The sequence below is a fragment of the Phragmites australis genome, chromosome 7, assembly GCF_958298935.1.
Source record: "Phragmites australis chromosome 7, lpPhrAust1.1, whole genome shotgun sequence".
In the NCBI taxonomy this organism is placed as follows: domain Eukaryota; kingdom Viridiplantae; phylum Streptophyta; class Magnoliopsida; order Poales; family Poaceae; genus Phragmites; species Phragmites australis.
In genome coordinates, this window is record NC_084927.1 from 20,179,408 (window position 1) to 20,251,496 (window position 72,089).

Below are 72,089 nucleotides of genomic sequence, written 5' to 3' on the forward strand. Positions count from 1 at the left end.
GGAATAGGGATTAGTTTTGGAGAAACAAAAAGGCACTGCAGTAGGGGCTTGCATGTATTTGTTCTTGGCATGTGCCTTGGCCCTTTGGGATCTCGGCCTTATCTCCTTCAGAATTCCGAACAGCGGAGCAGCTTCATCCCGGTGACCTTTTGTTGCCCTCCCTGCAGACTGTGTAATGCATGTTACATGTCCTGATGGTCTGATACTTTCTTCTTAACCTATAAACAAATGTGCTTCGGCTTCGTACTTTTGGTTTGGTTGTCTAATTAGTGTTGTCGCTAAGTCTCTACTGTTGCTGTTCTTTTTTCATGTAAAAATACCGTATTCGTACCTGATCAGTATATGATCATTGTACTAGACTGCTTACCTTTTTTCTTAATATAAAGATACGTATCTTTTCTGCATATTTGAGAAAAATATATGGCTCGGCTTCTAAGTAATGACACTAGTGACTGACTAGCCAGTGGGTAGAAAGAAATCCATAAGCAATATAATCAGATTAGTTTAGAGCTGGTGAATGGACAATGAAAGTTGTGAATTCTTATCTTCTATGGATGGAAAATGTGGGTAGGAAGTAGCCATATTTGGTGCTTGGCTAGATGCAGGCAGCTTGGATAGGACTAATAATGCTGAATATGCATGCTTACTACAGAGATATTCTAAGTCGATGCAAAGTCTGATCAATATGGAAGGGTGATCACGGGGGTGTAGTAGTTTCTTTCTCTGGCTACATCCATTTACTAAGATTCTGTTCTATTTCAGCAAGCAAGCTCGAGTCCGTTTTGAAATGGCCTTCGACCCTGATGGTTCTCTAGTCTTGAAAGCAATGATGACGACGACGACGATGGACGTATATGTGCAGGCATAGCGCCAACACAATGTGCTGTTGCCTGTTGACCATTGCATCTGCATGGATACCAAGCGATCTGCTGCACTGCTGAACCATCGCCTTCTTCAAATAGTGCATGATTAGGACATGCCATGAATACAAATTTAGCCTGTTTTCTTCTGGTCGTCTGAAACCAGAATCTTCCGGACACGTTTAAATAAGCTTACTTCTTGCTTGCGCTTTGCTGAGTATGCAACATTAAGTTCGAACAAGCTGCGAAACATAATTCAAACATTTGGAAGTACATGTTAAACATATTTTTTTGGGTTACAAAGATAACACGTTGGCACACACCATAATCATACATATACAAATAAAATCATCGAAAATACTCGCATGTGTGTAAATTATGGGTAAGTAAAGTCGTACCCTAGCCTCCACCTGCCAACCAAGAGGTGGTTCTCCGTATGCACTCAACATTTTAAAGGCTTGATTTAGCAATTTAGGTAGTGTTTGGTTCGTGGGACGGGATAGGATAAGGCGGATTTATCCTGTTTTTGAGCTGTTTGGATGGAGAATAGTGAGATGTAATGGTTCGGAATCAAGAAATATTCTATAAAGATTCGGGATGAAGTCGTTCAAAAATAGTGGAATGTAACTATCCTACTTCGAACATGACACTAACAGTGGGCCTGAGGTACTAAAATGAACTCGTTATATCCCAACTACCAAACAAAAATCTATATATGAATGAAATCATCACATCTCAAATATATAAATGAAATCATTCCATCCCACCTCGCTCTTTAATCAAACACTACCTTAGAAATTTGAAAGAACATGCTCAGCATTTTATTTGTGATATGTTGAAACAATATATTTGATAGTAAAACAGTATATTTTCAAAAAATTGAATATTTAAGCACTATATGAAAATGTAAAATATATTCGGTATGCTTAGATTAATTGTGAAGAGTTTTTTTTAGTGGTTTCAAATTAGATAGATATAAGATTGCGCTTAAGTTCGAAACTCCACCCTAACCTGTGTGTTGCCTAGGGCTGAATGAAAAGCTTGAAGCTCGTGAGCTAACTCAGATTGTGTTTGGCTTGGCTTGGCTCGGCTTGTTCCAAAATCAAACGAGCTGAGTTAGAGTTTTAGCTCGTTTAGATAACGAGCTGGATCGAGCTAGCTCGTGAGCAACTCACAAGCCAAACAAGCTAGGAGGTGACCCATATAATATTGTGCAGCCCAGTAGCTCATTTACATAACCAAATATATACCCCCACTGCTAGAAATCATAACACAACATCTCATTTCTATTCTCCCGTAACCACCACAACCGGTGCTTGAGGAATGAGGGCTCGATCACTCTAGGCATGGGCACAAGGGCTACTGCCAACTGCCAGCAACTTGACGAGCAGTGAATCGGCAATGACATCCTTCGTCTAGAGTAGTCTTCAGTTCCCTGTCCATGACATGTGCCGTTGGCCACCCAGATCCCCACCCACCTTAGCTACTCGGCGTCATCACGATCCTCTGTTCATGGCTCCGACTATCCTCCAACGGCCAGGCCACGTCGTCCTCTAGTCTGAGTTACCCTTTAACCCTTTTTCATCTCTTCTCCCATGCTAGCCCTACTAGATCTAATATAACTATTGTACTGATTTGAGATGCACATGGCTATAGAAAAATATGACCCTGGCTACTAGTTCATTCCAAACCGTAGCAACACCAACATCTGATCAAGTTCAAGTTGAAGCTGCAGTTGCTAGTCGCCTTATTGTTATGTATCATACCTTGTAGTTAGATGTAATTAGTTATGTATGAATCAAATTCTAAACACTCATATATATATATATATATATATATATATATATATATATATATATATGTGTGTGTGAATATGAACATGTAATGTATGTCTGTGTACCAAAACAATTGACTTGCAGATTAGTAAATTTGTTATAGAGAAATGAGTATGAGTAAATTGTTATTAACTGGCTCGAGTTTTTAACAAACTGTGCCAAGTTGGTTGGTATTTTTGCTCAGTTTATGTTAACAAGTCAGCTCGTGATCCAGCCCTAGCGCTGCCACGTATCCGTTCGTTTTTGGTGGCCTGGAAACGGGCGGGCGCCCTATTGAAAAAGAAAAACCAGGCTAGAAATGCAACTGCGCAAATGCTCGTGATGTGGCCATTTTCAGGCCCAACTCAAGTGGCGTGCAGTTGGGTTGGACCGCTCGGCCTCTTCTGTTTCTCGGCCCAGTTTCTTCTTCTTATTCTTTTTCTTACGGATTTTTTAATATTTCTTAAATCGAAAAATTGTAAAAATGGATATTTGTTTTGAAAAATTCCACATCTAGACTCATGTCGCCCTTCCAACAGGTAACAAGTTTAAAAATAAAAAATGCTACGTTCTATTGCTCTTAAAATTTAAAACACTATTAAAATTGTCATGAAAAATTCTGATTTTTGTGTTGTGTATATGATACTACGATCTAGCTCTCAAAAAACTTTAAGAAAAAAATATGATATGTACAGTAAGGAAAAAAAGAGAAATTTCATTATTTAGAGTCTATCAGACTCTATACGATGAATTTTTTTTTCTCATTGCACAAATATTTGTTTGAGTTGAAAAGTTTTGGAGAGCAAGATTATAACATCCTTTACACCATACATTTTTCAGAATTTCTCAAAATTATTTCAATAATATTTTGAATTTTGAGAGCATTAGAATGCTATATTTTTTCATGTCACCTATTGAAAGGGAAACATATTTATTTTTTAAAATATGCCTCCCTTTTCATGGAGGAAAAGAGTTTAGATATGCCATTTTTCGGAACAGACACTTATTTTTGCAATTTATCGATCAAGAAATATAAAAATAAAAAGTTCTTCTTTCGCGTGGCCTGTTCTCTCTCTCTAAGAAAAAAAGAAAAAAAAGGCGTGCGTGTGTGTTGTCCATCTCAGCTCTCCACTGGCGTACGTGTTAGAATGATTACATGCAGACCAAGCTTCACTTAAGCAATGAGCGTGTTAGAATGACGGTATCCAACACATGCCATCACGATGATTGGTGGCCTTGCGATCTTCTGCTTCCACTCATATCACTCACTGCTCAGGTGATTCCAGTCTGGGCTACCAGTATCACCAGCCATGGTTTCCTTTTCTGAATAAACTAACACTAACAGAGACGTTCTGCTGCGAGATTAACAGAATCGATCGATCTGGAATGCTGATCATGGTGGAGAGTTTGAGTTGGTTGTTTACGATTCTCTTCTTCCTCTGCATATGTGTTTGCGAGATTCTGTTCTATTTGCCCAAGCAAGGTCAACTGGTCGAGTTCAGAATAGTGTGCCAGTTTCTTGAACCTGCAGTGCTTTTACATCAAGTATCACAAGCTATCCGGTCTTAAAGCGATGATGACAACAGCGACGACGACTACGACGACCATGTATATTATGCATGACGATAATAGCGACGACGACGACGACCATGTGTGTATTATGCACGCATGATTCTAACACAATCTACTGCTGCTGACCATGGCATGGATCCCAAGCAAGCTGGTGGACTGCTGGTCCATCACCTTCTCCAAATAGTGCGTGTGATTTGGACTTGCCATGGATGCAAATTTGGTCTGTGAAGTTTTCTTCTCATCATAGCTTCCGGACACGCTTAAATGGCTCTGATTCTTGGTTGAGATTTGCAGAATGTTGGATGCAGTAAGCACCAGCTTCCACTTGCACCTCTCTGGAAGGTGAGTTGGAACTTTTTAAGGAAAATTGAAGCTTTATTAGCTGTTATCGTTACATCAAGATAATATAATTATATACTCTTGGTCTTATTTTAAATGCACACAATAAAAAAAATATTTTCAAAGTAATTAGAGAAAAACCAAACAAGATACCAACAATACTTCTCATCTTATTTTATTACACCTATGTTTCAATTCTCAATCTACTGCGATCCAAACCGGATGAAAAACTCCCTGCCCATTCTCTCTAGACATTCACATATTATAGTAACTAGTCCACGATGATTCTGCCGATGTAGTGCCGACCACGAACGGAGCTAGAGTGTACATATAAAAATAACCTGAAGAGCAGAAAAAATTGTTCTTATTAGAGATGATATCATTCCTACATAGCCATATGGACCAATATAAAGTGGTCATCACCACCAGTATTATGAACCCTCAATTTTTTATTTAGACCATGTAGCCAATTTTCAAATATATTCAAAACACTCCGTGGTTGATAAAAATTTGTGACTCTCCCCTCAATTTTTTATTTAGACCATGTAGCCAATTTTCAAATATATTCAAAACACTCCGTGGTTGATAAAAATTTGTGACTCTCTGGACTATGAACCATGCATAATGAGTGAAACGACAATAAAAAAAAGTGCTTAATTTTCTCCGATTTATAACAAAAGCAACACTTCTAATTGTGTAACAATTATCTTTTACTTAGGTTATTCTTTATTAGTAGAATACCTTTGTGTAAATATCAAAAGAATATTTTATTTTTAGAGGTAATTTTAATTTCTATATTTTATTGTTTCTTATTTGATCAAAAAGAAAGGTGAGGTGGATGGAACGGTCTCGTAGTTACGCTTTCGTATTTTCCCCTTGTTACCTGATTCCATCATAATTTAAATCATATATTGCAAGTCCTATTGGTTGTAAGCAACATGGGAGCTGATCGATCGATGGTCCTTCTCTCCGACAATCTACCTCAACTAACACTGTGCCGAACACCTACCTTTCCAACTAAGTCCCATGCAAGGACCCTTTCATTGACGATCCGTCCTTGTGTTGTTGCCTAAGTTAGTGGACACATTATCACTTCTCTTTTTGATCAGGCAGGTGCTTTAATCAGTAGGCATGCATATTTATCATGTGTGCGATTTGCAGCGTGCAAGGAACATTCCATCATCAACTGCTGTACTCGATCGGTTTTCTTTTTCTGCAGCTTCATGGCCATTACCTGAACTTAAAGAACACCAGAAATGGACCGGCAAGCTGCCCCCTGCGGTTGCGTCAACGGAGGAAGCTTCAGAATTAAAATCCATGGTGCCCATCTTGCAATGAAGGAACCTACTATACTGATGTGGTGATGGCGTCAATCTTACCTGGCCTGATGCATAAGCAATCTCCATTTCAGTGTGCAGAAACGGTATTGAGAGCACCAAGGAAAGCCTGAATTTACGGGTACACTTCGTTTCCAGGGATTCTCTTTGCCCTCCCCATTGTCTCATCGTAGATACATCCTTCGACGCGCCGCCACGTTTCTTTACCCCCTTTCTGCAGTAGGTGCTATGATCTAATTAGCACCAGAGAAGAGAATCAGAATTCACAGTTCTTGAAGAAGAGAACACATCAACTACTGCAGCCTTATTATCAGTATTCAGTTGCCAGGTGCTGGATGGTTCAGAGTTCAGACACATTGGTTGTTAAGGTGCATGCTGCTGTCAAAGCTACGAGCGTGCATGCCAGTTAACATTAGTTAGGTTCATCCTTACCGCTGCTTCCTGGGAAGATCAGAGAAGGTTTAGTTCTGCTCAACCTGCACGGATCTGCATTGACTCTCTCTGTGGCAGTGCACGTTGGACTGTCTCTTATCTTGTGCATACTATTCTTTGGAGTTGTTTTTCTTCTTTTTACTAGTACAAAAAGGACACGGACCCACGTACGCGCACACATCACACCCCCACGCACCGACGTCTCTTGCGTGTAATATTCTTTGGAGTTCTTGACCTCACCTCAGCATCACACTTGTCTCAGCTCCTACTGGCGATGGCGACCTGCTACTGGGAGGTATTTGGTGACACATTGACGTCTGATGTGCTGATTTCCATCTGATTATGCTACCTTGTTGCTGTAATTCGCTGTTACTTGTTCTACCGCGCTGAACGTTCAAAGATGAAAAAGGTGTGTATTCTTCTTTGCCTATGCCTCGTTGAACGGATTGAAGGCTTGCGAATTTGATTGTGCAGACTTATTGTCCTTGTGTTTTTGGTTGTTTGTATCAGTATCCCAAAATTTCCCCGATTTAAACATGCAGTTCCATTCGGGATAAACCTCGCCGTCACCGGACCTAGCCTGAACCCTAACTTCACTCTCACGTGAGACGTGACCCTAGGCTATAAATAGACGCCCATCAGAACCCCAGAGTACACTGAAGCTCTTCCCGCCCTCCTTGCTCTCGATTGACCACCGGAGCGTCCCTCTCAACATCAACCGAAAATCGCTACCACTTCACACCATCACCACGCCACTACTTAGGTTCTCATTATCTGAAGTGTCGCCAAACTATATCGTCGAAGCCCGCTCATCATGTTATGCCACTCATCATCGATTTCTGTGCAGCGTAAAGCTAGAACCGAAGTCGGGGGGGGGGGGGGGGGGGGGCGGGGGGCACGTCACCGCTGGACCAAACCCGAACCCTAACTTCACCCTCACGTGAGACGTGGCCCTAGGCTATAAATAGACGCCCATCAGAACCCCAGAGCACACCGAAGCTCTTCCCGCCCTCCTTGCTCTCGATTGACCACTGGAGCGTCCCTCTCAACGTCAGCCAAAAGTTGCCACCACTTCACACCATCACCACGCCACTACTGAGGTTCTCATCATTTGAAGCATCGTCAAATGAGATTGCCGTCGCCCACTCATCATATTCTTCCACTTGCCGTCGATTTTTGTGCAACGTAAAGCTGGAACCGAAGCCGGGGGGGGGGGGGGCATGGCGCTGCACCCAAGCCACCGCGACCGTCCCAAGCACCGGAGCCAAACCAGGAGCGATATGCGCTGTCCAATTTTCCTTTTGTGGTTAAGATTAAAAGATATGGTACCCTTAAATCTCATAAATCCTAGATGTTGGATGCCAAGTACAAGGTTTAGATTACACATTAGGATACCCTTTCGATCTAAGTGGCCCCAGCAGTCAGATCTTCAATTAACGTGCAGGATTTAATGAAGCCTAGACCCGACCAATGCCACCTCACATGCCATACCAACTTCCACCTCAGCGCCACCTCATCTATTTTGCCTGTGTGGCAGCCTAGCCACCAGCCCAATCAACCATAATTGATTTCTTTAATTAATGTTCAGCTGACATCATTATGATGCCATGGTGACGTAGTAAACTAGATTTCTAGTAGAAAGATAGTTCTAGAAATTGATAAAGAATTCATTAATATCTTCTTTAATGTTTTTCTTAGTAGAATAATTTTAAATAATTCTAGTTTATTCCAGAAAAATCCCAGATCACTCGAAATTTTTTAGAAAATTTATATTTATCTAGAATCTCATGCCTCGTATCCTTTTGCCCTGTTTTAATCTTCCAAGGGCCCTATCTTATCCATCTTAACTCTGATTAGACCGGATCTTTTGCCAAAATTCACCAAATTTTGTAATATATCTAATAAAGATAATTTTGAGTGCTATTTGGTTCTTTTCTTGGCGTTTATTTGTCTTGTCTTGTTTTCGCGTTTAGTCATCAACGTCCTAGAGGAAGAGCTCAGAAGTTTTCATGTCCAAGAATTCGAAGACCTTGCAGAGCATCAGGAAGACAAGTTGTCCTTAACCATTTTGTGTAAGACACAAATTTTCTGGGATCTCATATGCCTCTTGTCTCAGTCCCTGAATTAAGTAGCTGATACACATAGTATAACAATTATGACATCACAGTCAAACCTCGTACATAAGATATTAAGGTTCAGAGTACAAAAGGTTACAAACCATATGGTATATTACAAACATGGCCTAACGGCAAATAAAAGCACAGCGAAAATAACTACCCAAGACACATGCAGATAGGGTGTGAACGTGACTTCTAACTCTACTCTTCATCTGTGCCTCCATCCTCGACGTAGTCGACAATGCCTTCCTAATATGAATGATAGCAAGAATGGGTACATAATGTACTCAACAAGCCCTATACTACTTCAAATGGTTAATATATGCATAAAAGGGTATTTCAAGGATAAGACTTTACGAAAAGCAGTTTTATGCAATCATTTAGTTATATTCTCTACTGATAGCTTTAAAACAGCTTGAAGTAGTTCAAAACCGGGTAACAAGTCATATCTGGGGGGTTTTCGGTCCTGGGAGGGGCTACACCTCTCTCCACAGTCTCTATCATCACATCTGGTGTACCTCTAGTAACACACAGATCCTAGCAGATTGAGTCAGCTACCTCATCACACGGACATCTAGTCTACACACTCACTCATCAAGACACACGCACCCAGAGTATAATCAAGACGGTTACTGCTTGTGCATGTCTATGACTGTGGACACAGCTATTTGAATAGTTTTACACTCTGTAGAGGTTGTACACTGTAGCTACGCGATATGCTCAGCCTCCAACCGTTACAAGAGAAGGAGCGAATAATATCGAGACACTTCAAACACTTTCCCTGCTAGACTTTTCTATATTATCCATCAAGTGCTTCAGGTCTCGTATAGAGGGTAGACCCCCAAGATCAACTGGGGCGGAAACTTCTTCGTGACAACCTGAAGAAGCTTGGCTCAACGTGGCCTCCCAAGCCTCCTAGTATGATGCTCAACTTGGTCAAGTGAAACAAAAGTCAAGTCCTACCCATATATGTACATATGGTTGCATGGGGATGGCTTAGAATGATGGCGCAATGACTCAGTGCATAAGCGAACAGGGCAAGAATCTTCAACATTAGCAATGAGTATCACCTCAAGACCCCAATGTCTGAGATAGCCTCCAACTTTCACTATCCCGCTCGCCCCCGGCAAAATAGTTTTCACCCAGTTTACACATATCCCGTCATTATCCCACACGGCATCAAGGATTTCACAACCATCAAGGATTCATGGCATATATAAGTTTAACATTGATAACAGTAAATCATTATCTCCGTAGAGATATATTTTAAAAAGCGACGTCTTCGAGGAGACATATTCAATTCTAAGCATGCTAGGTATCAAGACGTCATCCAACGTTAATATAGATAACGATAGGTAAACCCTAGAGTGATATACATTATGGATGAGACATTTAAGGCATGGCATGTGTTTTATAGGATTAACTATCTTACGTAGTTTGTAAAAGCGCAATACATAGCATATGCGATAATAAGTCAAGTTTTAGTTGATCGTGTAGATTATTTAAAAATATGGGTTCAATATGATCAAGGAATAAGACTTGCCTTCTATGAATTTTTCCTCTAAGCCTTGGTCGTAATTAGGATCCTCCTCGCTCCTTATGCTTCCCACACAACACTCACAAAGCTCAACAGGTTCTGTAAACGCGACTACGATCAATAACAAACTATACTAGAGAAGAATCAAATAACAACAAATAGAAAACTAATGAGCCCTAATGGATATCATATTGTGATATCTAGTAGATCTCGAATTTAGATGATTTTTGGTGAAAGAATCGCTTAAATCAGAGCCAGGATGGAGAAGTTATGACTCATGGAAGATTTAACCTAAAATTAAATCAGGAAAATACGAAATTTCACTATTCATAGGTGGGACCCACATGAAGAGTAATCTGGGCCCACATGAACAGTAGCTCGGATTGGGCCGAAATGAGCTTGGAACACACAATACTCAGCCCGCTCAGTTGGGCCAGCTGGTTTTAGTAGGCTGCTGAGCTGGGTCGGCCCACTAGGGCGCGACCTTTGGGTGGCTGAGCAGCCTGGGAGGCCGACCGGATACCAGGCCGAGCCACGACCCGACTTGGCCAGGCCGCCCAGACGCGGTGCATGAGCGGTGGCTCCCCCATGCGCGCATGAGCACATGGGCACATGGTAGAGCTAGGTGGCGAAGAGGGATCGGACCAGCGACGAGCGATTGCGGTGGAGCTATGCTGCAAGCTCGCCGACTCCGCGCTCCTGCTGGGGTTTCTCTAAGAGGATTGGTTACTGAACTTCTACACAACACGGAGGACTGGAGTGAGGACTCATCTGCGGCAGGTCGAGACCGAGGCAGCGCCAAATGGCGTCTGGAGTTGACGGCGACGACATAAGAAATTTAGGCAAAACCTCCCTTAATCTATGCACGATGTTCTTACAAGAAAAAGGAGCCTAGCGCTCCTCGGCTTCACAACATGATGGCCAGACCACACACAATGGGTATGCACACGCCGACGGTGAGAAATCGACGAAGCGGTGGAAGGCACACACGCCGCTGTACGTGAAGGGAAGCACGGGGGCAACAACATGCTAGCTGGGGGGGTTGCGTGAGGGGACGGGAAGCTCACCGAGCTTGGGACCGACGAGATGCTGGATAATGGGTGGTACTACATCGATGCTGCGGCAGTGGAGTAGCTTGGCTTTTCGGCGCGGGCGTGCTCCCGTCGGGCTCTTGGTGGATTGATGGCGGCATAGGGATGGCGATTACTTCCTAGTGCTCCTCGATAGCTCGTGGAGACAGAATGACAATGGAGCTATGACAGAGAGTAATGGCGTTGTTGCGGTGAAATGGGGAAAAGGAGAAAGAGAGAGAGAGACCGGTGGCTCTATTTATAGGGGGAGGGGGTGAATAGAGAGGCGGTGTGCGTGTCGTGCTGTCCACGATGAATAGGACAGCGGCACGGTGATATTTCCCCACGGCATGGCAGCACTGTGCCGGCCACATGCACGGGTTAGGTGAGAAGGTCGCGGGGTGTCAGGTGCTTGGGCTATGCGTGTGAGTGAGTGGAGGGAGGGAGCGAGAGCACAGAGGGACAAGCGAGGTGGCGAGCAAGTGGACAGGGCATTCAATGCGGGAAGACGACGACTATCGTGTTGGCGCGGGATAGCATGGCATGGCATCACGCTGGAGAAGGAATGCAATGGCGAGATACCACGAGATGGGCTACACGTGGATGGCCCAACTGCTGTGCGGCACAAGAGGAAAAAGGGAAGTGGCGGCCCGAGAGGGAAAAAGGAAAAAGAAAAGAAGAAAGAATTTTGGGATATATTCAAATGAGTTATTTGAATTTGGATTTGACTTCGGACTTGGTATAAATTCAAATGGGGTTATTTGAATTTATGAAATGGAAGTAAAGCTCTGAGATTTGGAAGGTGGTTCAATTAAAAAGATTTGAATTCAATTTGGATTTGAGCTGAATAGAATCTAAGAATAGAATAGAAATTGAGAGATATTCAGTTTCAAATCTCCACTTAAGGAATCATAAGAGCAATAAACCAAATGCATATGAATCAATTCAATGCACGGATCAATTTAGAAATAAATTTGGTGCACTTTGGAATAGTTAGCTATTGGTGCAAGAGTTCGTCTTGCCCCAACAAGTACGGTGAGAGTTTCTTCTTAGGAGGAAACTCAAGCTTGGAGACGAAGTTTGAGAGGAATGAATACCGTAAATGTATTGATAGTAGAAAAATAGATCTGTCTGGGGGGGGGAGTATCACAGCGTGGTTTAGCGCTTGGGCACATTTGTGTACTGTGTGTTGCCTTGAGCGTTCTCCTTGTGACCTCCCCTTCCCAGATGACCACTACCCCCTATTTATAGGGTGGTACATAGCTTAGTGTACAAGTTATCACGATGTAGAAATATCTAGGACCTAACCGAATTACTGGTCCTTATCTCGGATAACTACTTTTTATGTTGCATAAAGAATAAATATATACCATAGTAACTATCGTGGTGCCTGCACCTTGAGGCGTGAGTTGGTCGCTAATTGTAGCCCGACGCCGCGCTGTCAGGGGTATCAGGATAACCTCCATTGTACTGGGGTGTTAGGGTGGTGTCCACTAACCTAGGTATTTAATGTCGGTCACTTCCTTTTAGGCATAGGATGACCGGTGTTCCCCTTCTGGCGGATCTTTCTTGAGTCTTGATGACTCATCCTGTAGCCTTTGGGAAGCCTGCCCGAGCCCCGGAGATGGGGGCTCCGGGAGAGGCATGGCTCAGGGAGATGGAGACTTCGGGAGGTATGGCTTCGGGAGATGAAGGCTTCGGGAAGCATGGCTCCGGGAGATGGAGGCTTCAGAAGGCATGGCTCCAGGAGATGAGGGCTTCGGGAGGCATGGCTCCATGAGCATGGTCTAGCTGAGCTATGGGGCCGTCGAGGGCCCTTAACAACGACCCCAAACAGTAGCCCCTCACAAGGGCGGCCAGCAGAGCGGTCGAGCCTGTGATTCTGTCGGAGCAGGGCCTCCGGCGGTCCCTAGTTTTACTGTTGATGGCTCATGGTCCCTAGTATCGCTTGGCTTATCTTGGAGGATTCGATCCACTTGATCTGGACTGTCCATTTGATGATATTGGTGATAAGGGGCATTGAATGCACCGTGTGAAGAAAGAAATGATTACGTCCTGTCAGGCGGACATGGGACGTGTGGCGTCTTGTGGTTGGGGGGTAGCAGGGGGTGGTTCCGCTCCCCCATGATCGTGGCCTGGCAGGCAAACTGACAAGGCATGCGCCCACTTTTCTATGGGAGGTAATCTCTCCCTTACCTTTATAAGGAGAGGGATTACCCTGAGCGGCCTTTTCGCATGCGCCTCATTCTCATCTGCTCTTTGCCTCTAGTTGTTCTTGCTTTGCGCGTACGTCTATTGGTTGCTGTTCTTCTTTCTTTCTTGCCGTCTAGTGCCCTTTGCCATCCTCCTGCGATCCTTATGGCTAGCTTGAGTGTCCCGGGTAGAACTGGAACTCAGTTGGCGAGCGAAACTGCCGGTGCGGCTGTGGCGGGGGGCCCTCAGGTGGTGCCGGTTGCCGATGGGGCCGCTATAAGGGGTGGAGCTTTGCTGCGCTAGTAGAAGTCATCCCCAGTACACCATTGTGATGGGGATATTTGCCTTCGATGACGAGGAGCTTGACCGGATGGTTAAGGAAGGGAAGATTCCCTCTAGGGCTGTCGCTCAATCCTCGCTGGACGAGGAGGTCCTGGAGCCTTTGGCTCATGAGGTTGTGGTGTTCGAGGCTTTCTTCGAAGTAGTCCTAGGATTCCCATCGGTGCTGCTGCTCAAGGAGGTGCTCCGCCACTACTATGTGAAGCTTCCACAGCTCCATGCCAATGCCATCGCCCGCTTGGCCACCTTCGAGTGGGCCATGCAGGCGGAGGGGTGTGAAGGGAGGGCGGATTTCTTTAAGGTCCTCCACTTTGCCAGCTTTCAGCCGAAGATGATCAAGGGCGATGGAACAAAGAGGCCCCTCAGCTTTGGCAGTGTTTACTTCCGGTACGGCGCAGTACCGCGATGCCTTCTCGGTGAAGGCAATTAATGGTCGATGGTATACCGGCTGGTTATAGTGATGGTTTTACTACAACGTAGGCTTCGCATCCCCCCTTTGCTCCATAAACCGGGATATCGCTAGAGCCGGAGACGGGGATCACAAATGACCAGTTTGCTTCGCGACTGGCCCTTCTTCGGAAGGTGGCTAAGAAGATGAGCATGCGTGACCTCATGGAGGAGTTCACCATGTTGCACATTCGGCCCCTCAGATGGGTTGGGACTGCGCCTTCAAGCAAGGTGCGAAAGAGTGGCCGAAGGTGTACTTCACCCCCCCCCGCGTCATCTCTAGTGAGTCCTCTTTGTTTGTCTGGTTTTCAACCCACAAATGTGAGCCTCCTTTTTCTTTCTGAGAGCTGCCTTCCGCTAGAGAGTGTGGCTGAGATCGCAGAGGTGATCCTGGGCCCACCTACTAACGTGGAGCGGGAGTAGCGGGTGGCTCTGACACAGGGTTGGGAGCGGTACAACCACATCTATATTGGAGTGGAAGCTCCGGCATGGTGGGATCCACCGGAGCCAAAGGCTACTGAGAAACAAGCGCGCGCTGCTCCCGTGATCTGCGCGAGGACACTTCGGGCCCGACGGCCTTCTGTCTCCAAAGGTTCGCATACCGGCTTGATGGTTGAGTCGTCTGAGGTGCCGCTGGTTCGCAAGAAGCATCAGAGGCGGGTCGGGAGCGCAGACAATCCTTTCAGAGGTGAGGATCAGCTCGGTGGTGGTGACTGGGGGAAGGACCTGGCACTGTGCCCTCGGCCATGGCTCCCTTCGCGGCGGCTGAGGGTGGCCCTGTCCTCAAGGTTTTGACTTTGGATGACTTCACGCTGCGCCCGAAGGCGTCAAGGGCATTCGTTGCGGCCTCCTCCCTTCTCCAGAGTGGAGGGGTTGAGCGATCGTTGGCCCAGCGTCCTTTGGGAAGTGGAGATGCGTCTAGTAGCGGTGGCCCTGCAGGTCGGTAGTTTGAGTCATGATTTGCAGAGACCGGTGCCGGGTTATGAGTAGTTCATCCGGTCCTCTTTCTTCTTCTGTTGTGCCTCGTAGCAAGTAATTTTGACGAGGGCACTGGGAGATGGGGGTGACAGGCCTTGGATGCGGCTCGTGACAAGGTTGAAGGCCTTTGTCATGCCTTGGAGGAGGCCCAAAAGCAAGTGGAGTCTTCGGAGGGTCGCCTTCAGGGGCAGACGGCGCTCCGCGAGCGTGAGGAGGGTCTCCAGTGGGAGGAGGCTTTGAAGCGGGAGCGCGCGGAGGTTGTGGCGCGGAAGGCTGCTAAAGATCTCTGGGAGGTGAGGGAGTTCGCTGATGCAGCCAACACAGCCCGTGTGTCAGCCGAAGGTGATGTTGAGACCCTTTGAGTTGCGGTGGGTGTGGTGCGGTGAGAGCTGAAGGAGGCTCAGACATTGGAGGTGGCACTATGCTCGAAGTGCCAGCAGTTAGCTGCTCTTGCGTCAAATGTTGCTCGGATCACCTTCGATGCTATGAGAGGCCCTGGGGCCAAGTGTTCGCCACTACCCTCTGACTTGGAGGTGTCTGTTATACCGTTCTTCTGGCTTCGGTCCGCCGCAGAGACTTACTCGAGGTCCAGCGCACGCATGGCTGTGTCGCTCCAGTTGACCCTGCTACACCAAGCAGGGGTTGGTCCCTTTGAGGTACTAGAGCAGTAGGTACCGGACTCCGTGGTCGAGGGTTTTCGGCCATAGGCACCTTCGGCGGAGATTCGCGTGGATCTGAAGAACTTCCGCCATAACTTATGGGCGAGGCATGGCCAGAGCATGACGCTGCACTATATGGTGGGTCAGGTGACTCCAGCCGTCTCGGGGGGTCTTCGCCCGGGTTCTTTGTAGGGAGGTCCGGTCCTTCATCCGGAGCCTGCAGGCGCACCACGGCCCTCTGAAGGCCATTCGCTTCGCGTCGTTGCTGTGTGGGAGTGGTCTTCGCGATGCATCAGAGGTGTAGCTCTGTCGTAGGCTATCTGTTTCTTGCTTTTTTTTTCTTTTCGAAGAGGGTAAAAGTCTTAGTGTGTTGACTACCCCCTTCTGCTTCATGTACTCGGTCTTTTCCTTATATAATAGAACCATGTCTATCTTCTTGTGGTTCACCTGTGCTGTTGCGCAATGTTTGTTCCTTTGAGGTTAACTGGAGTCCGATTAGTGTATATAGGTGCGGCAGCCCGAAGCTGGAGGGGTCCTTGCTCATATTTGGGATGGTGCCTTCGGGGAGGGACTGAGTGCATCCGAAGTGTCTGGGGCTACTCCATCCATCCGACGGCGGAGTCGTTTTGTTATGCTTCACGATTTCGAGGGGTGTGTGGATCCGAAGGTGGCCACCAATGTCTTGGTCAAGATCGAGCCGGAGGGCTCCCTTGCGTCTGCTCCGGATGTCTATTTTGTTGCAAAGGATGACTGGTGTGTAGCCCGACGAGCCCGGGAGGTTGCTGGCTCATGCTTCTTTCGACGCCTTGTCCTCCCCGGGATTCTGATGGAAGGGTGCCTTCGGAAATCCTTGAGCCTATCCTGGCCGAGGTGAAGGTGGAGGAGGTACAGGCCGCGGAGTCCCCGCCAGAGGAGAAGGGGGAAGAGCTGGATTTCTCAGCCTTTGATTCGTATCTCTTCCCAGCGGATCCTTCGTCTTCCCGAGGCCGAGGGGGCTTTGTTTTAGGCAACAGCTCCCTCCATGGCGGGGATTCGTATCGACCCCCTGTGCACAATTTCCGGGGTCAATTCTCCAGGTCCCGTGGTATTTCTAGGAGGCATGGCGGTCAAGCGCCCTCGTCCTCCCGTAGTACTTTAGGGGGCGTAACAGGCTAGCAAGTTTGTAGGCATAGATTCGATGTACAACAGTTAGCTGAATGCAAAAACTCTTTGTATGTCATGTATGAATAAACTTGTGTTTGTGTTAGCTTTGTTTTTTGGCGTGTATAATTTATCGTATCAATGCTTCGTTATTGTATCAATGCTCCACCTGTGCCCTATATCCCAGCCTCTTCACACTCTGCGGCTGTTAGCGGCCGTGGGGTGCGAGATCCGAGGGGTATTGCGTTGCGTTGGGCGTGAGTAGGGAAGAACATATCATTTAATAACGTTTCGATGTGCAACACCTTGTAGTACGGAGGCTAGGCCTTCAAGATACCAGAGGGGTTAGATGATTTTGGCACAGAGACTTTTACTCTTCAAGGTGCTGGAGGATTCCTTCTTTGTATGAATCCTTTTTGTCATGGAGGCTAGGCCGTCAAGATGCCGGCGAGGTTATCGTTCCACCACGTATGCTAGCTAGGCCTTAAATATGATGGAGAGTCTTATGCCTGTCCAGCACGGAGGCACTGTCTTCAAGATGCCAGGGCGGTCTTTGCCTCTCTGCCACGTAGGTTATCTAGACCTTAAAGATGGCAAAGGGATATATGCTTGTCTAGCACAGAGGCTAAGCCTTCAAGATGCTGGAGCGATCTTTTCCTCTCCGCCACGTAGGTCAGCTAGCCCTTAAAGATGGTGGAGGGATATACTTCTCTAGCACGGAGGCACTGCCTTCAAGATACCGGAGGTTTTTACCTCTCCGGCACGGAGGCAATGCCTTCAAGATACCGGAGGGTCTTCATAAGTTTTGTGTGAGGCTGTTTGGTGGGGTAAGGGTTTTTTTGGAAGGTAACACCTCTAGGTTTGGTGGCTATTTTTGCGTGTGTAAACCTATGGTTTTTTATTGTTCTGGATTTTTGGAGAGGACTGAAGCTAGGGTTGTCTATACATAGTATTTGCGGAGGGTCGCCACGTTCCAACTGTGTTCGAGGGGATCCCTTCTGTATTGGCCAGGTGGTTGGAGCCAGGTCTGTTAGACCTAAGGACCAGGTATGGGCCCTCCCATTTGTTGCGCAGTTTTCCCGGAGCTAGGGCACGTCGAAGTACTAGGTCACGGGGCTTGAAGCTTCGTGGCATGACCTTAGGATCGTACCAGGCCTTGGTTTTCTTGATGTAGTGATCGAGATTCTAGACAGCATGGAGCCGCATGCCTTCAGTGAGATCGAGGGAGAGCTCTCTTTCTCTGGTAATTTATGGCAATTGCACCCTTAGTGAGCATCCCTTGATCTCGGTGTCATGGCCTCATCGCCATATAGGAGGCGGAAGGGGTGAACCCGGTGGCTCGTGTGATAGTGGTGCGGAGGGACTATAAAACCTTAGGAATCTCTTCGACCCATAGCCTCGAGCTAGGCTGACGAGTCGACGATTTAAGACGGAGAGGATGTTGCCGTTGGACTGAGGATGTCAAACTACGGCGAAGCATAATTCGATGCCGAGGTCATCGCAGAATTGTCTGAAAGGCCCGTAGTCGAATTGCGTGCCGTTGTCGACCGTGAGCTGTCGTGGAAAGTCGAAGTGGCAAATTATGTTCTTCCAAAAGAATTTCTGGACATTCTTCGATGTGATCGCCGTGAGGGGCTCGACCTTGACCCATTTGGAGAAGTATTCCAATGCTATCACCACGTACTGAAGGTTACCTTTGGAACGGGGGAATGGTCTGATGAGGTCCATGCCCCAACGAGCCAGAGGCCAGACGGGAGCGATTGGTTGTAGATGAGCTAGGGGCCGGTGGCTTCGGTGTCCCATCCACTGGCATCCTTGGCAGGTACGGATGAGGTCTTCTGCATCGGACATGATTGTAGGCCAATGGAGTCCCAAGCGAATTGCCTTGCCGACTAGGGCACGAGGTGCTAAATGGTTGCCGCAAAGGCCTTCATGTATCTCCCGGAGGAGGTTGGCCCCTTCTTGTCTGGTAATGCAGTGAAGGAGGGGAGCGCAGACACCAGTCTTGTAAAGGGTGCCTTCTATGAGACGGTAGCCCTTAGCGCGATGCTGAATGCGGCAGAGCGTGATCGGGTCTTCCGGCTCTTCTGTTCCACCGAGGAAGGATAAGAGGGGAGCTCTCCAGTAGGTGGTTTCGATGGGGAGAATGGTGGCGGTCATCTCGTTAGGGGTTTTAGCAGTTTGCTGGTGTAGAGTTTTGAGGAAGGCGCCTGTCGATGACATAGGAACCAGGGGTCCCCGAGTCCCGAGGCCAGATCAGCAGTGTGCCATGTGGCGCCCTCCCGCGGGATCACCTCCGCGAGGTACGAGAAGACTAAGTCTCGGGAGAGGGTGCTCGGGGCCATGAACAGTGGTCCCCGAGTACCCAAGTTTCCCGTGACCCAGGGAGACCAAGTGCCGGAAGGAGAGTGCTCGGGGCTGTGAACAGTGACCCCCGGGCACTCAAGTCCCCCGACGACCAGAAAAGCCACGTACCGGGAAGGGGGTGCTCGGGACTGCGAACAGTGGCCCCCGAGCACCCACAGCCCTGAGCACCCGAGTACCCCGAGGACCCAAGGGAAGCTAGTTCCGGGAGAGAGTGCTCGGGCTGTGAACAGTGGCCCCCGAGCACTCGGTTCCCCAAGGACCCGAACAGTCAGTTCCGGGAGAGAGTGCTCGGGGGCCACCCCGAGCACTCGGTTCCCCGAGGACCAAGAAAGGGAATATCTGGGAGAGAGTGCTCGGGGCTGCGAACAGTGACCCCCGAGCACTCGGTTCCTCGACGGCCTCAGAAGTCCTTCGCCGGTGGCCCCCACAGAGGTCTAGTGGTGAGGTGTCAACCAGTGAAAGGCTCGATGCTGCATTTAAGAGGGCGCGTGGCCTGTCACCTCCAAATGCTCCTCCACGCTTGCTGTCAGTCCCTGCCACGGCCTAGCAAGGAGGCGTGAGGACATTTAATGCATGGGTCCCATCGCGGGACATCCGGCGCGTCTCGGGATAACATCGCGAGGCCCAAGGTGCCCCGCCTGCCGCCCTACTGTGTTAGGTGTACAAGACCGAGCGGGCACGCCGGACTGCTCGGTGGCTGCCCGGTGGGCCCTCTCCGCGGCGCCCGTTGCAGAACGACATGATGACGAACAAGACCAGACGAGGGCGCGTTTTCAACCCTCCCCGTCACTTCGCGCAGCAGCCCATGATGGTTGCTTTCCATTTATGGTGCCTCGGAACTCGCGCCCTCCCTTTCTGGGCGCCCCGGCGGGTATTTAAGGCGGGGCGGGCTCCCCGGAGAAGAAGAACCCGGTTGACACGGAGCAATCGCAAGGACAAGTTGAAGCACAGAAGCTCAGATCACCGAAGAACAAGGAGCCCGAAGCTCTAGGTTAGACAAATATTCTTGTAACCAGCAACATCTCTGAGAGACATTCTCAGAGCATTTATAGCATACACACAGGAGTAGGGTGTTACGCTCAGTACGGCTCGAATCTGTCTAAAAACCTCCTAAGCATTTACTACTTCTGCATCCGATCATTCCATTCCACCTGCATCGCATTTACGCCCATTTATTTCACCCGCAAAACAGATTCAGAATCATCCCCCTGGCCGAATCTCAAAGGGGGTCCCTCCGGATCCCTACTTGAGGAGTTCACCCTCCGACAGCGCCCAATGGTGGGTCTTTGCCCGTGGCGGTAGCTTTTGCCAGGGCATCTTCCTGACTGTTGTCTGTTTGCGATATGCTCCGTATTGATATGCCGCGGAAGTGTGCTTCGACCTTGCGGATGGCTTCGAGGTATCTTGTCATGTTCGGATGTCGAACTTGGAAGCTCTTGTCGATGTGGTCAGTGACGATCTGGAAGTCGGTCCAGATGATGACTCTGGCTGGCCCCAAGGCTCGGGCCTCCCGGAGGCCTAAGAGGACAGCTTCGTATTCGGCTATGTTGTTGGTTGTCTTATAATCCAGACGAGCAACAAATTGGGCTTGCTGGCCTGTGGGGGAGATAAGGACTGCATCGGCTCTGGCTCCCATGGAGCCGTATGCTCCTTCGGTGTAGGTAGTCCAGATGTCTTGGGGAGGGGTAGCGACGGGTTCGGCGCATGCCAGAGTCCATTCGACGATGAAGTGTGCCAAGATTTGGGATTTGATGGCGGTGCAGGCCACAAACCTTACCACGAAGGGGGGCAGGTTCTATTTCCCATTTACCGATGTGTCCCGTCGCCTCCAAGTTGCGAAACATGTCGCCAAGTGGGTAAGAGGTTGGGACAGTGATGTCGTAGGCGAGGAAGTAGTGTCGGAGCTTGTGTGAGGCCATCAGCAAGGCGTATGCTATCTTTTTGAGCTCGGTGTAGCGCGTCTTGGCTCCGGCTAAGGCCTCCGAGACATAGTATACATCTCTTTGGGTAGAGCGACTATCATTTTTCTCCTCCCTTACCAGAGCGACGTTGACAGCAGAGGCAGAGACAGACAAGTATAGGAGAAGCCTTTCGCCAAGGAGGGGCATCGCAAGTGCTTCAAGGTGGGAAAGGTGGGCCTTGAGGGCCTCAAATGCCGCCTGGCACACTAGAGTCCAATTGAATGGTTTGGATCCCCTCAGCATTTTGAAGAAGGGGAGGCTGTGCTCAGCAGATTTGGCGAGGAAGCGGCTGAGGGCTGCGAGGCGGTCAACCAAGTGCTATACTTCCTTTGGATTGGTGGGAGGTGAAATATCTTGTCTAGATTGGCCTCAATGCCTCTTCGGGAGATGAGATATCCCTTCATCTTTCTAGCCTTAGCACCGAATACGCACTTCTCCAGGTTCAGCCGCTCACCTACAGCCTGGAGGCTATTAAATGTTTCTTGTAGGTCAGCAACGTGGTTGGCTTCAAGCTAGCTTTTTACCATGATATCGACTATGTAGGCTTCGATGTTGCGGCCCAGTTGCTGCCGTAATACCTTGTGCACTAGGCAAAGAATGTGGCCCCAGCATTCCGAAGAACGAAGGGCATCCGATCGTAGCAGTATACCCCGGATGGGGTAATGAAGCTGGTCTTACTCTCATCTTCCATCGCCATCCACACCTAGTGGTACCCAAAGTAGGCGTCCAGAAAACTTAGCAACTCGCAGCCGGCGATGAAATTCACTAGCTGGTCAATGCGAGGAAGGGGGTACGGATCCCGAGGGCATACCTTGTTCAGCGATGTGAAATCGATGCAGATACGCCACTTTCCGCTATGTTTCTTGACCAGGACGGTGCTGGAGAGCCAATCAGAGTGGATGACCTCTTGAATAACACTAGCCCTTAGTAGCTTCTGAACCTCCTCTTTTGCGGCTTCTACCCGCTCTGGGACAGCTTGCGAAGCCCCTAGCGTACAGGCCTAGCCTTCGGGTCGACCTAAAGAGAGTGTTCGATAATGGAAGATGAGGTCCACCCCTATTTGGAAGGTCCAGTCAGGTTGGTCTGGATGCACGGGGACACACTTTATGTCCCCCTCCGGTTGTGGCCTTGGAGGGTAGCGGTGCCCGGGATGCGCCTATGGGTCATGATGTGGATGTGGCAGCCGGGGAGTGGAGCAGGGTGCCCGTACTTGATGCGCCTATCCAGGTCTTGATCGCCATGGATGGTTATTAGCCTCTGGGGTATGGGTATCTTCAAGCAGAGGTAATTGTGATGGGGTACAACTCCGAATCTGTTCAGAGTTCCTCATCCCAAAATGACGTTGTAGGCGTAAGGTACGTCCACAACGTCGAAGGTGATTACTTCAGTCCGTGCTGCAGGGCCCTCGCCGAAGATGATTGGGAGTTCTATCTGGCCTAGGGCGTCAAGGGGGGCCTCATTGAATCCTTGGAGGAGTCTATGGCCTAGTGAAAGCTGGCTTCATGGGATTCGGAGTTGGTCGAAGGCATGTATGAAGAGGAAGTCCGCCGAGCTGCCCTCGTCGATCAGTATTCTTCGTACGTCGACTTCAGCGATGTTGGCTGAGATGACTAGGGCATCGGAGTAGGGAAATTTTAACCCTTTGGAATCGTCGATGGTGAATGTCACGGGGGCGTCAGCCCATTCGGGGGCTTGCTGATGGATGCTGGTTGCTCCAATGTGGCGCACCCCGCGTGCGTAGTCTCACCACCGCTGTTTTGAAGTGCAGTTTTATGCAGTCATTCAGTTGTATTCTCTACTGATAGCTTTAAAACCCCTTGAAGTAGTTCAAAACCAGGTAACAAGTCATATCTAGGGGGTTTTCGGTCCTGGAAGGGGCTACACCTCTTTCTACAGTCTCTATCATCACATCTGGTGTACCTCTAGTACCACACAAATCCTGGCGAATCGAGTCAGCAACCTTATCACACGGACATCTAGTCCACGCACTTACTCATCAAGACACACACACCTAGAGTCTAATCAAGACGGTCACTGCTTTTCGCATGTCTATGACTGTGGACACGACTATTTGAATAGTTTTACACTCTGCAGAGGTTGTACATTGTACCCACACGATATGCTCAGCCTCTAACCATTGCAAGAGGAGGAGCGAATCATTTCGAGACACTTCAAACACTTTCCCTGCTGGGCTTTTCTACATGATCCATCAAGTGCTTCAGGTCTCGTATAGAGGGCAAACCCCTAAGATCAGCTGGGGCAGAAACTCCTTCGCAATAGCCTAAGGATGATTGGCTCAACGTTGTCTCTCAGGCCTCCTAGTATGATGCCCAACTCGGTCCGGTGAAAGAAAAGTCAAGTCCTGCCCATACAGTTATGCATGGTAGCACGGCGATGGCTTAGCATGATAGCGCAATGACTCGGTCTATAAGCGGTCAGTGCAGGCATCTTCAACATTGGCCATGAGTATCACCTCAAGCCCCCAACGTATGAGATAACCTCCAACTTTTAGAGGACTATCCTGCTTGCCCCCGCCAAAACAGTTTTCACCCATTTTACACATATCTCACCATTATCCCACACGATATCAAGGATTTCACAACCATTACGGAATTCACAACTATCAAGGATTCATGGTATATATGAGTTTAACATTGATAACAGTAAATCATTATCTTTGAAGAGATATATTTTTAAAGCAACGTCTCCGATGAGACGTATTCAATCCTAATCATGCTAGGTATCAAGGCATTGTCCAACGTTAATATAGATAATGATAGGTAAATTCTAGGGTGATATGCATTCTGGATGAGACATTTAATGCATGGTATGTGTTTGATAGGATTAACTACCTTAAGTAGTTTGTAAAAGCACAATACATAGCACATGCGATAATAAGTCAAGTTTTAGTTGATCATGTAGATTATTGAAAACATAGGTTCAATATGATCAAGGAATAAGACTTGCATTCTCTGAAGTTTTCCTCTAAGCCTTGGTCGTAATCAGGATCCTCCTCACTCCTGATGCTTCCCGCGCAGCACTAGCAAAACTCAACGGGTTCTGCAAACGTGACTACAATCAATAATAAACTATACTAGAGAAGAATAAAATAACATCGAATGGAATACCAATGAGCCCTAATGAATATCACACTGTGATAGATAGGCAGATCCCAAATTTAGATGAATTTCGGTGAAAGAATCACCGAAATCGTAGCCAGAACGAAGAAGTTATGGAGCCACATGAACATTAACCTGGGCTCGCATGAACAATAGCCTGGATTGGGCCGAAATGGACTTGGGCTTGGACCGCACAGTACTTGGCCCACTCGGTCGGGCCAGTTGGTTTTAGCAGGTTGAGCTGGTCCAACCCATTAGGGTGCAACCTTTGGGTGGCTGGGCTGGCCTAGCAGGCTGGCCAGCTACCGGGCAGAGCCACGACCCGACTTAGCCAGACCGCCCAGACACGGTGCATGAGCGGTGGCCCACCAGCGCTCGCGTGCACGCGGGTGCGCGACAGTGCTGTGTGGCAAAGGGGGATTGGGCTAGCGACGAGCGATTGCGGCGGATCCATGTTGGTGAGCTCGTCGAATCTGTGCTTCAGCCAAGGTTTCCCTAAGAGGAGTAGTCGCTGGACTTTTACACGACACAGCGAACTCGACTGGGGGCTCATCGACAGCGGGCCGAGATCGGGGTAGTGCCAGATGGCGGCCAAAGTTGATGGCGATGGCATAAGAAATTTGGGCAACACCTCCCCTAATCTATGTGTGATCTTCATGCAAGAAAAAGGAGCCTAGTGCTCCTCGGCTTCATGGCATGATGGTCGGACCATACACAATGGGTATGTGCATGCCAACGGTGAGAAATTGATGTGGCAGCAGAAGACACACACGCTGCTGCATGCAAAGGAAGCATGGGGGTGACAACATACTAGCTGGGGGTGCGTGAGGGGACGTGAAGCTCACCGAGCTTGGACTGGCGAGATGCTGGATAGTGGACAGCGGTGCCTCGATGCGACAGCGGTGAAGCGGCTTGGATTCTAGCACGGGCGTGCTCCCTTCAGGCTCTTGGCGGATGGACAGTGTCATAGGGACACCAGCGACTTCCTAGTGCTCCTCAGCAGCTCGCGGAGACAGAATGGCAACAGCAGAATAAACCAAATGCATATGAATCAATTCAATGCAGGGATTAATTTAGAAATAAATTTGGTGCACTTTTGAATACTTAGCCAATTTAATTATATAAAAATATATACATAGGGTATATATGTACATTCATATATATACTTCCTTGATTTTATTTGGTTTAATTAATTACAATTTTTTTAACTCAGGATGTTATATATTATATCTATTGTTTTCAAATATATATTTTTTTACAAAATTGCATGCTAATAATTAGTCGGAATTCCCAAGTTAGGATATACCTTAATTTTTCTTATTATCCTTATCGCCATGGTTTTGGTGGGTTTATGGATGGGTAGATTATGCTTAGCTTTGCTTTGAGATAGTGGTAATCATAATTGTTCGAGCATACATGATAATGGTCTTATGCAACTATGATAAAACTAGTGGAATAATGTTCAGTTAGCAACAAGGAATTATGTTTTGAGTAAGTGGTTGAAGGAGACTAGTGTGGGTTGCATGGACAAGTTTGGTGGTAGTCTTGCTCAAATTGTTTTAATGATTGGTTCATGCAAAGTTTTACAGTACAACTGCAAGCTAAGTATGAAATTGTCCTGGTCGAGTAATTAGCTTTTCTTCCAACATAGTTTAGACCAGGTGGTGGCAAGGGAAATGGAGGGGGGTGTACTTTCCTGGATTCGTATGGCGTAAGAGGAGGCTTTTTAAGTGGAGGGTGTACTCCCATGCTTATGAAACCTTAGTGGATAGATATATATTGGGAGGATTTTTCCATAGACCAACATATACTTAGCAAATCGGGAAGATATGACTTGTGAGTAAAGTGTACGACCTCTGCAGGGCATAAAATTGGTTATCAACCGTGCTCACGGTCAAAAGTGATGAGGAAACCTCACATGATTAGAACTTGATATTTTTGTTTAGTCAACCTTGGTGGGAGCCATGGTTGAGGTGGTTGTAGGGGGTGAAAAATGGATAGCAGATATTCGTATTATCCGATATTTGTATTCGACTAAATGTAAATATGGTAAGAAAAATACGTATCCGATTGATAGATGGTTACGAATATGGATATATCCTAATTCATTTCCCAGATATGAATATGAATATATTCCAATCCATTTTCCTAGAAATGGATATGGATATAGATAATATCTGTATCCGAATATGTAAAACTATTTTTATAAAATATAAATAAGAGTAACATAAAATTATATTCTTTTATCTTGTTCCGTTACTAAATTCTTTCGATCCTACTTAATATTTTATTGTTTGGTACTATACCACATATATTGTAGCAATAAATATTATCCTTTCATCTCCCTAACGGTCTAAAATTATCTAAAGTTATATTATTATATTAAAAGTGGCTCTTAGCCTCAAGGTAGATGCTCAATCTAATAAAAATGTTAAATTGTCATCATGCTCGTGTCAAATAAATTTACTATTTCACAATTTATCATTAAAGTTGTAGAATATTCACATACAACTGAATCTAGTACGTATTTGAATACGGATTCATGTTTAAACAATCCAATTTGTATTCGTATTTGAGGATATTCATATTCGTATTTGTATTATAATATGGATAACAATATAAAAAGAGAACTATTCGATTCATCTCCGATCTGTTTTCACCCCTAGTTAATTAAGACTTTGATTAAGTCAAGACAATGGGAACGCTGATATTGTTATTTATTTATTGTTGTTCATTAATTTAATTACTCACTTTTAATTGTTGTTCTTAAATAAATTGCTCTTATGCAAATAAACCCTTGTAAGCTTTATCCTTAACTTATACCTATATTTGTATACTTTACAACAACTTATAGAGTACGAGATATACTTGCTATAAAACTCATGTTGCTCAGTCTGGAGAAGATTATGAGTTTGTGGATGATGGCACGTAGGGTGTGATATTTATCGATTTCCTGTGGAGACGCCCAGAAGGATCAAAGACTATGCTTAAATCCGTTACAGTTTTTTTGCTTTTTATCCTCCAAGGTTCCTTTTGTAAAACATTTTTATTTGTTAAAGTTAATATATATATTTTATTACCATCAATGAAATCACTGGGTATTGAAGTTGATTTCTAACATCCGAAAGTTAGAAGTACCTCCGGTCTGTGGAAGTATTTGGTCTCGACAGATGTGAAAGTACAAGACACGAAAACTTTGGCTATCTCTGAGGGATGAGCCTGATGTACTTCTAACTTTCATGAGAAATCTACAACTGGTTGTTAAAGTTTGTTCTGTCAACAGCAGGAAAAGGAGGGCAGAACCACTGAACCAAAAAGTAGAGCTTTTTCCATGCTCATAAATCATGAACAAATATAATTCTTAGTGAGATGCCAAATTTAGGTCTTTAGTAAGGGGAAGATTGGCTGCTTCCATCACAAAGAACAGAAGCAAGCAGAGAACAAAATGTAACAGCTGAGCTCTGAAATTAGTGAATCAGGTGAACTGAAGGCCAAAATGGCTTGGAAGTCACTACTCAATGAAATGCTCCTTGTCAGACTCATCTAATCCTGTCAGGCAACTTCCAAGCTGTTCTCTCCCACAATTGAGTGGAGAAAACAAAAGGGGAGGCCAAGAAAAAGCCTCCGGCGCGCTGATAAACTACCATGCCGATCGTCAGGGGAAAAAAACTCCACACCTTTCCTTCTGTGGTTCTTCAGCTGATCAGCAGCAGCAGTCGATTGAGCGCAGGCGGTCGGGAACTTGTCGTCCGTCATGCCGCCTATTGTCGGTACGGTCACAGCCGTGCCGGCAAACGATTTAAGAGGGGTAGAATCTACATTTCTGTGAGTGTCATCAGAGCGGGGTTGGTTGTCTCTCTACCACGGTCTTCTGCCATACTGCAAAATCATGAGGTGGTTAGCGGCTGACATGTCCGGAGCCACCGACGGCGAGACGGCGTCCCCAGCGCACCAGATGCTGTCCCGGACATGCTGCAGGGTCTGGAACGGGAGGAGCGGTCGCCCTCGGCACGTGATCTCCACCTGCACAATTACATGCTTTGTCAATTCAGTTCAGTGGTGTCAGTGGTAAGTGAACTGAAAATTTATCGGAGAGCATTAAAAATTCATTCTCTCAGAAATGATGTGAAAATGACTCCACACCGATGCAGTTAAGAAACTGTGACCGGATTAGCCAACAAGCCACAAGTGGATTACAAGCCAAGCACGAAAGATAAGGCTAATCACTGCGAGATGATGACGGAATGAAGCAGGCATTGCTGCTGGTGAGATTGAGACGGCGATGGGATCAGATGGTCTTCAACTTGGGGCAACCCCACACACAAAATTGCAAAGCCAATGCTGATGCTCTCTACAAAGCTAAACACAAAAGATACACACCCAGACAAACAAAGTGGTGCCTGACGCGGATGTCTGATTCCCTTGTTAGATTGTGATAATGGTGTTGGATTACCTTCTCCCCCACATGTGACAGATGCCCAACCTACCTACATGCACGGGTAAGCTGAGAGCAACTAAAACCCAAACTAAACGCGCTTGCAATTGCAAAGCACAGATCTCAGAGCATGTAAAAAAAACTAAACGTGACTTGCAATTGCAAATCACAGATCTGAGATGCAAAACTGTAACTCTTGACTGCCTGCCTGTTTTTATTTCTTTTTAAAAAATATTCTTTTTTTCTTGGAAAAAATTATTCATCCATGTACTGACAGTCCCCATTTCTTTAGTTCATTACCCCAAGCTCAAGTCAATGGCAGTCTTAAAAACAAGTGCCAAGGCTATTGAACACCAACCATAAACAACACAAAAATTCAGAACTTGCTAAGCATGGTCCAAGAAAAAGTTTGATGCTGATTGATTAGTTGGTTGGTTCTTCCTTCCGAAAACTGCCCAGGAGCATGCATGGGTTAGCTCGCAAAGCCCATACACCCGTGACGCCACTATGCAGGCGTTCTTGCTTCTCCCACCAAACATGCATGCCATGGCAATGCCATGACAACAACACCTGGCCCTACTCTGATTTTTTTTATTCAGGCAAAAGCGAGCCACCGACATCGCTGACTTTGACAGCGGATCATGCTGCGCAACCTAAAATGGATCTCGTGATAATCACACGCTAAGCCGATAATTAATCCCAAGGATATGTCAATTTTCTAGGGTATTAGTTTGCGGTACAATTTTTTTAAGATGAGTTTGCAGTTCAATTGATAGAGTGGAACATGCATGCATGGGTGGGGCTTTCTGGTGGCATGTTACAGGTTGAAGTCCAACCACTCAACCTCTCCCCCTTCCACCGACGCCAATTCAAGTTCTCAGTTGCTTCACTCCAAGGGAAAATGCTTATTTTACCTGATATATTGTTTTTTTTTCTCCCCTATTTTCCATCTCAATGTCAGTAAGACAACTTAAAAGAGTACCAATAGGAGTATACTTGAGATAAAAGGTACTATTTCCAGATAGTCTTAGATGCAAGATTTCCAAATTCATTTAATCAAGATTGCTTTTCTCAGGAATGCACCTGTGGCATAGGACTACAATTATATCTAAGTTATGAATCCTTAAATAAACTCCACTATATTCATCTTTATGGTCTAAAGGAGTCATTTTTTATTTTTATTCATATTTATGGTCTAATAAAAGAGACATTGTTACTTAACCATCTACCTGTCGTTGTTAGTACTACAATGGAAGCATTGTTACTTGTACGTTTTGGATACCCGTCAAGGAAGTACACATCGAAAATGCTACGGCACCACTATGAATAGACAAGATACTGTTATTGCACATCTATCACCTAATTAGTGGTCCAAATATACACATCCATCCATGGCCTAAAAAATAAGTAAGACAAGTACCACATACCTACTATAACTAGACAATCTTGTGTACATCTGTCACCTCAACAGGATTTGACCAATCAAATTTTGTTATCTACTACATGAGCTAAGCACATTATCAGAGAATTCTCTCATAATATTTATTCTAATGCTCTCATGTTTTATGCACCGAGAGAAAAAATCAGCGATGGAAAAAAATCTCTTGAATGTAAGCACAAAAAACTCTCGCAAACAAATGCAAATTTATAAGATGCACAAAACGCTCGCAAGGAAATGCAAATTTATAAGCCCAACGAATGAAAATTTATCAAATCTTGAATTCTACAGTTCTAATGTAGTGTCAACTTTTCTGCACACCTAGCTAGGTTTGCACACTGAACTGAAACTAAACAACTTAACCATAGGCACCCAAATCATGATTCAAACACCTCACGGTCTTAAAGGCAAACTAAAATCTGTACAAGGTGTAGCATGCTGGTGCAAAATTCTATATCTTGCGTGTATGCACAAATCTCTCAAAAGAAAATGAAAATTTACGAGACTAAGAATGAAGTTATATCAAATCTTGAATTCTAAGCTTCCACTATAGAGCAGACTTTTTTACACCTAGTTTTGCAGACTACAGTAATTCATAAATTCAAGCCAGAAACAGTTCAGACATTGCATATAGCAAGGCAGACATCACTCAAAATACAAATCAACTTTATCAATCTCTCCAAAGAAAATGTAGAACTAAAAAAGTATACTTGGATGCTATCAGTAATTAAATTCTAATTTATCCCTTAACTCTCTGTTTGTTAAATGTAACTATGTTTCTTTCCAGAAGAATTATTCACTTTTTTCAAGCGAACTACATCTCATATAGGCATATAGCCTGTAAAGCTTGTTGCCACGTACCTTTAAATTCTGTGTTGACTGTTAAATAATAAGAATTAATTCTAGATCTCATTCACATGATGTTCCTATATGTAGTGTAACAAAACAGGACATAGAGCAGCAGAAGCAATGATCCTCAGCAGTTTGATTTCCACCAAAACTAAGATAGTTAGCTAAAAAATAGCTATCCAGGATTCAATAGGGAAAAAATTGTAGTTTAAAGTTGCTCAAACAATAATTACAACAAATTATAAACACTGCCTGAAAGCACAAACTAGCTATAGGACAAGAATAAAATAACACTAATCAAGCCCGAGTGCTAGGTCTAACATGATCATGTGGGCATGCATTTTTTCTACATGGAATGCAACCCTCCACCAATCAAGCAACGCCAAGATGAGGAATTATAAAACCGTAATCATGCACCACACCAACATCAAAACAAATCATGCACCACACCAACATCAAAACAAAACGAATGGAGAGCACCTATATATTATATATAGCTAGCGGTAAAATAATACAAATATGCGAATCTTTAGTCGTATCGATCATTGCTCAATTGTGACTATGCCTACGGTATTAAATCGTGCTCGGCACTTTGGCGATCAATCAAGCAGAAATATTTAAAGACCACCGGCCGGTTTACATATACAACTCTTATATATAAGGGTATGGTCATCATCAGATTCCTCCCATTAAGTAGCTGTCATGTAGTGTCAATTATATGCAAGATGATGCATTACATCCCTGCAACAATTGTGTATGAAACGTCGTTCAAAAAAACAATTGTGCACGAAACCAGTTCACAACTATAGTCATAAATTATCTAGCCCAATTTGGGCCCAATTTGGTGGCGCCTCATTTGATTCCTCCGGATAAGTGCACTTTCCTACAGGAGCTTCCTAACCTATATGATGAGAAAAGAACTTGTCGTGGCAGCATTTTAATTGGCCTGCGATCCTGTGGCCCTATCTGGATGCGGCCGGCCATACGTCCAACGTCCCTTTGCCCCAAAGAACAAGGCCAGTATATGCGTCAATATAATGTGACTCACGAGCTGCTGCTGCTACTGCTACTAGCCATAAAATTCTAACACAAATAATCGGTATTAAATACTGATACTTACGTTTTGGTACATGTATATATTACATACATATGAGTATTTAGTTTCCAAGCGATGCTATACATACAAATATGTATACATTTCTTGGTACAATATTTTCACAGCAAGCTATAGCATTCAAAGGTAATATACATCTAAATTATCGATATATTAAGGGGGAAATGGAGAGAAGACCAGTGCAAAGAATTGATGTGTACTTTGCGAGGAAATTGGATTGATGTGCTGAGTCCACCAACCGGAATGGTGTATGGTTTATCGACGTGCATGAGAAAGCTAGGAAGCATGCACATTTAAGGTTTGTCTGGAAATACTTGGCTTGGCTACATGCATCGATCACACTTTCACTACTACAAAGAGTGCCTTCACTGCTGGCTCTAAAGTGGCCTTCACTGCTGGTTTTGAAGCTGGCAGTAGGCATTGGGCAGTGATAGTCCCGACTATCACTGCCGGTCCGAGGACCGGCAGTGAAGTTGTTATCATTACCGGTTGAATGCTTCAGTCGGTAGTGATAGTCAGTCATCACTATCAGTTGAAGTCTTCATTCGACGGTAATAGTTCATGCCCAAATCGATATTTTTTGGCTCACAAAAAATGAATTTTTTTTTTTGCTCGACTAGGCACCCCTCACGCGTGTGCAGTCGCAAGTCACACGATTTTTCGCACGAAATACGCGCGTGTGCAGTTCGTGGCATTCAAACCTGGGATCACTCAGCTCGCGCAATACATTCTTAACATCCCACCAAAGAAATGCTTGTGATAACAATAGCATATACAATCCTTTTGATCTCTTCTGTCCGAAACTTCAAACGATTATTTGTACATCTAAATAACATCATACTAACATCATCAAATGAAAAGGTTTTAAACTACAAAGTTGTAGATCTCGTCGAGGACTACAATTTTCGTATAAAGTTTGTCACCATCCGACTTCGTATGAAAAAATATATTTTTTTAAGATAAGGTGCCATCTATTAGCATTGTCGGTTCGTAACACAGACTGACAGTGTTCATTGCCGGTTGGTACCACAGACCGGCAGTGATACTTGACAAACTATCACTGTCGGTTCGTAGCTAAAACCAGTAGTGATGGTCAGCCCATCATCGCCGGTTCATAAGAAGGACCGACAGTGATACAAGTTTCACCGTCGGTTCTTTTCGAATGCACTTTTAGTACCGGTCCTTGATACGAACCTACAGTGATATTCTATCACTATCGACTCGTAAAGAGCCGACAATGATAGATCATTATATAAGATATATTTTGTATTAGTGTTTGGCCCCAGGGAATATTTTCCAGGCCACCCACAAGTACCCTCCAACTGACACCTGATGGAGCTTCTTTTTCTCCCAATTAAATTTAATTAATCAAGGGCTTTGCACTTGATTTATTAGCTGCTAATTGGAGGCGTGCATGCAATGAATGGTGCACTGCATAGAGATTATAGTGAGCTTAAATATTAGGTTTGCAGTTGTTGGCATGTTTCTTTTGCCAAAATTCCCTCTTGATTCCAAATTTCCCATTGGTAGGTGCACCAAGTGCTTCAATCAATCCCTCTCTCAGTGCATAATATGGTCACAGAAGCATGCATGAGAAAGAAAGTGGCAAAATAAAGTAGAGCCACCCACAAGTACCCTTACTAAAGCTAGCAACTCGGTGCTCTCTTGTACAATGCAATGCTTCCTTTTAATCAATCCTAAAGTTCAATGTAATGCTTCCTTTCAATCGATCCCTCCTCAAAACAGATAGCGGTATGGTATAACTAGTACAAAATAAGAACGACACGTCCGGTCCAGGGTATACCTACTTAGTGACACGTACTACCATGCATGAGGGAATTGCAATAGCAGCGGCATGCATGAGGGAATTGCAATAGCAGCCGCATGCATGCGAACCACTGCAATGTGGTCCTCTACGCTCCTCTTGCCTTGGTTCATCCATCTATTCCCTCCCTTTCCTGCCATTGTGATGCGCTCTTCACCATGCAACTTGGAATGCAACCTCTCTGTCCACAATGCATGAGTTTTTTGCATGTCCCCACTCCCATGCACATTTTCTTTCTCCCTCCCTTTTCTCTCCCTAAGCCAATCATATGATCTATATTTCGTTGGCTATATAGCGAAGATGGGACCACATGTGTGCAAATATTCCACACAAAGTGCAGCACTAACGTAACGTCCTTCGATTTGTCATCTAACCACACAACCCCACCTACTAGTAGTGTACTGTTAATCAAATAATCTACTATTATCCAGGCTTTGTTTGTATGATGTGAAACAATGCATCTCTACATCACATAGTTTTGGCTTCCAAGTGGGTTCACACAATTGAGTGAGGTAAGCTCCACGATAGCATGACAGCATTACCATGCACCAAGCTTGTTACACTCACTAGATCAATCAAAAACAAGAACCAAGTGGTGTTTTGATCAAGTAGGGTCGCTTGTCGATTCAAAAGAAAATAAGAAATAAGCGGAAGAAATGCAGCGTCAATTCAACGACTATATATGATTCTCGTTTCATATCCTCCTCTGAATTTGATGTGTTTCATTTGAAACATCACAATAATTCACAAATCAATCGGTGACGTCCTACCACCTACGAATTCCCCACCTTAGAGTTGTCCTTAGTGACAGCTAGATGCTCGCAGCATTAATTGAACGACTAGGATAGCAACTAAGGAAAAAAGAGAAATATTAGGTGCAAATGAACTATCTGGTGCATAGGTGCAAATAATAGATAGCAATCATCAGATTCTAATCTAGCGGCTCACGTCCAGGTGGGCGGGATTACCTCATCTAATGAAGCACTTCTACACAAAAGTGCCCCCACACGGCGGTAAAACATGGACAATTGTGCCCGAGTGGAATGGTGGGATGAACATTATCCTTCGAATTAGGACCTGATGGTGGGAGTTTGATGTTTACACCTTTACATCAGATAGCCCATTTGCATCTAATATTTTCCAAGGAAAAAAGAGCATCAAGCTACTAGAGACAAAGAAGAAAGTACAATTCATATGCATATAGAAAGTGGAAGAAGCCATTCGGTGATGTGTAGTACGATATATATTAAATCATAAATAGATGGAATCTTTTGATTCGCTAAGAGCTGCCACTAAGCCCTCATTAATACCCTAATTACTAAAGCACGGTCACATTCCTTATTCTGCAGATTGTTAAATCCACGTGCATCCCTAGTTACGCAGGGCTTTCACTACTCAAGATTAAAACATGTTAATTTCAACCTAGTAAAACCACCACCATCCTCTCTTTCTAGAGCAGAACCTCTTCAATTATTGTTGATAAAGTTTAGATAATATAAAATCGGTTGGTAGAGACAAAGTTGACCTTATGAATTTTATTTGCATGGCATCTATGTAAAGAAAAAAGAAACTGCTCTGCATGGTGTCGGTAAAGGTAGCTAGGCAATTCAAGAGCATGTGATAGTTACAAATAAAAACATTTAATTTGCTCCATCAAGCTGACTCTTCAGTTGTTTGCTCTATATATATTAGTACCATATTGTGCACGCATGGTGGGTGATAGTTGAAACAAAAAAAATGTACGACGATAGAGGCTATTGTAATTATAAATATTTTATTTTACAAACAAAGAAACATAAATATTAATGAAGCTGGTAAGACCATTTTTTCACTAGAACTTTGTCCTAAGGTGGATTTCTGGACCTAAAATTCTTCTTTTCGAAATCGTTCTGGACCCTAGGATTTTTTTTCTAGGCATTAGTATTGCGGCTTGCATTGTGTATATTATCAAGTTCTCATATTTACCGATGCAATCCACTGGAAAAATTACTTATGCAATTAATATTGAAAGTAGCTTAAAAACAAGTATAGTTTACTTATGCTTTATTTCTTCATGTTTATTAATTTGGAATATTTATATAACTAGGAAACCAAAGTAATAAAATTTAACTTAGCTCAAAGCCTCAAGCATAACATAAAAACTAGGTTGTTTCGGACTCAATTCTGAAACAAAAATAATGCAAATTGTGAACCAAATTTTCATCTGTATTTTTTTTTATTTATGAGCCATGCCAAGTCAGACCTCAGTTTGTTCATTCTGGACATAGAACTGACAGATGATCTGTACTCCTTAAGCTCCTGAGACTTAACTTGGATATGACTGACACAAATATAACCAATTATCAAGATGAGCCTAATTTATTTCACTATCCCTGTAGAGCCAGCATGATTCTATTTTAACTGCCTTCAATAGTCTAAGGTACGGTCGCGCTGTAAACAACCTTGATTGGGTAGAGAGCTACAACTGACAGATGATTTAATTCCTAAAAAACCTAATCGGTGATTTTACACAGCATTAAACATCTTTTTAGGCGAAACACATCATTAAACTTGTGAAGATCAAGGAGGACTGATAATATAATTTTTTAATATTCGTGTGAATTGAATTTCTTAGTTCCAGTTAAAGAAAACTTCTTAGGATCTCTAGTGATCAAAATGCATGTACAGTCATGTGCACTTCCACACACGAAAACTACAAGTATACCCCTGCGGTTAGCCGGTCAATTCCTAGACATATATAGATTAACGTCCACATATATACCCCTGTACTCCACTTATATGTATATCTATATGCATCGTCAACGTTGTTGCATATACGGCTATACATCTATATGCATAATTGCAAGTGCATTAGCCACCTGAAAAGTTAGCTGCCCTTTCATCATTGGGCACGGCATCTCTACAAGGAGCAGCTAGCTATGTGGAAATCTGGTGCGTGCGGGTATTAGCTAGAGCTGCTCTCAGCTGGTGGTATTTCTGATTTAGTTTACAAGGAGAATATTCCATGGCCATTCATGTCACTTTGCATGAGATTGATCACAGAGACGGCCGGCCCGGCAAAATATATAGGTAGCTAGACAAGTAAAAGAGGTCCAATATTTGGGAAGAGAATGCGGTGAAAATGCAGATAAAATAAAAACAAAGTTGCCGTCATGCATGGCGCAGACCGCAGACTGCAGAGCTATGTGTATGGATGGGATGTATATGTGTGTGTACTCTTGAACAAAAAGAAGCCTACAATTTGCAGTTACCGAGACCATATGCAGGCTTGCAAGCTAGGCCTATCGAGTGCAAAAGGCAGCAAGATCTCCAAGTCATTATGAAAAGGATCCATCCCCGGTGATGGAGCAGCAAGAAATGGTGCGAGGGTGTGTTGTCCGTGTGCACACCTTCTCTCTCTAACACACACACTCGAGAGCCCTACTTGATGCTTCCATACGGTGAGGTGAGGGATGGTGCATAGCTTTCAGTGATGTGCACGGTAGGTGAAGGAGGCTTTTTCTAGGGCACCATCTATCCATCTCATGACTCGAGACTCTCATGCTCTATTCCGCTGCTCTGCTGCCAAAAGCCAAAATAAACGAGATTCTAAAAAAGTGATTTCTAGTTTCTCTTGATGTCGGCTTCTTAGGCAAATAAACAACTTATTTTCTGAGAAACTATATATTAAAAAGCTAAAAATTTATTGTAGAAACCAACAACTTATTTTTAATAACAGTTTTTCAGACAAAGAACACGACTTTTTTAAAAAAGCTGGAAGGCAGAATTCCAAACAATACTTTGCACACGCTAAGGAAGGCGCACTCTACGTGAATGCAATTCTACTCATGCGGCCTATATGAGCTAGCCCTGTAGCTCTAGCTGTTGCATGCATGTTCTCCTACTACACGCTCCATTTGCGGCATTGCACGGGAGGAAGCCAAACGAAAAGGAAAAAAAAGATAGGAGAGAGGACTGGTGGTAGCTGCTTGGGCAATGATGAGCTACCCCTAACGGGCCATTTTCAGAGCCTACGGGTGCATAGGAAAAGAAAGAACAGAAAGGTGTATACATGCAAAATGCCTAAGGCATACACAGGTCTAAGCTCTGGTACTAGCTGCTTTTGTGTGTGCACCCAGCCACCTACAGAGGTACAAGGAACAAGCCAAGGTCCATCACTATGTAGCCAGTGATAACTAACCATCTATCTAACCCCTCACTACTCTTTTTCGCTCCTCTCTTTCTATCTCTAGGATGGATGGGGGAGCAAAGCTCTTGTCTAGTGGTGGTGATGGTAGTGGTGATGTGCGACCCAGGACATACACCCCTCACCTACAACGCAAGATGAGTGCATATACATATATATACATACATAAATATGTATATATTTATTTATTTTTTGTGTAGACCCACATCTGTATGGTACAAGCTGTCCCTTTTCTAGCTCTCAAGTTCCTTTCATCACCGATGTTGGGAAAGCAAGGGGGAAACATGCACGATGGGGAGTGAAAAAACAAGAGGGGGAATACTCCAAAAGAGAGAAAAGGCACCACAACAAAAAGAGAGGGGAGAACGATGAAACAAACATACAAGAAATGAAAGGCAAATGCTTCAAGAAATTAAGGAGATTGGAATTGTGACAAATACCTCTGATTCATCTTCCAATCCAAGCTTGCTAACCAGGTACTTGATCAACAACCTGATTGTCACCCTCCCATCCCTGGAGGAATATCAATGGTAAAAAAATAGTCGTATTAGTACAGAGACTGAATGAATAAAAGAAGCCACATGTATAATTTTCATATTTGCATGCTCCAACAACTAAATTTATTAATATTCTGCCGGAATATGCAGCATTTTTGTACATGAAGTTTCTGGTGGCTCCGTAGGTGGGAGAGGAGCATTGAAAAACATCAAAGTATAATCCAAATGCAGGATGACATGTTTGATTGGTGCATCAAATTCAGATTAAAGAAGGGGAGATCAGAAAAGAAAAGTACTTGATCCGTAAGTAGCTTCTTGGAATCTGAGGCAAGAATGGCTCCCTCCCTCTGCACAAATCAAAAGGGAAAAAAGTTTAAGTTAATTTGAGGAAAAACGAAGAACCAAAACAAATTAGAATTTAGAACAATAACGTGCAGAAGAGTGCATTACATTTTGCAGGAATTAATCGGATCCACTAAGTGGGAATCAAGTCAATCAACCGACAGTATTCGGGCGGAGAGAGAGAGAGAGAGAGAGAGAGAGAGATGAACACATGAAATGCTCGCATAGTGTATAGTAGTACTACGTGTACTCACTGGCGCGGCGCGGCCTGGAGCACGAACCAGACGCTGGCGGCCGCGGCGACGGCCGCCGGCGGCAGGACGACCCTGATCGTATCGAGTCCGGACGAGCCGGCGCCGGCGCCGGCGCCGAACGTGTAGAACGCGCGGTGCGCGAAAGGAAGCAGCGACGACGGTGGGGCCGCTGCGGCGCTCCACGGCGGCAACCAGGGCAACCTAGCGCGCGGGGCAGGCAGGGTTATTGACGCCTGCGGAATGCCGGGCACGGCCTGGCGCAGAAAGGACCCGGGCGGCATGCCCATGCGCGGCAGCACCTCCGTCCGCGGTTGCGACAGCAGCGGCCCCGCGCGGTCTGCGAAGATGCCTGCCTGCGAGCCCGCGCCAGCGCCGGGGGACGCTGGGGCGAGGCCGAGCCGGAGCCAGTCCCCGTTGCCGCTGCTCCCGCCGCTGCTGCTACCGCTGGTGCCGGCAGCTTCCTGATGGCCAGCGAGCTGGAGCGGCAGCGCCTCGGCCTTCCCGTGACGCTCCTCCTGGTCCGCCTGCCTCTCCTGCGGCGGCGGTGGCGGGGGCTTGGACGGCTCCTGGTGCCTGTCGATGGGCTCCTGGGCCATGTGGCTCGGCGCCGTGGTCACGCCAAGGCCCGCGGCGCCGAAGGGCGTGCCATGCGCGTCGCGGAGGAGCTGCAGGTTCCGAGCCGGGACCATCCGGGCCGCCGACGGCTCATGCCATCCGCTCGGCCGGCCTGGTCCGGCCTAGCGCGCGCGCCCTCTTACGTAATCCTCCTCCTCGACTCCTCCCTTGTTGGCTCGCCGGGGAGACGCCCGTGCGCACGCGCGAGGCAGAGGCGGCGGCTCGTGTGAGCTACAGGCGACGGGATGGGAGGAGAGAGAAAGAGATAGTAGGATTCGGTAGGCAAGAGATCGAGACAGAGGAAGTAGCTAGGGAAAGAGGAGAGGGAGCAGTGGCAGCATGGCACGGGGCAGCAAGGTGAAGACACAGAGATGTTTCCACGCCGAAGAGAGAGAAGAGATGGAGGAAAAGAAAAAAAAAGTTTTTACTCTTTGGGCCCCCGCGGGGACAAAAAGAACGGCAGGGGCCGGGCATTTAAGCCCAGGGGTTCCTGTGCAAAACTGCCATTCCTCGGAGGGCTTCAATGGAAGAGCGGGATGTGGGCCCCTGGGCCTGGTCTGGGCCTGGGCGCTGATGTGTTAGTCGCGGTAATCACATGATTTAGCTGCAGCTCGTGTTGCGTCGCACCTAGGACTGTTCAGATCTATACCGAACCGAATTTACCATGCAAAAATACCAAACCATACTAGTCAACTCGATTTGCCTAGTATCTAAGTAATTCATCTGGTTATAAATATAGATCGTTTTAGCCTTTTTAACTATTCTCTGAATATAAGTCATTCTCGAACTTCTATGTATTTTTTTCTCTTTTATTTCTGTCTTCTCTTTTATTTCTGTCTTGTCCTTATTTAATAAATACTACCGTTCTCACAAATGAATAAGTTATCTTTTCCAATACAGAATAAATAAAAGACAATAAAATCATTTGATCTACTTTCTTAATCCTTATGTATAAATATAAAACGACCTACATTCCAATCGGAGGAAGTATTTGATACGGTTTTAAAAAAAGAGCGATTTCAGAGTTCGGTTATATTAGGAAAAACCAGTCACACATTGAAAATACCGAAACAACTGATAGTCTGCCCCTCTAATCGTAGCCTAGTAGCCCGTCGCATCAGCAGTCTACGATCCATTACACCAATAATTTGACTCAACAGGCCAACACTCCACAGGGTTCAAGAAGGTGAAGCATCATATACACATATCCGAGTACTCGACTGTTCGTGTCTCGCTCTAGCAGATCACAATAGCGTCGTCCGTCGAACCCTAGCACGTGTCATGCGCTCCATTCTGCAGTGTGCTATCTGCTCCGGTGCGCTATGCTACCAAGGACTGACTGTGAGACACCCATGCGCCATGCTGCCCAACGGCCAACTTCGAGCCATCAACTGATCCGCACAAGGTGACATCTACTCTTCTACTCTTACTCTCCTCCATCTATACTAATACAACAAAATCCACATATATAATCATGTGAATTGCTTGTTCCTTCCCTTAAGGGAGATTCGTGTAGACTTTGGTAAATATGGCATTTACTGATACCACACCGAAATACATTGGTATTAACTAAAACCATACTGTACATAAAAAATACTACCGTATTTACCAAACAACTCTATATTAACTGAGCTACGTATTTTTCTGATGAAAGAAACCAGAAAGACTAAATGAACAGTCCTAATCGCGCCGTCTCCTTTTCCGGACCACGGTGACCTAAGACGCCAGATAGGAGGAAGAAAAGAAGAAGTCTCTACATGATAGTTTTAGATCCGCTGTCAGTACCGGGGGCGTCGGATAGGAAAAAGGAAGCGAAAAAAGGACCGCGTGCACATCAAGTTGTGGCCCCGTAAGGTTACTGTACATGCACATATACTGGATCAATCGATGGATAATTCAAATTAAATAGACCAATGGTTAGCTGGAATTCCGTTTTCCGGCCAAAGAAGGAACGCACCGGTCAAGATCGATGGGCACCGCGCAACCTGCGTCTCGCCCGCCCGCTTGCTCCATCTGATCCGATCCGATAGACGCCGACGGATTCGATTCGGCCTCGCGTCTAACGAACTGCTAATGCTCTAGCTTCTCTTAGCAAAATACGTGCCAAACGAACACCTTCGCGAGGGAAAAAAGCGTTTCAAGTGCACGCTCAACCGATCCATGTAGCGTAGCTGCGGGAGATCTTAGGGTGTGTTTTTTTTTGTATTTTAAAAAATTTCTAGAATGAAAGTCTTTACACTCTTATGTTCTAAGATTTTTTTTAAAGTTATATATTTCTAACTTTAGAAATTTGTGTAGTTAGAGTTGTAGATGCATCAAGGATGATTAGACGAGATATTTTATTTCTATTTTAATTTAAAATAAAGACTTAAATCATTTTATTTTGATAAAGACTTCTTTTCAATCGTGCCGGCGCTGTCACTCCGGCCCGCATGCCGCTTCCAGCCGCTCTAGTCCCCGAAATATCTCGGCGTGGATCCAATCCGGTGAGACAACGACCCCTAGCTCTAGCCCGTTCCTCCACGCGGCTTTGAATCCTCCAATCCCTCCAACACAGCCAAGAGAAAGTAGCCGACAGCGAGAAGCGAAGGCAAGCAGCTGGCGACAATGGCGTGGCGGGTGAGCCTGTCTCGGAGCGTGAAGGAGATCTGCATCCTCTTCTACCAGTCTCCCCTACTAGCATCGCCGCCCAGTACCAATCTCATCCCTCTCTCCCCATCTAACTCTCTCTCTCTCTCTAAACATGCTTCTTCTGATGTGGTGGTCTCAATAATCTGGTCATCTGCAGGGAGTTTGTGAAAAAGAACTATGAGGACATCAAGGCCCACAACCCCTCCCTCCCCTTCCTCATCTGCGAGTGCTTCGGCGTCTAGCCCTAGCTCTGGGTGTGCTAAAGTACGCATCCCCTATCCTTCTTCTTTCTCCAACTCCTATAATGGCTCAAGATCTGATTTAGACTGATTTTAGCCATTTCTACTGGTCGGCTTTATATCATTTTTGTGTCCCGTGTGGAATGTTTTGATCCGTACTACTGAATCTTGTTTTTAGATATGTTCCATTGTTCATGTATGAGGGAAAATGGTAGTAAACGTACCACATATTAGATAAGAAAAACTATCTTGGTTTAATGGTGTGTTAGTGTTGCACCTGTTCTGGATTAGCTGGCCTGGACTATAAGAAATGTTGTTGCTGAGCTCTTATTGGTATTTGGTGATGGTCAATTTGATTCTAGAGTAGACAACCCTCAACTTTATAATCTTGGCAAAAAATAATTATGTTTCTTCATTTAGCTTGTAAATCAATTAACTTGGCAATCATGTTAGAATTCTGCTAGATCTGGTGGAGCAAAGATGAACAGAGCCGATGGTCACATGAGGAAAAGCAACAAGAAATGCAAAAGTGGGGCACAAGGTGAGCGTAGCAAGGATTTGCTCTATTATGGTGATATTTTTATGTGTGTGTGGCCCATCTAATGGAGTTTTGTATGGTTGGTTTTTTTTTTGTCATGGCAGGTAATTTTGATTGCATATTTTTTAATTTTCTTAGAGTTTGGGTTGAGATGGGAGAAAGGTGAGAGGCCTACATATGTTCATTTTACTGATGTGATTGTGATGCTTGTTTTCGCATGCAATGGAGGTGTGGTGTTTTGATTCTAATGTAAAATTGTAGGATAGGTTGGATCCTTAAAAAAGGAGATCAGAGCTCCAGAGCTCCAGTGATTGTATGCGAAGAGCAGAGTAGGTAATGTTGAGTTTGCATATGTTCCTCTGATGTTGGATGTTGAGCTGTCATGGTTAAGGAGAGATGGGTAGTAGATCAATTGTATTGCTAAGTTTGACGGGTATTAATAAAAGTTACATACTTGTTTCAGTCCCTTTTCTACTTTAGTTATCTCTAATTTATTGATATGATCAATATTGATAGGATGGTACTTTCTGAATAGTCGATGTGACACTAGAACTAGATGCTTTGGTTTGTGTTCTTTTTGCATTTGGATGCTTTAATTAATCATTTTAGCTTGATTCTTTCCAAACCATCAATGTTACTACTAGTATTGATGTGATGTTACTACTAGGAATGATAATATATAGTATATTTACTTAATTTCTATGATGCCATTGCATTTCAATGAGCATATTATTGCATATTAATAAGTATTTTTAAGCTCACCAGAGGTATTTCTATGTTCTTATTGCATATAGATGAAAATTGGAAGTAATTTTTTAATAAATATAATATGGTTTTAATTTATTAACTAAGGATATATTTGTAAATATGAGTTTGATTTTCTTACAGTATTATATCTCGAAAAACATAATATGGTTTCAATAAACATTTGTTTGTCTTTTTTATCTTAAAAATCAATATTGTATCTTTTCACGGGCAATTTTTTACTCATCATAAGCAATTCTTCTATGATTGAGATTTGAGGTAAGCATTTTTTTTATAAATACAATGCTTAAGCAATATTTGATAGTGATTGAGGCAAGTTCTATTTTAATGTTAAGTATTTTTTATAGGTTAGAAGCATTTCCCCCTAGAGATTAGATGCATCTGAATTTTACCAGTAAACGATGATCATGTGAATTATTGATATTATTTTATCTGGATATATTCATGAGCCATTTAGATTAATATGTATGGCTATATCAAACCTTGTAAGTTTTTACTTTTTCTCCCAGTTAAATGAAGAAAGCCATGTGCACCAACACTATGATGATGGATACCAATTCAATTTCATCATAATCTATGTTGAGTTAGTGATAGCCTAGCCTAAATTGTATATGGTTTAGTTTCATAAAGAATTTCATTTTAACTTCAATAAGTTACCATTTTCTTGCATGATCAGATCTTCGATGTTCTAACATATGTAAGAGAAGCATATTTTCAAAATAAAGAAGCGAAATATTATAGTATATAGAAGTATATTTTTAAAAACTGAGAAGCAATTTGATATTCAAATATAAATTAAACTGCATCAAGCATTTGATTCAACAAACCACCTCATTATTCATTACATAAATAAATTAAATTAACATTTTGATGTTTATATCTCTGCATATCTGCTATGTGAATTGCTACATTTTTTTGCATTTTGAACATCCCCTGCTGGCTACTGCCCTAGAGGAAGTAAATTGGACCAACAATCAACCCTAAGACTCAGAACTTTTCTGATGCTGCTTGCATTCACTATCAGACAAATCTGGTGATCAAGTTAGGCTACTTAAGTGGTTCGGAGAAGCATATTTCGCTTTTCACACAGACCTAATTTGTCTATGAATTCACTATGATTTGTTTAGGTCTTCTAGCAAATTTGCTTATTATTGTAACGTCTTTTTAACAAATGATATGCAATAGTGATTTTTCATATACTTTTCGTAGTTATGGTTTACTTCTTTTTGTTTCAGTGGTAGATGGATGTCAATAGCGTGTTATAGCTATGGAGTTGAAATGACATATGTACAACATCCATATACTCACAGATTATGCATTTTTGTGAAATGATATGCTACAAATATCCTAAAATATGTTTATTTCCTTTTTTGCAGGACCATGCTTGTGTTTCCTGCAAAGGAACAACCGACAGTAAGGTAATTCTAGTGTTCAAGTCATTTATGTGTCCGTTCTCAGGCAAATCTAGTTATTCAGTCAAGCTCCTTAACTATTTGAAGAAGCAAAAATTCATAAACAAGAAGTAAAACTTGCTAATATGTGTAGCAGAGTGTAAATGAACTACTGTCTCATATGTGTCTTATGATCAGTAAATCAGTACTTATTTGGGTTTCATCCTCTTTTGGTGTTTGATTGTTCATTTGAATGTCTCATATGTAGCTATGTTGATAGTTTTAGAACTAACAAAATCTTTCACTTTTAGGCTACTTAAGTAGTTCGGAGGAGCACATTTTCATGAACTAATAAGTATTTCTGCCAAATGTATAGTAGAAAGTAAATAAATAGGTAGATTGCAAAGTTAATTGCTCATACATTATTCTTTTTCTCTGTTTACAACGCATATACTCAAATGGTCACTATAATGCTTGTTGTATATACATTATACAAGAGAAGAATAATATACTCATTTGGGATCAAGCAAATTGTGCAAATTTTCGGTGATACGAATATGTGATATTTTCTAACTCTAACTGGTTATGTTTGTTTTTTTAGTTCAAACTCTATTACGTGATCTATGCATCTGCTATCTCACGTAGTTCAAATGATAATGCTATATGCAGTAGATGTTAGGTATGTAAATATGTAAAGATATATTGTCAGAAATATTTGAGATAGCCTTTTTTAAATTTATACCTAGATTTATGCGCTACGAAAACTTGTATTTTTAAAAAATCTACGATCATATCATGTTCATATGTGATGCACTGTTGTCCGTGCATGGGGAAAAACAATTTGGGTTAGTTTGCTTGATTATGAAACCGACTAATTAGAATTTTTAATTAAGAGCGTGCAGATGAAAATCTATTTAGATACACATGCAGTCATTAGCCTGATCCTTTTATTTTAGCCTATAAAAAAAATCTGATGTTAAGTCTGCAAAGTTTGACTTAAACTACTTTAATGTTTAGGAGTGTACATATGTGAAGTGCTGTTCCCATGTTGCTGTCGTCATGCTTCAAGCTAATTATCGGTCTTGTCGAACCGTTGACTATTCAAAATAATGTATTTTTTTTATTCTAGCCAACCTCATGGAGTCATGGATTACCACTGTCCCAGGTTCTCTTCCCCAAATACCACCCGGCCGACCTGCTAGAGTTATCTAGGACTACTTTAAAAAAAGTTATATTAATACTGGTTAAAAAATAGTTTTACTGTTGATTTTTCAATCAGCACTTTTTATTTTAGTACTGATAGTCATTATTTAGTATTGATAGTAACTGTGTTAGATCTGGAATCAGTATTAATAGTTTGTTTCATTGTCAATTTATTCCTTCAACCGGTACTGATAAGATTCTCGAGCAAAAAAAATAAACGAGCCGACTCGAAAGATTTTGAGCTAGCTCGGCAACCGCTTCTGTCGTCGTCACCGCCGTCGTGCTCCTGCCGCCGCCACCGCTGTCGTATGCTTATCCATACAACCACATCATATAGTCAAATCAAATCGACACATCTCATGCTCAAATCTTCTCATCTCATCCATACGAATAAATCAACTCAAAAATACAACACAAGAACAAATCATCCATGTCATCACCATGCCTGTGAAGCTCACTGGACACAACACAACTCAAGAACACAACACAAGAACAAATCATCTCAGGCTCAAATCTCCTCATATCATCCCTGTCATTGTCGTGCCTATGGAGCTCGCTGGATCTTTGGCCTCCGCGCGTGTGGGCACCTTCTGCTGCAACGATCCGCCTCCGCGCTGAAAGCCTGCATGAGCATGAGCCACGGAGTGATGAGCTAAAAGCCTGCATGAGCATGAGCTCGGTGGGCGATTCATGCTCCTGCTGCTCAGCTCATCCGGCCTTCGTGTGCGTGGGCACCTGCCGCTGCAACAAAACCAAAAAAAAATCAACCTTAAAATCCCAAAACCCCCTTCCGCCAGCAAGGCTCCCCGTAGCCAACAGAGCTCCTGCAACCTTGGCCTGCCTTTTGCGCTACTGGGCTAGGCGAGCTCGATCCATCCCCCTCCGGTTGGTCTCTCTCCTCGGCTCCTCTCTCGCCCCATCCGCCCCTCTTTCGCCTCCTCCACCCCTTTCTCGCATCCTTCTAGTGCCGGTTCCAGGGGAGAGGGTCCGAAGTCAGGACCAGAGGCATGCGGGGCTGACCGAGAGAGAGATGGAGGAGAGGAGGATATAAGATAGAGGGAGAGAGCTGCGTGTGTGCCTGTGATCCCATGAAGAGATAAAGTAGAGAGGGAGAGGCGGACTCGAGCCGGAGAGCCAACACTCGATCTTATAAATATTTTGAGTCCGGTTTTATTAGTGCCAGTTTTATATGGCTAACGTTTGTGATTGGAACCGACACTGATAATCCTTCTCAATGTCGGTTCTTAGCAGTTTACTTATTTTTCATGTATAAAAGATTACGAATCGACACTGATACATCTTCAGTCACGATTGTTACACAATTCATACGAATAGGACGTTACTTATGATAGTTGTATCATTTACTACTGTTTTAAATTTTCCTAGTCACTTGAAACTTTTTTTTATCTATTCCGACGTGGCTAACGCGTCCAACGTCATGCTCAAGGGCATCGAGCTGTTTTCCAAACTGTGCACGACTTGTCTGTATTTTTCTTTTCCAGGACATTTGTGCAATGCCATCTGCTATGTCAATAAAATTAAAAAAAAAATCATCCGATAATGCTACACGAAAAAACTCACCCCAAAGTGAAGCGAAATGTTTGTGCTGTCCTGTCAACAACATAGGAGTATATTTACAACTACTTCCTTGGCAAAAAAAGAAAAGAAAAAAGTACAGGGCAGCGCGAGAGAAAAAGGACACTTTAAGAAAACATAAAAGTTGGGTACGTGTAAGTATGGGCACACGTGTGGCGAATGGAAGCATCGATCGATCACCTCACCGGCTAAGTTTTTTATGAAACGTACTTGTCACCTCAACTCAACACCAGGGCCATCGGACGTGTTCCTATCTGTGCTCCCTCTTCTCACCCGTCATCCTCCCATCACCATGCTCGTCACTCGTGCCGTGCATGTGCATGGCTCATCGATCCCCGTGTAGCGACGCAAGGCTGGTTTTTCCTTCAAGAGATCTGATACGAACCATATGGCAAAGGAAACCGCATATGGCGGTTGCTCCGGTCTGTGGGGAAGGCATGTGACGGGATGTCTGTTGGACATGTATATATGTAAATCAAGATCACGAATGAAGTATTGATTTTCACTCTCATTTCCCTCTCGCATTCTCTACTGTTCTAATTACTTTCAACACGTTATTAACAAGCTCTAAACACAATCGTTACTTAGCCTTCACTCAATCACAAACACATTCGAATGGTAAGCAATGGGTGATTCAGCGAGAATTTACCCATGTCCTTGGAGACGCCTTGTTTCTAGTTCTCCCTCTGCATCACTGCTTCTAGTCCTTTTCGGCACTAGCGCTGCCTCCATCATCGTCACATATGTCGATAGTGTCCCTTGGCTCCTCGGCGGCTCACCAGACATGAGCGACAATTCGCTATGTCTACTCTAGCTCATGGAATCCATCGTCGGCGTTGTCCTTGGGGTCCCCTCATGGCCATCCTCTTGGGCGACACCATCGATACTACATTTGACATCCATGCCATCGCCATTGGCACTAGCAGACAGTTTTGTGGCGCTCGCCTCCTTCGCCACAATAATCGGTCCCCACTATATGGTCCGGCTCATCTTCTCCAGACAACGCTTCAGGAGGCACACCGACGGGACACCTCAATTGCCACTCCACCAGCTCGCCCTCACACACCGACCTTCTAGTCGTCGGACGGAGTCACCGACCAGCCTGTCGATCCGGCTCACCTCCTGCACAGAGCACTCTGGGCGGTTGTCGGAGAGTGAACTCCTCAAGCGGGGATCCAGAGGGACCCCCTTTGAGATTCGACCGGAGGGATGATTCTGAATCCGCTTTGCGGGTGGAATAAATAGGCGTAAATGAGATGCAGGTGGAATGAGATAATCGGATGCAGGAAGTAGTAAATGCTCCGAGGATTTTTAGACAGGTTCGGGCCGCACTGAGTGTAACACCCTACTCCTGTGTGTATGCTATAAATACTCTGAGAATATTTCTCTGAGTGTCCGCTGAGTTACAAGAATATTTGTCTAGTCTAGAGCTTCATGCTCTTGTTCTTCGGTGCTCGCCCAGGCTTCAAGACTTGAACCGAACTCAACCTTCGTTGTCTGAACTCTTCTCAGTTTCTTTTCTCCGGGGAGCCCGCCCGGCTTAAATACCCGCCGGGGCGATAGCGTGCCCGGAAAGGATGGCGCGAGTTCCAAGGTGCCATAAATGGAAAGCAACCATCATGAGCTACTGTGCGAGGTGACGGGGTGGGTTGAAAACGCGCCCCGTCCGGTCTTGTTCGTCATCATGCCGTTTTTCAACGGACACCGCGAGGAGGGCCCACCGGTCAGCCACTGAGCAGCTCGGCGTGCCCGCCCGGTCAGAGCAGGTCTGACGCAGCAGGGCGGCAGGCGGGGCGCCTCGAGCTCTGCGACGTTATCCCGAGGCGTGCCAGATGAGGCGGGATGGGACCCGTGCATTAAATGTCCCCACGCCTCCCTGTCAGGCCATGGCAGGGACTGACAGCAAGCGTGGGGGGAGCAGTTGGAAGTGACAGGCCACGCGCCCTCTTAAATATAGCATCAGGCCTCTCACCTACTAACACCTCACCGCTGGGCCTCTGTGGAGGCCACCGACGAAGGACTCCTCAGGCCCTCTGAAAGTGCATTTAGCCCCTATGTGTGGTTTTGGTAATTAATGATAATACCTATGGACTAACAATGGTGTTGAGTTTGTTAGTAGGTTGTTCCATAGGTGATGCATGGATGAGAGATGTGCATGAGCTCTAGGTAAATGGGGAGATTGAAAATGCATCAAGATGAATGAGCTCTAGGTGATGCTCGAGTAAGTGATGACAATGCCTATGGACTAACAATTATATTGAGAATTGCTATTAGGTTATTCCATAGGAGATGCATAAATGATGAAGCATTGATTCTTTGAGAAATGCCATGAGTTCAAAGAATTGCATCAAAAGTCATTGAGATTTTAGTGATGCTCATAAGAAGAAGAAGAAGCTAAATAAGATTAGCAATAAGCTTGAAGGCTAAGTTACTTGTGGAGATCAAGTAACTAAAGGTGTGCTTGTCAATAGAGTTTTATGGACTAACCTGTGTGCTATGTGTTTAAGAATGAGTGGGGTTAGGTTCTATATGAAGATTGATAATATGCATGAAGGCTAATAAGTTACTTGTGGAGATCAAGTAACTTAAGGTATAAATGTTGTCATTTAGGTTTTATAGACTAACCCATGTGCTTTGTGCTTGAGAGTGAGTTGGGGTTAGGATCCATAAGAAGGCATAAGTTGAATTGAAATCACATATGCCAAGAGTGAAGAACAAAAGTGGACTCCATATATGAAAAAGTAAATTCCTTGAAGATGTCGAATACAAAGTGGTTTTCTATGGCAAGACGGTGAAGGGCAAGCAAGACTCGGCTGCGATGAACCATCCGTGGTGAAGGGCAAGCAAATGGCTTGGCGCCGAAGGACCAAGGCGGTGGTGAAGAGCGAGTGAAGGCTTTGCGCCGATGGACCGTGCGAGGCTATGGGAAGCTATGGATGATTCACATCAATTATATGAAGGATCAAGAATAGATGGAGTGAAGATTTTATGGAAGTTAGCAACCCTCAAAGGTTTGAAAGTAAGAAGCGGTAATTGAAAGTATTCAAAAAGCTCAAAGTGGTTCAAACGAGTTTTTATCTTTGAATTTGAGTATAGGTATGCCGCACTATTAAGAAGGATGTAACGTGAGCTAATTGTCGTGTCTCAGTGCTCAAGAGTTCCCAACCAAACCCAAAGTGAGAGTTTGTCGTTAAGAGTCCGGAGCGGGAAGTGCGGAAGTGTCCAAAATAGGTTTTGGAGTGTTACTAATTTGATCCTATGTGTTTTAGGTCATGAATTCAGTTGGTATGTGTAGCCCTCTGAATAAGCTTTCCATAGAGTCCAAAATAATCGAAATCGGACTCCGGGATCAAAAGTTATCGCCGTTTTTCGGAGGTCAGCTGTGCTGTGGCCGGAGACTCCGGTGTAGGCCGGATATTCCGGTACCTGGAAAGGCCGGAGACTCCGGTGAAGTCCGGATACTCCGGTACCTGGAGTGGCCGGAGACTCCGGGAAGTCTCCGGGGCTGTTTTCTGGGTTAAGTGCCGACCGGAGACTCCGGTGTAGGCCGGATACTCCGGTAAAAGTCCAGAAAAGAGCGTAACGGCTAGTTCTGACACATTCTGTGACCGTTCTGACGCCGTATTTGGATTTAGGGCCGGATACTCCGGTGTTCACCGGATACTCCGGTCAGTTCTGTCAAAAACAGTAACGGCTAGTTCTTTGGAGTGGGCTATTTATACCCCACTCATCCCATCCTTTGGGGCTGCTGCAAGGGCACGAAAAGAACATCTTCTAGAGCCAAAAGAACCTCTCCCACTCTATTCTAGTGTGTGATTTGAGAAGAAAAGTAAGTTGGGTTGAGAGATTGAAAGATTGAGTGCAAGTGAGCTAAATCCAATCTTGAGCACTTGAGTTCTTGACAAGAAGTTCTCGAAGCGTTTGTTACTCTTGGAGGTGAAGCCTCCTAGCCGGCTAGGTGTTGCCCGGTGAGCTCCCGTGCGTGTGGTGAACCGCAGGAAAGTTTGTGAAGGTTGATCTCGCCTCCGAAAGGGAAGAGATAAAGCTAGTGAATCGAGGAAAGCGGTTGAAAGAGACCCGGCTCGTTGGAGCTTTCTCAACGGAGACGTATGATTCACGGTGGTGAATCCGAACTTCGGGAAACAAATCTTTGTATCTCCTCTCTTGTTTCTTTACTTTTAAGTTCTTGCTCAATCTTTGTGCATATTGCTCGATCTACTTGTTTATGTGTATTTGAGTGTAGGTTCTTCGTGAATCTACTTGGAATCATCTCCGGGAACACACGACATCACCTGGTTTGAGCTAGAACTTTCTATCTATCCTTTTTATTCAGTTTCGGGCTCTGTTCTGTACAGAAACCGGAGAATCCGGACCTCACCGGAGTTTCCGGACCTGTACACACCGTAGTATCCGGACTACACCGGAGTCTTCGGTGAACAGTAATTCCAGGTATATGAACAGTATTTTCAGCCTTTTTCAATTTAGGTTTTATTGCATATCTCTTACTAGAATTGAATAATTTTAGTCACTTTAGGATTGTAATTTCCACACTTATTTAGGGTGATTGTACACTAGTTGAGCCTAGCATATTTAGGTTTTTCACTTGTGAAAAATCCGTTAATTTATATTTCGCTGCAAGTTTAGGCCAACGGTAAAAAGGGGCGATTTTTTGTAAAACACCTATTCATCCCCCCCCCTCTAGGCGACATCATTGTCCTTTCACCCTCGGGGAACCGAGTGCTCGGGGGCCACTGTTCGCCGCCCCGAGCACTCTCTCCCGGATATGCCCTTTCTTGGTCCTCGGGGAACCGAGTGCTCGGGGGTCACTGTTCATGGCCCCGAGCACTCTCTCCCGGAACAGACTGTTCGGGTCCTCAGGGAACCGAGTGTTTGGGGGCTACTGTTCATGGCCCCGAGTACTCTCTCCCGGAACTGACTTCCCTTGGTTCATCGGGGGACTCGGGTGCTTGGGGGCCACTGTTCGCAGCCCCGAGCACTCTCTTCCCGGTACTTGGCTTTTCTTGTCGTCAGGGGACTTGAGTGCTCGGGGGCCACTGTTCGCAGCCCCCGAGCACTTTCTTCCCGGTACTTGGTCTTCTCGGGTCATCAGGAAACTCGAGTACTCAGGGACCACTATTCATGGCCCCGAGCATCATCTCCTGGGACTTGGTCTTCTCGTACCTCGGGGAGATAACCCCCGCGGGAGGGCGCCACGTGGCACTCTACTGTTCTGGCCTCGGGACTCGGGGACCCCTGGTTCCTGTGTCACCGACAGCGGTGACCCAACAGGGTGGTGGAAGAGGAGATGATGGCTTCACCCAAGCTACCCACGATGAGTCCACCAACACCACCACCAGATCTGAGGTGGAGCGGCCGGGTTTATCCGATCTCGAGCTGTAGCTCCCTCCCTTCTACCGGATCTGATGATAGCAATGGCGACGATAGCACCTTCACCCTACTTTGTCCCGTGGGGTGTCACCAGGCGTCGTCCCATCCGCTGGACGGTGACTATAGCCACGAATCGGCGTTTGGGACTTCGCCGCATGGAGGCCAAGGCGGTGATCGTTGCTCGTGGTGCAGCAGGTGGCAATGACTAGCCCTAAAGGCAACAACGTTGGCTAGCCCTCTTCCGACAAATAGGGTATTGTAACAACAATACCCTACTCAGAAGTATACAAAGTATTCTGAATTGATCTACATATTACTCCATGCAGAAAAACATGATGAACTTTTAATGAAAAATCATCAAGATCGTCCAACGGGTGCAACATCATTGCCTGAAATGCATTCAAACATTCAGAAGATAAACAAATTTCGTGTTCACAAAAGGCACCAAAACAAGTTTAAAGGAAAGTGGAAAAGCAATGGGAATAAGTAAAGGTTCAGTGGATATCACAAGGGGAAAGACAAGTTAAAGAACTATTATCACAATGACAATTCGCAAGTTTGTCAAAAATGTGGTTGTACGAATCATCGTACCAAGAAATACCGCACCTCTAAATATTTGATTGATCTACACTAGAGATTTGTTGGCAAAGGATAACAGATTCAAAGGGACCAGTTTGAAGCTCACTTTAACATACAACCTGACATTAATATGGAAACAAGTTGTTCCTTCATAACATAACATCGACATTGTCACACCCCAAAAACCCTAACCTAGTTATTAAGCATGCATATATATCATGACATCATAATTCATATTTTTTGTTTTTGTTTTATGTGTTCCAAAATCTTTTTGGAAAAATGTTATATCATTAAACACCTCAGATTCCCACCATATGCTTATGAGTAGGAATTTTTTAGAAATGGTTAGAAATCTCCAAAGCCATTTAGGAAGGATGAGGCAAAGAATACAAAGAAATGGGGAAAGAAAGAAGACTTTCAGCATGTGGACCCTATCCATGATATGATTGGATCTCCCGTGGTATGACCGCCAGAGATCATATGTGTCACTTAAAGTCATCGACCAACTCTCACCCACTCGCTCTCCCTCCCTCACTCCCTCGTTCTTTTCATTCCCTAACCCGAGAGAGAGTAGGAGGAGGAGGACGAGTAGTAGGAGGGATCCCTCTCCATTCCTCCACCTCGAGCTCCACGAAAGTCGAAGATCAAAGGAGAAGGTCACCCACAATTTCCCCACATCTTCCCCAAGCTCATTCCCAAGCATCCCTTCATCGGAGCAAGCCCCAAGCTCTTCTTCACCTCTAGGCTAGTTGGAGCACCCCAGAGTTGATCTCCACATTAGAGCTTCCCTGAAGCTAGCCAACCCTTAAGAAAGATTTCCCACACCGAGGTGAAGCTCCCTAACCCCTTTCCCATCGTTTTCCCCAAGTTCCCTCACTCCTCATAGACCTAGGACCGAGCTCCACCTAGCCATAGACGTCGATCCATAGGGCCCAAGCTTTTGGCCCTATAAATCGCTCAAACCACATAAAATGGGTTCTCCTCATTATATAAAGAGTTTCATAGAGGTTGTCGCTGATGAGTTTGCCAAGTGCCACTGACCAAGCACAGCGGTCTGATCGTGTTTCATAGAGATCTAACCGTCGTTCCAGGAGTTGGACCGCCCCACGGGCCGGTCTAACTTTCGGGTATCAAACTGACATACTTTTCCAGGAGTCTGACCGCCATTCCGCATGGTACTGCCACTTCCGGTAGTTTGACCACGGTCAACTCAAACAGACTCATTTTAGTGTAGTTTACTTTTTTGCTGAAACTTGTAAAATGCATACTAAATTCCTTATAGCTCCAAAAATTGTGAAACCTATTTCTTTGCTTTCATAATAATGTCCTATACCTATTAAATATCCACAGCCAGGAAATAATTATTTATTTTTCTAAGATAAATTAATTATGTTAAAGTTTCATTATTTCACCTTTAATTATTTACATGTCCAAAATTGGTGAAACCAATTTTACTAGTCTTCTTATAAATATGCTATCTAGGAAAAATATGTTCATGCACCATAAAGCATATTTATGGTATTTCATCATGTTCATGGCAATGCATTTTTCTCTTTTAGTGATCGACGAACCGGAGAGCAATGAGTTTTCTTGAGAAGATTTGTGTTTGATCTTGATTTGAAGCAGAGCACCCGGCAAGCATCTATCATATTTCTCTCATATTTTTATGAATTGGTTGTCAATCTGTTTTGCTATGTGTCATATATGCATGTTAGCTAGTCGATGTAGTGAATCGGGTATAACCTATCTTGTTGCATTTATCCCTATCTTGTTATTGTTGTTCACAGTCCTTGTAACTGGTGATAACCATGATAATGTTTAACTTAAAATTTATCTAAAATACTTAGCAATGCATAAATCACCAGTAGAAGTCGAGAGGTGGAACTTTCCATTGTTTGTGAGATATAGGCTTCATTACTTTCATGATGATAATGATTTTGGAGTGAAAAGTTAGTGAGAATGAGATGAGATGTGGATGGTTCTAGAGGTAGGTCAAGAAATGAACCCAGATGTCATAGACCACTTGCATCATTCAGCACCAATTGTTGGTGTTATTGGCTTAAGTACCTTTCTGTACTACCACATATCCGTATATGAGAAAGATGAGCCAAGTATCATAAGTCGTCACATTCATTTGACTCATACGCTCGTGATGTGAGAGAGGGCTTGTAGAGGCACCTAAGATTGCTCTGGGAGTAGATCTAGGTGGTCTCCACATACTCGGGTATGGGAACAAAGGTTTGAGGTGGGTATGTGAATTGTTATCACGTGAATCATCGCTTGCAACCGACTGTTTGTATGGAGGGTGGTCTCGTATTTTGTGGGTAAAGATATACACCTGTAGGGTGTAAAATCAATTTAAATTGCCATGCTATCAATCATAAGCATGCTTATATCCATTCACATCAGTTATAGAGTTCCGATGGTGGTCTTATGTAGTGTGTTGGGAGATGGCTAGTGAAGGTTTATGTTGGGGAGAGTATGCTCATATACAGTTATGGTTATGGTCTTATGGTCATGATAGGATAGTTTAAGTGTTAAGTTAGGTAGGTGCTCATATGTTAAGTTGTAGGTTGCATTGCCTTTCGTATAATTCAATTTAACATTATGGTATATTCCTTGATAATTTATCCAAATATATTATCCTTAGAGTCGGGTATATATATATATATATATATATATATATATATATATATAGGAAAACTAGTATGTACTCCTGGGTGTATGTACTCCCACCTCTCATATACCACTTTTACACGTGTGTTATACTTCTTTATCACTTTAAATATACTTCATTAGTAATTATAAGATACTATAATACAAATCCCACGAAATTTTTTATGAAATTCCATGATTTTTATCATAATTTGCATATATACTTCTTTTATGTATAAAAAGAGTATATAGCAAAAATGAAAGGCTAACATTGAATTTTTTTTCATACAACTCATATTGGAGTATCTTAGAATTAGTATTAGAGTATACTAAAAATGATAAAAGAGTATAAAGTGTTTGTTTAGGTGGTATATTGCATGTGGGAGTACATACTCCTAGGAGTATAGAATAGGTGTCCTATATATATATATATATATGCGTGTGTGTGTAGATCTTGCGAGTATCTTCATACTCAACGTGCTTTGTTGATTGTTTTGCAAGTGAAATAGGTGCTGATTACTTGTACCCCCAAGAGTGGTGTGGTGATGAATAGTCACTATACTACTAACCCCAGTCGTTGTGTTGTGGGCAAATGGCTCCACTGGTCTTTGTTTTTCTTTAGATGTTTTTCCGCTGCGATTGATGTATGTGTATGTTAGATAATACTTGTCTTTTGATTAATTTATCAACATGTAATCTTTTGCGCTTTTGTATAATCGTGTTGTTGTGATATGCATGTTGGTAGAGATACGTGTGGATAATATCTCTCCTAGGAATTATCAAAGCACAGATATCGGGACTATCGGGATTGGATTCGGGTTAATCATTAGTGGCTATGATCATTGTGATGAGATATGGGTATAACACGTGGCGCGTTAAGAGATGGGCGTGTGCTAGTTCTCATCTTATTAAATGATCGACTTAATAATTAATTCAACTATAATCTGGACTGGTCTCCACAGACATGAGCCTACAAAAACAGGATGACTTCCTGAACGAAGACGACATGCTAATGGAATATACTTCCCAAGACATATTCAAAGACATGCATTAGTTTCCTCAGAGTCCCCATATATTGTTATCATCCACTCTACTGAAGGTTGTAATTTATACTTGTTATTATGTGTTGTATCTCAAAATGATACTCACATAATATTCGTATGTATTCTATATATGAATCAATTCTTAATGAATTTTGATTTCTATATATAGATTTTACAGGAGACAACTAGATAAAGGAGGAAATTTGTTTAGTGGACAGTTGTACCGTTAACACTATATTAAGGGTCTAGTAAGGTGAAGCATCATACAACACCTATTCGAGTACTCGACTGTTCGTGTCTCACTCTGACAGATTGCAACGACGTCACCTGCCGAACCCTAGCCTGTGTCGTGTGCTTCGTTCTGCACTGTGCTCTCTGCTCTGGTGCGCCGTGCTGCCAAGGGCTTACTGTCACTGAGCGCCATGCTGCCAGCTGTCAACTTCGAGCTACCGACTGGCCTGCACAAGGTGACGTCTACTACTCTCCTACTCTTAGACCATCTCCAACAGCTACCTCAAATTTTCATCCTCAAAATACTATTACAGTATCCCCTATCACTATTACAGCATCCCCTATCACTAACACTGTACCAGTATTGTATCACTGGATAGTGGATCTGTTGGAGATGAATTTCTAGTGCTACAGTAGACCGTAAATCACTGTAGCACTGGAATTTGCAGATTTGGGGACTCCGTTGGAGATGGCCTTACTCTCCTCCATCTATACTAATACAACAAAGTCCATATATAGGATCGTGTAAATTGCTTGTTCCTTCCTTCAAGGGAGATTCACGTAAGCTTTGGTAAATATGGCATTTACTAATACCACACCGAAATACATTGGTATTAATCAAAACCACACTATACACAAAAATACAACCGTACTTACCGAACAAATAACTCCGTATTAATCGAGCTACTGTATTTCCCGAACCGAAGAAACCAGAAAAACTGAATGAACAGTACTGAAAAGCATTTGTGGAAACAAAGAATATTAACTTCTAATGCTGTAAATACAAATCAACCTGGACTTGATAGACACCTTATTGTTGATTAACATTTAAGGTCTACGGATGCTCAACATCCAAAACCCAACACAACTATGCACACGGATTTAGATGCTGGGACATGGGAACACCCTTACTATTGTTATAGAAAATTACAACGAGTTGGAAGGGGTGAAAAAATATACAAATTATATTGATTAAGGATAATCATATAATAGAAAGACTATAATTTTGAACATTTATTTCTCCTCAGAAATAGCCAAAACCCTCAAGGAAGATCCAGAACCAAAAACCATGAATAGCGCCTGAAGTGCTCATACTAGATCAAATGGAAGGTGGCTTGAGATAAAATTACAGTTGCTTAAGAAAAGAGGGGTAGTTAATACCTTTACTATGGGATCAAAATAGGTTTTCGTCCACAAACAAAATGAAAACAGCGAGGTAGTGAGATAAGCGAGATTTGTAGCACAAGGATTCATACGGAGATCCGCCATCGACTTTGATGAGACTTATTCTTTAGTTATGAGTGGAATAATATTATGCTACTTAATATCTTTGATAGTTTAAATGAATCTATCAATGCAGTTGATGGATATAGTGATCACATACTTATATGGATCACTAATTTAAATATTTACATAAAAGTCCCTGAAGAACTTAAAATACCAAATCCAAATATAAATCGCAACATGTATTGTGTTAAACTAAGAAAGTTATTATATGGCTTGAAACAGTCGGACAATATATGGTACTACCGACTGAGTGAGTTCCTTCTGCATAAGGGTTAGTCTAATAATAATGATTGTCTATGTGTATTTACAAAGAAATCATCAACAAAATATTGTATTATCTCAGTGTATGCTGATGATCTCAATATCATCGGAACACATACAATATATAAATGAAGCACATAATCATCTAACCATGGAATTTGAGATGAAGGATTTGGGTAAAATAAAATTCTCCTTAGGTCTTCAACTTGAGCATCTTCCCTCAGAAATACTTGTACACCAGTCTGCTTATATCCAGAAGATATTGAAAAAATTCAATATGGAGCAGGTATATCTATTAACAGCAAATGGTCAGTGTTAGATGATCTAGAGAAATAATGCCATCTAAGATTTGCACAGAGGAATAGAGAAACAATCTCCTGGTAGTTCATCAGTCGGCACAGCTGCTCCCTCTCCGAGTTCGTCAGCGACGGATGCGCATGTGCACCAAAGACACATACGCAAATATATGCTTACATGGCTCGATCCATTCAAGACTCAGGTGCAACACAAGAACAATGACATGCAATTGCTTTACCTTGAGGTAGATGTCAATGGTGCGGTAGATGTCGTCGTCGAGGGCCTAGGTGTAGTGCATGTGTCCTCACCTCCGTTGTTCCAGAGGAAGTGTGCGTAGGCGGCGGCATGGTGCAAGTTGCTGGGGTCGACCGCGATGGCCTCCTGGTAGGTGTCCTCCGCGGTCGTGAGGTCGTTCCGCGCCTTCTACAGGAACTGGTTCAGCGCCTCCGCGTCCGCCGGCTCTGCGCGCACTGCCCTCTCGAAGTAGTGTTCCCCCCTGCAATGAAACGAGAGTTAGTATCGGTAACGGCTGTTGTCAAACCATCGAACAGGTGGTGGGCGTCGCTGAGGGGACCTAACGGTCGTGGTCATTCTGCACGAGGTAGAGGAACTACGCAAAGTTGGCGAGGATGAGCGAGATGTTCGGCTCATTCGAGACGGTCTGCTCGTACCTCTGTTGCGTCCCCGCGTGCTCGGCGACACCCACCACCCGTTTGATAACAGAGTAGTGCATCAGCGAGCTGGCGATGTTCTTCGGGCTCATGCCTCTCGACCGCATCGCCGTGATGAGCCTCTTGTACACGGGCAGCCTAAGCGACGATGCTGCTTGTACCACCAGTTCGTGCCCAGCGATCTCAGCTTCTTAACAGTGCTTATGCTGTTCCAGATCACCGTCTCCTCGAGGCCCTTTGCTGTGTGTTGCTCCAGCATGGGCCACCGAGGCCCCTCGGGCTACCGCTCCCTGTCATCGCCCTTGGCCCGTTGAGGAGGCAGAGGAGGAGGAGGAGGCCGCAACGGCGACTGCGGTGCAGTTTGGCTCCTCGCCTCCATGGATCTGGCCCTGGCCTCCATGGATTCGGCCACCACCTCCACGGATCACGGCTGCTGGAACGCCGAGCGCGCTCGGCCACCGGTGTGGAAGAGAAAGAGAGAAGAGAGACGAGATATAAGAGAGAGACGGGAGAGATGACGGAGAAAGAGATAAGAACACGCTGTAAAGAGGGGATGCGAGATAGCGACATAAAACCGAAATCAATTAAAAGTTCAGGTCCAGCCTGCACATATGTGACAGGTGGTAATATGATCCGTCACTGATGATTAATCGTAGTCTTTAGTGATGGGTCACTTTATGACCATTCACTGATAATCCATTATTAATGACCGATTATAATCTGATCTTGACCTGAAGTTATATAAGTGATAGGTTGTGTTAGGATCCGTCATTAAAGATTCTGTAGTATTACTCATTACGTGTTTTCTTTATTCATTTTTCACAAAGTGTTTATAAATATATCCAAATAAAAAATTATTGTCAAAAGATATATATTCCAGACCGTACTATGTCAAAACCTTGAGTTTTTTTTTAATCGGAGGGAGTATATGGCAACTGGATGGGACGTGGAGCTCCACATCAGACGGTCAGCCGACGGCACGTGATCCTTTTGAGGCCTGGACCGAGAGCGTACGGTGAGGCCGCCGGCCATACACGGGAACGGAGGAGCCGTTCGTGCTCTCCATTCACGGGTGGGGAAGACGTCATGCATGAGACGAGGCACGAAATTATATTGCCGGTGGTTGCAGTGCCAGCATGGGATGCCACTACTCACTCGACGCTTGACTCGAGGAAGAGGACAAGAGTACAGGACGGGTGCTCTGTTTGATCGTGAGGAGATACAGTTGCGTATCGGTCTGTTTGGTCGTCGGTAAATGGCCTCCAGTAGTAGGTGTTTGCATGCCATTCAGGGTCTGCAGCCAGGCTGAGCAGATCCTAGAATTTGTTTGTTCTCCATAGCCAGGCTTGCTGCATTCAGGACAACGTCTAGTTAATGATATTATTAGAGCTTTTTATAGTGGTCTATACTACCTATAGGTAAGAGGTAGTATAAATTTAATCTGATCGTCAACGTGATAGGTTATTTCTGTAATTACGATAATAGTGTTAATATTTACCCACCATACTATTGAAGGACGCTGCAATCTTTTTTTATATATAATCCTTATAATCATTCAACCAAATAATCAGCATTCATGCCAGTCTAAACATTAAACCTATAAATTTGCACGATATAACTATCATGCTATTTCTTTTTTTTCAAAAATACCCTTATACTATATATACTCATCTCATATACTACTTATACTACCTCTAAATAATAAGTAGTATTCTAACCAATCTAGACCATCCGATCCAAAAAAATAGATGGTTCAAGTTCCTCCGAGATCACGTAAAATTTTTCTATTATTAATACATGATTAGTGCGCATAAGTGATTTTAGTGCGTTTTAAAGTTGATTAAGGCTTAATAAGATATACTTAGTTTATCATTGTTAATTCTGAAAAATATACTAGATACAACAGGACTATTTTCAAGACAAATCAACCCACAACATTTTTACAGAATTCCTCCATTAAACCATTTTTTCCTTTTGCTTTCAGAAATTCTAATAAGGTTAATCTGAGAAAACAGAGGAGGAAGCGTCGGCTACCTGGTCTTCAAGGGGGTTACCCTATGTGCAGTGTTCAGTGTGGGGTTTGACTCAGAGCTAGGGATGGGCATGCATGCATGCATGCATGGGCCGGGAGCAAGTGAGGCTGCTGAATGGAAAACAAGATTGACTGCTTTCCCATCCACCACCTTCTCTCTCGCAGACTCTCGCTCACTTTCAAGCTTCACCTCTCTCTCTCATGGTGATGTGACCTGACCTCCTGTTATTTCTCTGAGATGGAGACAGAGGCACAGAGCTGTGCTCCATCATCCATGCCATGCACTCGATCGATCTTCTGCCCTACTACGTAGAGAGCAGAGCACCCCTGCGTCTAGCTATCTCGGTAAAGAAACACAGAACCCCTCTCTCTCTCTCTCCGATGCAGGGAGAGATTATTATTACCCACCATCAACGTAATAAAATAGGGACTTTAGCTATCTCATTACAGATTTAGAAATAAAAAATCTATTTTTTTTTTATCGTTGGATTTCTATCACCCGTCTCACCTCATTGCAGATTTCTATCGAAGATCCAAATCGGTTTGTTTAATATATAATAGAACTCTAACCTTATCTCATTCACCCATCTTATCTCTCTTCTGACCTGGCCGTCATCTCTCCCCCTCACCTCGTCTCTCTTCTGACCTGGCCGTCATCTCTCCCCCTCACCTCGTCATGTCACCACTCGCCCTATGTGCCACCACTCTTTGCCTTGCCGTCGTCATCTTCCTCTGTCATCCCTCCCTCATCTGCCGATCTATCTTTCCGATGCCTCTTCTCCCCGTGCTCTCCCACTACCATAGCTTCCTCACCCAACTTCGACGCCACCATCGCTGTCGGATCCACCACCCTCGATTGTCGTCACCACTAACCATTCCAACCTCGACGCATCCGACACCATCGCTAGTCCAATCGACAGTCCTTCGCCACTTGTGATAAGCGACGGCTCGCCGCCTGCCCACCATCCGCCACCAACACTAGGCCGACAGCCTCCCCTAGAGCTCCTTCTATAGTCAGATGTCACAAATCTCCCACCAAAATTCTAAATCTTAACCTAATCTAAAACCCTAACTTCAACAGAGAAGAAGACCTCACCTGATAAGAAGGACACACAGATCTTAAAGTAAATTCTACTGTACAAAAATTGACCATTCTTCTCCTTCAATTTCTATGGACAGATAACTAGCATTTTCGATAAAATATTATTCCATGATTTAAAAGCGCAAAAATACTACTGGATTGCCCACGAGTAGGAGATTTGCTGGAGGAGATGGTGCAGATGAACTTTCTCGCCAGCGAAGTCGATGCGACGTGGTAATGTGTTGCGTTTCGCTGCTGATCTGTGTCTGAGCACTAGCAGTGCATACGTGAACGGTACGGTGGGACTACAACACATGTCTCTTTTTTTTTTCTTGTTGACCCAGGGTGCTTAGGAGAGAGAGAGACATTGGAGCAGGAAGCATTCAGAGGTAGAAGAAAGCACACGCGGCGTTGGATTTAAATCCAACGGCTGCTGTGCATGACTGAAGTCCAACGGCATTTCAGGCGACTGAGCACAAGTTTTTAAAAATTATTGAAAACATAACCATTTAAAAGTAATTTTTATAACAATTTTAGCAATACTGTTTTTATGTCTCAAATCTTAAATTTTAACTTTAGATGGCATCTACTTGAGTACTGGTAATTTCTTCTCTCTCGGTTCCGGCCAGCAACAGCCACCAGCTAGAGGATGTAGGGATGCATGATTGCGAAAGATGAGGGATACGCGCCCTCGCGGCCTCGCTCATAGGATCTACATGACCATCCAATGCATGCATGATTGCATCTAGTAATAGGAGTATGTGTTATAGATCACCAGCTGCAGCTGCAACTTTGCAGATCCAGCCGCGAGCCCATGCCATGGCAGTAGATCCAGAGCTGTGATCGATCGAGTCCCTTATCTACAGCCAGCAGTATTGCAGTGCCGCCTGCCTGCCGGTGCCGGCTACTCCGACATTGCTCTAGCTCTAGGCTCTACTCCATCCATCTTGCCGGCCGCCTTGCATGCTGCTGCCTAGATGTATAGCTAGCTTGCTACTGTGGTAGCTAGCTAGTGTCCGTATTGTTTATCCAGGAGCAAGAGTGCTCTATCTACCGCGTCTTAAACGGTTATATAGCTAACTGCTATATCTTATTTCTTTTACATATTTCTCAAAATTGATATAGATTCTGTTATTTTTAATTTTTAATATCTTACAATGTTTAAGCTATTTTTTATTTCTCTCCATCAAAAACTAACTCTTCAAAATTTCTTCATGTTAGTAAAGTAAGAGCTAGCAGCTAACTCTTATCTTTACTCCACTTATTTTTTTCACTCCGCATCCACAATAATAAAAATTAGCACCATCTATAACCATTCGAGTTGCCGTGCTACGTGGACAACCTCTACCTCATCTACTCGACTCTATCTATGTGTGACACTGTATACGTAGACTGCATCCACCAGACGGCCCTTGCAGGCCGCGCGTGCGCGCCTTTGGTGCAGCTGCAGCATGCAGGTAGTGTTGGCTTATGCCTTAAGGTCACACGCACGTCTAACTACGATTAGTACTTGTGCGACTTGACCACGTGTATGACTAGCAGTGTGTACTGGATCACGTAATCTCTCGACTACACAGGAGTTCAAACACATAGGCGCTTGAGCATATGACCACCAAGTATATGCTTTTGTAGCTACACACAAGTCGTAACCTACTTGATGAGGTGCAAAGATAGATAGAACACGTGTAACTTAAATTTGATGAGAACGTATTTCTATAATCTTATCGAGAACCAACAAGACTTAATAGCTGATCGAAATTTCACTAGAGAAAAATTACTATTAATTCATTATAATCTAAAAGTTACAGCTCAATATTTGAAGTGACTACTAACCCAACTCTAAACTAAATTAATTCTAACTCAAACTCTAACTAGATGTAATCTTATACACATATGACATACGACTGAAACCTATACAAACTAAAATTTCTGACTCTTGCTTCTGCTCCTCACGAAACGGGTCCCGACGACCACGCTGGGATTAGTCCACCAGGCAGGCAGTGCTGCATAGCTACCTCCCGTCGACTTGTAACGTTTCAGGTAGCCTTTTGCATGCACGGAATGTTAGGAGCCTGCGCTGCGCGCGAGTGAACTGGACGTGCTCGATCGATGGAGCGCACTGCATGCACGGTGACCCTGTGATCATGAGATCGACGATCCAACCAGAAAATGTTTTGAGAACCGATCAGCTGCAAGCTAGGTTGATGGAATGGACCACAACAGTCATGTCCGGCCCAGCTCTCTCTCTCTCCTAGCTAGAACGCTAGCTCGAGCAGGATCAAGCATGGCATGATGCAATTGTACATGGCTAGTCATCTAGTAACTTTTTGCTCCCTTTGGCAAATCTTTCTCTCTTTTGTCCGTCTCTTTCGTCTTCATCCCTGAGCAGGGTCCCGAGCTGCAAGACACGTCCACGCATCCGCTTTTCAGTCGCAGGCCTTCCAACTCGCAACCGATCACACGCAGATTTGCCACTGTAAGTAAGTCTAATCATGTGCCTCCGCATGGATCGGGCGTGTTTTGTTTGCGAGCAAAGTCTCTGCCAACGAATGCTTCCCTTATCAAAATTTGATAGCATTGATCAAATTTGCCTACACTAGGTGAAAAAATCATAAGTAATGAGTGATAACTATTATAGTTGACGGGTATCACTGATGATTAGTAATAAGTGATAAGTAAAGACCTGTTAATAATACATCACACAAATGTGTCACATACGACTAGTAATAAATGATAGATCCACACATAACTAATGATGTTATAGGTGACGGGTTGTAACTGTGATGGGTTGTAACTGTGACCCGTCATCTTTGAGCATCTCTTATATACTGAGGAGAAAGATAAAAATGATAGATACCTTCTTCACCCTTTACTTATCTGAACAGATAAGTGACAGGTAACCTATTTATCCGTTACATGTAACTTTTCCACCTGTTACTTACCTGGACACATAAATGACAGGTAACAAGCACTTATGTCTTAACATAAGTGACAGGTAAATATGTTACACGTCACTTATATGTAGGTTACTCTGTAGGGTTATCCTGTTTCCTAGCTGTATCTTGGAGCATAGCCAAGATTTAGCAGCTGTCTTCTCCCTACAAGCAACAATAATACATCTAAATCTATATTGACAAACACATTTATATAAGAACTCCTTCATCACAGAATCGTAAATGTTACAAAGTTTTAATCAATTCATCACATAGTCACAAATGTTACAAAGCTCCAACCAATTCATATTACATAATACATCACAACCTAGTGTTTCTATAGTGCAACTTGCCGTGTGGGCAGATGACTTCAGATATCATGAACTTGGCGATATGTTGTTGAATCTCTGTGAGTGCATTGTCGTCGAAAAAATAAGCTGAAAAATCATGCATAATTTGACACGTAACCAATGTCATGTTATCATAGAATTAAACTAATAACTGAAATTAGTTTGAATAATCTTGTATTGAATTTACATCGGGGGATTTCATATCCTTTGCTCGGATTGTGAGGAGCATGTTCCATGCAATATATAATCTGCAAGCGTTGCCGGGTGGTTATTGGTGGCACTAATGAAAATAAAATTTGTTGTTAGATCAAAAGAAAGAAAACAGCAACAGAGAGTATTTGGAAGCATTTATCATGAACCCGATCTTGTGTGTCAGTCTGCGATTGTCTTTTATGTTGTAGTTAGGATCAACTTGAAGTTACTATCAAAAGCTTTGCATAAAGAGGGATCAATTAGGGAACATTTGAATGTTCGAAAAGTTAAATACATAAATTAAGCTAGGCAGAACTTACGTCGATGAGTCCTTATACAACGCTGTAATCATACTCTCCAGGTTTGCCTTTTCATCATACTGATCTTGATGAGTCGAGATACCACACCAAGTTCCACTTGAGGTAAATTACCAGTAAGATCTAATGACCACTGATATTGTGAGCACCCAACATGTAATCCATTTTAGAATATTGTTGAATTACCTTGACCATATATTCCAACACATAGTCAGGGTGAAATTGGATGACCAAGAAATCATATGGGCTCCATGCTCTTCTTTGTTTCTTTCATCAAGTTTCTACATATTAGGATATAGTTAGATTCATACTTAGTGGCATTAATTAATGAATATCCAGTTTTAAGGGACTTACAATATAAAGATCCGTAATAATGATACATCCATAGCATCAAGGTTGAAGATGTCATATAAGTCATTGAAATTCACAAGGAAGTACATGTCTTCAGTTAAGAAGTGTCATCGTTTGTACTGTATAATTATAGATTGAACATTGGTGTATCTAGAAGTCTGCATGTAGTAATTATGCACATCGACACATACTTGTTCTGCCCTTGTTAGGTCATATACCGTTATCAAGGGCTTCCCATATTGGAATTTTGTGTTGGCAGTAGTCCACGCTGCTCCAATATCCGCTGACTTCTTCGGCGGTACAATAGCCTTCGACCTCTTCGGTATGTTATTCTTAAAGCCTTTCTTTTCAGCTCCCTTATCCTTCTTCTTTGGGCTCTTTGGAGGAGACAGAATTGGAGCTATAAGCGACGCCGCCGGATGTGGAGCAGAAGGTAGTGAAGGCAACTTCTCTGGAGGAGGAGAAGGCAGTGAAGCTGCCTTCTTTGGGAGTGAGGGGCGCGACAATGGTACACTTGAAACTCATCCAGACTTGGATGCACTGGAGATCACGATGTCGCCCCTCTTCCACTGGATCTTTTGATGAAGTGCTTCACCCAGAGTTGTGACTTCATCATTGGGGGAGGGGAGCTCCAACACGTGATCAGTGACATTGCTATGTACCATGTCCATCGTAACCACGGTATAGCTAGCACATATCAGGACAGTATGTAAGATACAAGCGTCTGGATGTACCTGACCATTTGCAACCTTGATGTAATACCCATTAGGCCTGATTACAAGGCTGCATGGCGTGGGCTCTTCTAGCAGGTCAATCGTGTCCGACTCAGTGACGGGGGTTGCTGGTTGATCGACCTCCTTGGAGGCATAGCTACTCTTCCGTGCAGTTTCAAGGCTAGCGTCCTTTGGGATAGAAATCTCTATTCCCTTTGCTGTAAGCTATCCATGATGTTTGCATAATTTTTTTGGGCGATGTCATGTGTCAATGCATCCACATCCACTACACCCGACCTCTTCCTCTTCTTGTACATTCTGAGGTCTTCTGGAAAGCCATATTTCCAGCCCTAGGAACTGGATACACCTCACACTCGACCTGGGTGCTCTAGGTTTTCCAGCGTTGCTGAGAGAACATCATGTTCCCTGACCCTGTGAAAGAATCTTGGCTAGCTTTGGTTGTCTTTTCTTTTACTTTTTTTTTACAACTGACTGGGTTTCGCTGTTCTAAATGTAATTTTTCTGCTTTCTAATTGCTCACCCCTTGCATGCAAATATGACCACGATCCTACTGGGAATTGCAACCAAGGATTATCACGACATTATCTAGGTAACTTTTCATCCTCTACCTACCATTTGGCCCTTTTCCCCACGTACCCGGTTGCACTGGTCCTATGCTTGTTCTTGTTTCTAGCCCGAAGCTACTTCTTCTCATCACTCTCCTTGATGAACTGCTTTGAGCTCTTTATATGCACAAAATCATCCCAATCTTCCTCTTTCAATTTCTTGTAGCTCCCGAAGGGCGCCACCCCTTTAGCTAAGAATCGATTAACAAGTTTGCTCTTAAAGCTCCTGTAAAGTTTCACGATCGCTTTCATTGCTGCATTGACTATGGCAATCGTTTGACGCTCGCTCATATTTCCAGGATACTCCAGATACTTCTGGATGACATTATTGAACAAGTCCCTCTTCGCTTCGTCACTGAGGTCATCGAACTTAGTTATTATTGGCACCCTCTCCCGAGCAATGAGCCATACAACCCTTTAGAATCTATTCAGAGCCTTTTCATCCGTAGACAGCCCATCAACATAGATTCTCATGATAGTAACCTTGTTCGTCAGCCACTATGTGCCTTAGCTTTCGGGCTTGTGCACCACTACGAGCTGTCTAGCTTGGAGAGTACGCTTTCTCCATCTAAAGAGAAAATAAGGGGAGTTAACATAAACAAAAAATAAGAAGTTGCTAAAAAAATCGTTATAGCTGAAAATAACAACAGCTCAAATCAATAAAAGAGTAGAGTAATATAACATGAATTATGACCATTAACAACAAATGCTAAAACTTGGTAGTAAAGTCTGGCAAGAAAAAACACTTTGTTACGTGCATTCATAATAACTATGTGTAGTAAATTTATGTTAAAAATACATATAATACTTGAAACATATATAATAGATAAAATGAGTTTATAGGTTAGTGAGCTATTAAGATATTTAGCTTTTATATGTTACTCGACTATTAAACATGAGTTTTATGCTGGTTCTACCAACGTTAATAACAGGTCTAATTCCACAATAAAAGAGTTGTTGCCAAGAAAGAGTTCAATGGCACAAGTCAGAAATCGAGTAGGTAAATTAGCTGACAACCAAAGTTTACATGCATGTATAATGTAAAACACAATATCAACCCACTGATTTAGTTCTAAGTATTGGATTATTAATTCATTTTTTTAAGAGAACGAATATGATTTTCACACTGCTAAAAGATACATAGGGGGGCTTGGCCCTTGGCCACTCCTCTTGTCTCTGCCCTTGTAGCTAATATGCTAAGATGCAATTGTCTAATTAAGCACCCCTAGGGGTCGGATTTTGCATCAGGGTTGGAGTTGTAGGGCCATAAATGCAATTACAATTGAACAGACCGAGCAAGTTTAAATTGACGTAACATGATAAATTTGCAACGTGAAGTTGCATCCATCCAATTTTAATTTGCTCCCTACGAATCATCAAGTTTTGGGTTGGTCCTTTGCAGGGGTGAGCCCACTCAGGGTCATGGGTGTACAAATGTATACCTAAATGTTTGTGCAAAAAATTTCTATATATACTATTATGTATTAGGTATTAGGTATTGAGCAAACTAACAAAGCCCACGCGGCTAGATGTGGCTTTGCTGTCCACGACCATGCCCCACCCGGCCACCCCACTGGCTCATGGTCCCATATGAAGGCCCAAGGCCCATACCGGCTCCCCAGTTCCCATGCCCGCTCGAACACGGTAGTGGCTTGACGACTCCACATCTCGCTCTCTGTGAATCCACGAAACCTAGTCGATGAGAAGGGTGGGACCATTGGGTGCAGGGGCGGCGGCGCTGCTAGCGCGAGCCGGGCGGAGGCGGGGCATAGTGGCAGCGCGAGCGCGAGCAACAGGGCGGTGGCGGGCCTAGGCGCTACTGGTGCTGAGGCTAGGGTTGCCGGGCGTGGGCACGGGCACAGTGGTGGCTGCGCCGTGGCCATGACCAAGGCGGAGGGCATGGGTGCGACGAGGTGTGGATTCAGCGGCAAAGGTGCTGGGCGATATGTCTCCATTGGTGAGTGTGAGTTTCCCCAATAAGGATTAGCTTTTGGTTAGTTTAACATCTAGGACTAAGATTGCCTCCTTTTGATCCATGAGCTATTGAGCTAAGCTACCGGAACATGTCATGATCTAGGAATCGAGTTACAAAGAAAGAAACAACATTTGAAAGAGGTGCACAGAACATGTATTTTCGAGCTGAAGTTTTAGCTGGTCTCTTTCCATGCACAAGACAGGAAATAGAGAAATTTGAGTTTATTGCGGGCTTACTATGTTTTTAGACTTACTGACTAAGTGACTATAGTCGTTCAGTTTACCTAATGGTTTTTCAAAACAATCACTAAACATTAGAAGTTGGGCCATGCCCAGATTAGAAACAATTAATACTATATTTTTTTCATTTGATATTTCCTTTAGTGCTCAGCGAAAAAACTTAGAACTTAGATAATGTTAGTAGAGAAGTTTAAGAAATTATACTTGATATTACCATAAGATGTTCTGTTTTGTCTTATGTACTAATATGCATGTGATACATGCAGTCAATATACATGTTCCTAACAGTAAAAAGATATTCCAAATTCATGCTCAGTTAAGGTTAGTGCTTCCTTTTCTCATGTAGTGATTCTACCGTCACTGAACAGCTTCACACTACTACAGAATAGGTCATAACTAACACCTCATCCGTGTCGATTTGAGCGTAACCGGTACTGTTGACGTATCAGTGCTGGTTCTTAAACTCCCGCATACGAACTACGATTGAGGTGCCTCAATTATTACTCGCGTGTGGAAGTTTAAGAACCGACAGTCATAGTCACTATCAGTGTCGGTTGAAACTAGAACTGACATTGATAGTCACTATCAGTGCTGGTTGGAATTAGAACTGGAACTGATGCCTGTGTTATATTTATATCCAGCACTTAGCTGCTCTCCTTGTTTGCTCCA

General features: G+C 44.0%; 1 protein-coding gene across 1 annotated transcript; it reads right to left on the reverse strand.

Moving 5' to 3' along the window:
- Positions 1 to 27,587: 27,587 nt before the first annotated feature.
- LOC133924130 (protein LAX PANICLE 2-like) lies at positions 27,588 to 40,266 on the reverse strand. Its single transcript, XM_062369533.1, has 4 exons — positions 39,222 to 40,266; positions 38,922 to 38,972; positions 38,569 to 38,641; positions 27,588 to 28,304 (listed from the first exon to the last, which is right to left on the reverse strand). The coding sequence occupies exons 1-4, from the start codon at positions 39,908 to 39,910 to the stop codon at positions 28,140 to 28,142; spliced, it is 978 nt and encodes a 325-aa protein (XP_062225517.1). The 5' UTR covers positions 39,911 to 40,266; the 3' UTR covers positions 27,588 to 28,139.
- Between the last annotated feature and the right edge of the window lie 31,823 nt (positions 40,267 to 72,089).

Bases quoted from the DNA above. Each gene is read 5' to 3' on its own strand.
- LOC133924130 (XM_062369533.1), bottom strand. From the start codon at position 39,910: ATGGTCCCGGCTCGGAACCTGCAGCTCCTCCGCGACGCGCATGGCACG. The intron at 38,973-39,221 runs GTGAGTACACGT...TGATTTGTGCAG, and splicing joins CTCCAGGCCGCGCCGCGCCA to AGGGAGGGAGCCATTCTTGC. The intron at 28,305-38,568 runs GTATTTGTCACA...GTAATTGTGCAG, and splicing joins GATTGGAAGATGAATCAGAG to GTGGAGATCACGTGCCGAGG.